This window comes from Euphorbia lathyris, chromosome 9, assembly GCF_963576675.1.
Source record: "Euphorbia lathyris chromosome 9, ddEupLath1.1, whole genome shotgun sequence".
NCBI lineage: Eukaryota > Viridiplantae > Streptophyta > Magnoliopsida > Malpighiales > Euphorbiaceae > Euphorbia > Euphorbia lathyris.
This window is the reverse complement of record NC_088918.1, coordinates 77,355,510-77,427,598: the sequence shown is the minus strand read 5'-3', so window position 1 is coordinate 77,427,598 and position 72,089 is coordinate 77,355,510. Positions and strand designations below refer to the sequence as shown.

The 72,089-nt window shown below is 38.0% G+C and overlaps 1 protein-coding gene and 1 long non-coding RNA gene across 2 annotated transcripts; both read left to right on the top strand.

The window, feature by feature from the left end:
* Positions 1–33,875: 33,875 nt before the first annotated feature.
* On the top strand, positions 33,876–39,555 carry LOC136206826 (large ribosomal subunit protein eL20z). Its single transcript, XM_065998009.1, has 4 exons — positions 33,876–34,178; positions 34,456–34,531; positions 35,963–36,077; positions 39,166–39,555. The coding sequence occupies exons 1-4, from the start codon at positions 33,950–33,952 to the stop codon at positions 39,226–39,228; spliced, it is 483 nt and encodes a 160-aa protein (XP_065854081.1). The 5' UTR covers positions 33,876–33,949; the 3' UTR covers positions 39,229–39,555.
* A 9,793-nt stretch (positions 39,556–49,348) lies between these two features.
* Positions 49,349–50,804, top strand: LOC136207072 (uncharacterized). The gene is made up of 2 exons (XR_010676559.1): positions 49,349–49,491; positions 50,327–50,804. It is a non-coding gene; the product is annotated as an uncharacterized lncRNA (long non-coding RNA).
* Positions 50,805–72,089: the final 21,285 nt, after the last annotated feature.

The window sequence follows — 72,089 nt, the reverse complement described above, 5'->3', positions numbered from 1 at the left end:
CATAATTCAACCTAGGAGTAGATTAATTAAACAAACCAAACTCAAAACCCCCTAAGCCTAGATAACATCCGAGACCGAGTAGCTTGATACTTGCAGAAATAAATCCTGTGGACGATAACCTGGACTTAAACCAGAAATTTATTACTTGATAACGATGGGGTACACTTATCCCTTAGTGAGGTTTCGCAGAAACCGCATCAAGTTTTTGGCGCCGTTGCCGGGGATTTATTTCTTCTGCAATATCGAACCAAAGGTCGATTTGTTAGTTTAGGCATTCCTTGTTATTATCCTTTGTTTATAATCGTTTATACTTTTCTTTTTGTGAATATTTGTTTTTAATTTTTATTGTTATTTCTAATGATTCTTCTTTTTGAGAAAATGGCTAGAAATAATGGAAATAAGGAGTCTATTACGCATTTGCTTAACTTTCTATCTACTCACGAAGATCAAACTGACGATTTGTATGCCTCAATTAAAAATTTATGCATACAAAAAGGGATCCTAGTTGATTCAACCGCGGACGAATCAAATAAAGAACCCAATTTGGTAGGTCGGGTTGATAAGGTAATATCTCCTCCCATTAACAATGAAGAACTGATCCCTAATTATGAGAAACCAAAAGTTTCAATATTAATTGAGGAATCAGCTGAAATTGAGCCTCTAGAGAAGAATCCAAAGATAGAAGAGTTCAGTTTTGCTCCAAGTCCAGAAACTTTCATTCTCTTTGATCTACCTAGAGAATCAAAAAGGGAGCAAACTAAACGTTTTCATAATTTATTTAAATTTGATCATTTGTTTTCAATAAAAATCTTTGAAACTGATAATCCGTTTTGCAGGTACGGATTATTTATTCAGGAATTTGAATTCCTAACCCGAGTAGAAGCATACACCTAGGCGGGAATTCTATGTCGAGCTCACCGACTATAACGTAGCGCTTCTTGGGAGGCAACCCAAGTTTTAATAAAACTTTTCAGGTTTGATTTATTTAGATTATACATTGATCTTTTAGTTTAGTCTTTTTAGTTTTCTTTTACGTTTTTTTTAAAAAATGTTCGTTTAAAAAAAAAAAATAAATAAATATTTTTTTTTAGTTGTTTAGTTTTATTTTATTTTATTTTATTTTATTTTATTTTATTTTTATTTTTTATTTTATTTTTAAGTTTTCAGGTTTAAAAGAAAATTTAAAAAAAAAAAAAATGGCCCCAAGAGGCCCAGTTCGCCGAGCTGGGCACTGCCGCCCAGCTCGGCGAGCAGGCCACTGCTCGCCGCGAGCTGGACGCTGGCGCCCAGCCCGCCGCTGGGCGCTGCCGCCCAGCCCGCTGCTCGGCCGAGATAAGCAACGGTTCGAGATTTTTTTTCCCAAACGAAGCTGAAATAAATAAATAAATAAATAATAATAATAATAAAAAAAAAATTTGCCACCGCAAATCGTCAAGCTTTTGGCGATTGCGATAAAATCCGTAAGTTTTCTTCTCCACCCTAACTTTTTGCACTTGTACTTTATGGTTTGTGATGCAATGTTGGAACTTATTGCATATTTTTAGTGTGAGGAGGAGGGGTAGACAAACTTACAAAAATTGTATAATTTTTAAATTTTTGTTGCGTCGTGTCTAGTTTAGTTTAGCGTTTTCGGTTTTTGTTTATGTTTTTGCATGTTTAGGACCTAAAACCGTGAACCTCCTTCGAATCTAAACTTCGTTATTTGTCTTTGAGGGCTGAGAACCGAATCTAAAATTGCATGACAACTAGTTTGGGCGTAGGACACAACTCTTGTATCTGTAAAAGCATGAGCTACAGTTTGCATTTAGACCCCACTTTTGAAGAAATGCTAAAATCATTACTTAGGTAGATAACTTAAGAATTGAAGGCATGTGATGTTGAACTTGAGTTTGGGGAAAACTAGTAAACACAAAATTGAAACCCAAAGAATTGTGAGCTGAATTTGAGCCTAAGAGCGAACATCAAAAAGCTCTTTTTCTTGACATTTTTGTGTGAATGCTTTGACTTGTGGAAGATTACAGATTTTGCACCTAATACTGTGTTGAACCTACATGCAATGGTTTGAGATGATAAACGATGAATCAGCCTCATTAGAATTAACCCTTTTCTTTACCTTATTTTTTCTTTTTCATCCACTCTAGGAAGCCCCTTTGAGCCTACATTTTTTGTAGTTTATAGATTTTTCTTTCGTTCTAACCTGTTTTTGCAAACCACAACTTGGTTTGCTATTTAACCCAATCTATTTTGCAAAGCTCAATTAGAGCCTTTGTTTTCTAGCGCTTTATCTTTGTTTATGGCATTACAGTAGCAAGCCAAAAGGCTAAGAAGTGAATGAGCATCACTATCCCAAAAATCAAAAACCCAAAAAAAAAAGAGAAAAACAGAAAAAGAAAAAAAAAAGAAAAGAAAAGAGACGAACAAAAGGGAAGAACTTCATTCCCCAGTTCTTAAAAAAAAATAAAAAACGTCTCAAGAAAACATCCCAAAAAGAAAATAATAAGGGATGAATAAAAAGCTCAGTCACTTCATATTTGCTAAAGCCATTTAAACTTAGTTTTTGTAGCACTAGAACTATTAACCCTTGTTGTACCTTTAACCCTCTAACCACATTACAACCCCGATTAGAGGCTGTTTTTGATATCATCGGAATCATATAGCATAGTAGAGGAACGCGGATGAACGTGCAAAATCAACGTAATCCTAAGCAAGAACATAAGCCGAGAGTAAATACTTTAGCCACCAAAATTGTGTGAAATGAGTGAACTACCTATGGTGAGGTGTTTTACTTAGCGATCCCCTCAAGCTCGTTTAATTGAACATGTGTCCTTTTGCTTAAAACTATGACCTATGATAATTGAAATGCGGCTTTTGGATATCGTGTCCCTACTTTGTATTTCCGAATGCATGTAATTACAGATGCTCGAAATTGTGTCAAGCACCTAGTCAAACCGGGAGATTTTCTAGCTTGCTTGTGATTGCGGGTTTAGATTTTTTAGTTTACTTGGGGACAAGTAAAGTTTTAAGTGTGAGGAGGTTTGATAGGGGTAAAAAAACCCCTATCTTTGGGTACGGTTTTAGGACGGGTTTTAGCGTTATTTAGTTAATAAGCGAGCAATTCTCGCATTTAAATGCTTTTGTGTGAGTTAGTTAGAAATTGGAAACGTTTTATTTACTTTTCGTTGTTTAGGATCGTTTTATGATCAATTTAGGAAAATACGGCCAAAATGGCATGCATATTATAATTCCGTTATCTTTTGAAGCTAATTGATCCGTCAAAAGTCGCACCAAACGAAGCGTTTGCTCAAATAAGCGATTGGCGGGTCAATTTAGCCCTTGGACTAATGTTGTTTGGAGTTTATGTGCGTGTGCAGGTTAAAACATGATCAATTTCAGGCAAAAATCGAGTATCGGGGACCCCCGATAGTCGCTCGGCGAATTGAGCATCGGCGCACAGCCCGGGCGCGGCTCGGCGAGCCGCCCAGGCACTGCCCAGGCACCGCCCAGGCACTGCCTAGGCACTTTGCCTGCTCGCCGAGCAGGGCGCTGCTCGTCGCGAGTAGCCCTGCTCGCCGAGCAGCTCGCCCTGCTCGGCGAGCAGACCTGCGGGAATTGATCAAAAAGACCAATTCCGCCCCCACGAAGACACGATGGACCCCACGACTTCCTACATCAATGGGGACACGAAAATAGGTCAAAAAGAGGGCCGAGCCGCGTCTATAAATAGGGTTTTTCCAATGTAAATTAGATATCTTTCGTTTTTGTAAATTATTTTAGCTTTCCCCTTGTAATTCCTCTTCATCTTCTCCATCTTCCTCAACCTCCATTGAAGCTCCTTCAAAGCTTTCTACCGAGGAATTACCAAGGTCCGTCCTTAAGATCAAGTCGCCGGCTGCAGAGTAAACAGGTTCCCTGAAAGGGATTTTTGTATCTCCTTTTATCTTTCCATGTTTGTACTCTTTGATACAGTTGCCGAACTTGACTTATTGTATCTTGTGACAATTATCTTCGCCTTTAATAATAATTTAGCTCTTGTTTTGTTCTATGATTATTTGTCTAATCTCTGTCTCACGCTTTATTCAATTGGTTTAACTCATTCAAAAGCCCTAAAATCTAGTAGGCATATATTGCGAGCTGAATCTGACCTAGTCAGAGCCTAGGAGATTGACAACCTTTTAGTTGATTAAGCGCCAATTTACTGAGCCTTAGACCTAGTTTCGGCCTTAGGGAATCACGCGCTAGGAACCTCAGGAGGGTAAGTGATAGGGGTCAAAAACCCCTATCTTTGGGTACGGTTTTAGGATGGTTTTTAGGTTTATTTGGCTAATAAGCGAGCAATTCTCGCATTTAAATGCTTTTGTGTGAGTTAGTTAGAAATTGGAAGCATTCTATTTACTTTTCGTCGTTTAGGCTCGTTTTGTGATCAATTTAGGCAAATACGGCCGAAATAACACGTATAATAGAATTCCGTTATCTTTTGAAGCTAATTGGTCCGTCAAAAGTCGCACCAAACGAAGCGTTTGCTCAAAATAAGCGATTGACGGATCAATTCGGCTTTTGGACTAATGTTTTCTGTTGTTTTTATGCGTGTGCAGGTGTAAGTTCAGACGAAAAAGGGTTTGGAAGTCATCCGGTACGGATCGAGCATGCTTCGGGCGAAAACGCTCGGCGAGCAGGGCCCCCCGGGCCATTTCTGCTCGCCGAGCAGGCCGCCAGAGGCCTGCTCGGCGAGCAGGAGCCTGCTCGCCGAGCAGGGCGCCAGTCGCCTGCTCGGCGAGCAGAAGCCTGCTCGCCGAGCAGGCCACCAGGCGCCTGCTCGGCGAGCAGGGGCTGCTCGTCGCAATCCTGCTCGGCGAGCAGACCTGCGGGAATTGGTCAAAAAGACCAATTCCGCCCCCACAAAGCCACGTTCGGCCCCACGTCTTCCTACACCAACAAGGACACGAAATTAGGTCAAAACGAGGCCCGAGACGCGGCTATAAATAGGAATTTCCAATTGTAAATTAAATATCTTTTTTTTTTGTAATTCTCCTATCTTCCACCTCGAGAAATCCTCTCCACCTCCTCCAAAAACCTTCAAACCTCCATTGAAGACGCCTCCGAAGCTCCATTCACCGAGGATTGCTCGAGCTCCATCCTTAAGTCCTAGGAAGACGCCTGCATTGGTTGACAGGTTCCCTGAAAGGGATTTTTCTTCTTTTATAACTTGTTTATCCTATGATACATGCTATGAATCTTAGGCTTATTGTAACTTCGTGACAATGTTCTCCATCTTTGATTAATATAATAGTTTTGTTTCTTCAATTGTTTTAATGCTTTGAATCTTTGTCTTACGCTTTGTTTGATTGGTTTAACTCATTCGATAATCCCAAAATCAAGTTGGCACATATTGCGAGCTGAATCTGACCTAGTCAGTGCCTATAGGATTGACGACCCTATAGAAGATTAAGCCCAAATTACTGAGCCTTAGAGCTAGTTTCGGCCTTACAAGGGAATCACGAACTAGGAACTTTAGGAGGATAGGTCGGGTTAATCGCCTCGAACACAAGTGACTTAGATTTTAATTCAATTGTTTAAACAATCTATTTCCATTATCATCGTATCCCTCCATGATCCTTTAGATGATTGCATTGACAAAAGATCACTTAGGAGTAGTTTAACTTAATTAGGGGTAGAGTAATTTAGTTAGGCTTAGAATAACTTAGCTAGAATTAGATAACTTAATTAGAATTAGTGTAATTCAACCTAGGAGTAGAGTAATTAAACAAAACCAAACTCAAAACCCCCTAAGCCTAGATAACATCCGAGACTTAGTAATTCGGTACTTGCAGAAATAAATCCTGTGGACGATAACCTGGACTTAAACCCAGAAATTTATTACTTGATAACGACGGGGTACACTTATCCCTCAGATCGGGTTCTTCACGGAATCCGCATCAAGTTTTTGGCGCCGTTGCCGGGGATTTATTTCTTCTGCAATATCGAACCAAAGGTCAACTTGTTAGTTTAGGCATTCTTTGTGAATACTTTCCTTGTTAATATCATTCATATTTGTATAGATATATATACTTGTTGATATACTATTACTTAAATTGGATCGTTCTTCCAGCAATTATGGACAACAGAGCATCAAACCCGTCCATGAACGATCTCAACACAAAAATGGACTTCCTGGTGGCTTCATACAACCAAAATAACCAACCAAGGATACCATTCTGCGAGAGATGCGGCCAGAATCACCCCGGTAGGGTATGCCACATCAACTATTACGTACCTAGAGGTGAGAATGTAAGTTATTTGGGTAATCATCAAAGGTATAATTCTGAACCCTCAACTTACAACTACTACGATCAGGAGCATACACGATACCCACCGGCGCCCTACGTGGCACCTATGGATACCCTTCCATGTCCTCATTCTAACTCTGATTTTTATGGCAGGCAAACAGGGTACTCAGAAGGAATAATGACTCTCCTAAAGGAGATATCCGTCCGACTGGCAGCCAACGAGGAGGCATGCAGGACCCTGAGTGACCAACTCGCCACAATCAGACAAGAAGAAAAGGAATGCCACGAGGCGTCCCTCTTGCAAGAAGAGGCGGCTCAAACCATCGCCCTAAGGAGCGGCAAGGAAGTGGATACACTCGTGGCATCTCCATCGCAAATACCTCTGTCACCTCAGGTAAGTAGGGAACCGGAAGTGGTAAGCAACCCCGGTCCCGCATCTGAAACTTCAGCCTCTGAAAAAGCTGTAGAAAAAGTGGTTAGGCCTTATACACCAAAACTGCCATTCCCTCAGAAGCAGAAAAAGGCCAACCTAGATAAGAAATTTGCCCGGTTCTCAGAAATCCTTAGTAGATTAGAAATAAACATTCCATTAATGGAAGCACTAGAGGAGATGCCGAACTATGCAAAATTTCTTAAAGACATGTTGTCGAAAAAGAAAAAGTTTGGGGAAAACGAGATAGTGGCTTTAACAGAACAATGCTCGGCCATAATCACCCATAAATTACCCCCCAAGCTTAAAGATCAAGGGAGCTTTACCATCCCGTGTAGGATAGGGAACATGCACATAGATAGGGCATTATGTGATTTAGGAGCAAGTATTAATCTTATGCCTCTATCAATTTTCAGGAAATTGGGGCTCGGAGAACCTAAACCAACAAACATGACACTGCAACTAGCGGATCGGTCAATTGCACGGCCTAGAGGCATAGTTGAAGATGTGCTTGTAAAGGTGGACAAACTGATCTTCCCAGTCGATTTTGTGGTCCTCGACATGGAAGAAGATGACTCCGTCCCCATTCTCCTCGGGAGACCGTTTCTTGCAACCGGTAGGACACTAATAGACGTCCATGGAGGTAAATTGGTCCTAAGGGTGCAGGACGAAGAGGTAACATTTAACGTTTATGAATCTATGAAATTTCCTCAAGAACGCTCCAAAAGTTGTAACTTTATGGATGCACTTATAGATGAATGCGTTGAGGAAGTTGATCTCGATATAAGAAATGCCTCTTTAGAACTCGGTCTAGGTGGTGAGCCATGTGAAAACTCAAGTGAGCCATTTGAAGATCTCCCACCTGAAAAATGTTATTGGGTTAAGGGTAGAAAAGAGGACCTTGATCGTGAGATCAAACCTAAACCTAAGACCTCGTTGGAGGAACCTCCAAAATTAGAGCTTAAACCCTTGCCCAACAACCTGAAATATGTTTTTCTTCAACCTCCCACAGATTTACCCGTTATTATTTCTTCTTTGTTGACAGTTGAACAGGAAGAAAAATTGGTGGAGGTGCTGATGGAACATAAAGGAGCCTTTGGATGGTCAATCCACGACATCAAAGGTATCGACCCCAAAATCTGCACACATAGAATTTTTCTTGAGGAGGAGATCAAGCCATCTGCCCAACCTCAACGACGGCTCAACCCTAACATGAAAGAGGTGGTAAAAGTCGAGGTTATAAAACTCCTCGACGCAGGTATCATCTTTCCAATTTCTGATAGTCAATGGGTAAGCCCGGTTCAATGTGTGCCCAAAAAAGGGGGAACAACAGTAATGGAAAATGAAAAAGGAGAATTAATCCCAACTAGAAAGGTTATGGGTTGGCGTGTATGCATAGATTATAGGAAATTAAATGAGGCCACCCGTAAAGACCACTTTCCCTTACCATTTATTGATCAAATGTTGGAACGATTGGCAGGGCACGAATTTTTCTGCACTTTAGATGGGCTATCTGGCTATATGCAAATCCCTGTGGACCCTTTGGATCAAGAGAAAACAACATTCACTTGCCCCTATGGTACTTTTGCATATAGACGGATGCCTTTCGGATTATGTAATGCCCCTGCCACGTTCCAACGTTGTATGATGGCTATGTTTTCTGACATGGTCGAGGAGTTCCTAGAAATTTTCATGGATGATTTTAATGTTGTAGGACCTACTTTCGACCAATGTCTTGAAAACTTGGACCGAGTCTTAGAACGTTGTGAAGACAAGAACTTGGCACTTAATTGGGAAAAGTGCCAGTTCATGGTCCAAAACTGCATAGTATTAGGACACAAGGTGTCGGGGAAGGGGATCGAGGTCGATCCGGCAAAAATTGAGGTGATTGAAAAACTGCCACCTCCTACTAATGTGAAATTAGTTAGGAGCTTTTTAGGACATGCGGGGTTTTATAGACGATTTATAAAAGACTTTTCAAAAATCACTAAACCCCTCACTCAATTATTGCTAAAAGATGCTGATTTTAATTTCAATGAAGAATGTATGCTTGCATTTAAATTGCTGAAAAAGAAATTAATTGAAGCACCCATTATGGTAAGCCCGGATTGGTCCCTTCCCTTTGAGTTAATGTGCGATGCTAGTGATCTGGCTGTAGGAGCCTGTCTTGGGCAGAGGGTGGATAAACTTTTTCGCCCAATTTTCTATGCTAGCAAAACCTTAAATGATGCACAACAGAATTATTCAATAACTGAAAAGGAATTGCTAGCCGTAGTATTTGCCTTTGACAAATTCAGATCTTATTTGGTGTTATCTAAGGTAATTGTTTTTACTGACCATGCAGCCCTGAGATATCTGATGAGCAAACAGGATGCAAAACCTAGGCTGATCCGTTGGATCTTACTACTCCAAGAATTTGACATCGAGATCAGAGACAAGAATGGGGTAGAAAACGTGATAGCGGACCATCTATCCAGGTTAGAGTCAGATCAGCAATCCTTAGAGCATGGGGCAATAAAGGAAGTATTCCCGGATGAAACACTATATTCGGTAAAAACTCTCCCCTGGTTTGCAGACATCGCGAACTACAAAGTCGGTAACATTCTTCCTCTTGATTTAGATGCAAATAAAAGACGTAAGTTTTTGTTTGAAAGCAAACAATATTTTTGGGAAGAGCCCTATTTATTTCGATTCTGCACTGATGGCATGATTAGGAGATGTATACCTGAGGAAGAGGTAGAGTCAGTGATTAACATGTGCCACTCTAGGGAACCAGGCGGCCACTTCGGGCCAGATAAGACAGTGGCTAAAATTCTCCAAAGTGGACTTTGGTGGCCACAAATGCATAGTGATATCAATAATTATATTAAATATTGTGATGCATGTCAGAGAGTAGGGAATATTTCTAGGAGAAATGAAATGCTTCAACAAGGCATACTCGTCTGTGAGCTATTTGACGTTTGGGGCATAGACTTTATGGGACCTTTCCCTATGTCACACACCAACCAATACATTCTTGTTGCGGTTGATTATGTCTCTAAATGGGTAGAGGCCGAAGCCCTACCCACAAACGATGCTCTAGTAGTGATAAAATTCCTGAAAAAGAATATCTTTACCAGATTTGGTACACCCCGGACTATCATTAGCGATGGGGGATCCCATTTCTGCAATAAGCAGTTTGACACATTGCTCCAAAAGTATGGCGTAGCCCATAGGGTCGCAACACCTTACCACCCTCAGACAAGTGGTCAGGTAGAAGTGTCAAACAGAGAGCTAAAACGCATTCTTGAGAAAACGGTAGGGAATGCTAGAAAAGATTGGAGTCTTAAACTGGACGATGCTCTCTGGGCATACCGGACAGCATTCAAAACTCCCATAGGAATGTCCCCCTACCGTCTGGTTTTTGGGAAATCTTGCCACTTGCCTGTTGAATTAGAGCACAAAGCTTATTGGGCGCTAAAATTTCTAAACTTTGACCCTAAACTTTCAGGTGATCTACGGTTAACACAACTGCACGAACTGGATGAGCTCCGATATAACTCTTACGAGAATGCCAAATTGTACAAAGAACGAACCAAGCGGGTGCACGATAAAAAGGTACAACGGAAAACCTTCCAAAAAGGCGACCAAGTGCTACTCTATAACTCCCGATTGAGATTCTTCCCAGGCAAGCTCAAGAGTAGATGGTATGGACCATTTTCAGTTCTTGACGCACATCCCTCCGGTATGGTTGAGATCATGTTGAAAGATGGAACCACCCAAAAAGTTAATGGACACCGACTTAAACTTTATCTCGGTAAAGACACTTCGGGTGTCCAAATCCTCCGGCTTCAAGATGATCAGTAAGTTGTCTTCTCCACCCTAACTTTTTACACTCGTATTTTATGATCTATAATGCAATGTTGGAACTTATTGCATATTTTAAGTGTGAGGAGGAGGGGTAGACAAACTTACAAAAATTGTATAAATTTTTAAATTTTTGTTGCGTCGTGTCTAGTTTAGGTTTGCGTTTTGGCGTTTTATTATGTTTTTGCATGTTTAGGACCTAAAACCGTGAACCTCCTTCGAATCTAAACTTCGTTATTTGTCTTTGAGGGCTGAGAACCGAATCTAAAATTGCATGACAACTAGTTTAGGTGTGGGACACAACTCTTGTATCTGTAAAAGCATGAGCTACAGTTTGCATTTAGACCCTACTTTTGAAGAAATGCTAAAATCATTACTTAGGTAGATAACTTAAGAATTGAAGGCATGTAATATTAAACTTGAGTTTGGGGAAAACTAGTAAACACAAAATTGAAACCCAAAGAATTGTGAGTTGAATTTGAGCCTAAGAGCGAACATCAAAAAGCTCTTTTTCTTGACATTTTTGTGTGAATGCTTTGACTTGTGGAAGATTACAGATTTTGCACCTAATACTATGTTGAACCTACATGCAATGATTTGAGATGATAAACGATGAATCAGCCTCATTAGAATTAACCTTTTCTTTACCTTGTTTTTCTTTTTCATCCACTCTAGGAAGCCCCTTTGAGCCGACATTTTTGTAGTTTGTAGATTTTTCTTTCGTTCTAACCCGTTTTTGCGAACCACAACTTGGTTCGCTACTTAACCTTTGTTTTTGCAAAGCTCAAGTTGAGCCTTTGTTTTTCTCTAGCACTTTATCGTTGTTTATGGCATTATAGTAGCAAGCCAAAAGGCTAAGAAGTGAATGAGCATCACTATCCCAAAAGAAAAAAAAAAGAGAAGAAGAAAAACAGAAAAAGAAAAAGAAAAGAAAAGAGACGAACAAAAGGGAAGAACTCCATTCCCTAGTTCTTAGAAAAATAAAAAATGTCTCAAAGAAAACATCCCAAAAAGAAAACAATAAGGGACGAATAAAAAGCTCAATCACTTCATATTTGCTAAAGCCATTTAAACTTTGTTGTTGTAGCGCTAGAACACTTAACCTTTGTTGTACCTTTAACCCTCTAACCACATTACAACCCCAATTAGAGGCTGTTTTTTGATATCATCGGAGTCATATAGCATAGTAGAGGAACTCGGATGAACGTTCAAAATCAACGTAATCCTAAGCAAGAATATAAGCCGAGAGTAAACACTTTAGCCACCAAAATTGTGTGAATGAGTGAACTACCTATGGTGAGGTGTTTTACTTAGCGATCCCCTCAAGCTCGTTCAATTGAACATGTGTTCCTTTACTTAAAACTATGACCTATTGTAATTGAAATGCGGCTTTTGGATATCGTGTCTCTACTTTGTATTTCCGAATGCATGTAATTACAGATGCTCGAAATTGTGTCAAGCACCTAGTTAAACTGGGAAGTTTTCTAGCTTGCTTGTGATGGCGGGTTTAGTTTTTTAGTTTACTTGGGGACAAGTAAAGTTTTAAGTGCGAGGAGGTTTGATAGGGGTCAAAAACCCCTATCTTTGGGTACGGTTTTAGGACGGTTTTTAGGTTTATTTGGCTAATAAGCGAGCAATTCTCGCATTTAAATGCTTTTGTGTGAGTTAGTTAGAAATTGGAAGCATTCTATTTACTTTTCGTCGTTTAGGCTCGTTTTGTGATCAATTTAGGCAAATACGGCCGAAATAACACGCATAATAGAATTCCGTTATCTTTTGAAGCTAATTGGTCCATCAAAAGTCGCACCAAACGAAGCGTTTGCTCAAAATAAGCGATTGACGGATCAATTCGGCTTTTGGACTAATGTTTTCTGGAGTTTTTATGTGTGTGCAGGTGTAAGTTCAGACGAAAAAGGGTTTGGAAGTCATCCGGTACGGATCGAGCGCGCTTCGGGCGAAAACGCTCGGCGAGCAGGGCCCCCCGGGCCATTTCTGCTCGCCGAGCAGGGCGCCAGGCGCCTGCTCGGCGAGCAGGGGCTGCTCGTCGCAATCCTGCTCGGCGAGCAGACCTGCGGGAATTGGTCAAAAAGACCAATTCCGCCCCCACAAAGCCACGTTCGGCCCCACGTCTTCCTACACCAACAAGGACACGAAATTAGGTCAAAACGAGGCCCGAGACGCGGCTATAAATAGGAATTTCCAATTGTAAATTAAATATCTTTTTTTTTTGTAATTCTTTTATCTTCCACCTCGAGAAATCCTCTCCACCTCCTCCAAAAACCTTCAAACCTCCATTGAAGACGCCTCCGAAGCTCCATTCACCGAGGATTGCTCGAGCTCCATCCTTAAGTCCTAGGAAGACGCCTGCATTGGTTGATAGGTTCCCTGAAAGGGATTTTTCTTCTTTTATAACTTGTTTATCCTATGATACATGCTATGAATCTTAGGCTTATTGTAACTTCGTGACAATGTTCTCCATCTTTGATTAATATAATAGTTTTGTTTCTTCAATTGTTTTAATGCTTTGAATCTTTGTCTTACGCTTTGTTTGATTGGTTTAACTCATTCGATAATCCCAAAATCAAGTTGGCACATATTGCGAGCTGAATCTGACCTAGTCAGTGCCTATAGGATTGACGACCCTATAGAAGATTAAGCCCAAATTACTGAGCCTTAGAGCTAGTTTCGGCCTTACAAGGGAATCACGAACTAGGAACTTTAGGAGGATAGGTCGGGTTAATCGCCTCGAACACAAGTGACTTAGATTTTAATTCAATTGGTTAAACAATCTATTTCCATTATCATCGTATCCCTCCATGATCCTTTAGATGATTGCATTGACAAAAGATCACTTAGGAGTAGTTTAACTTAATTAGGGGTAGAGTAATTTAGTTAGGCTTAGAATAACTTAGCTAGAATTAGATAACTTAATTAGAATTAGTGTAATTCAACCTAGGAGTAGAGTAATTAAACAAAACCAAACTCAAAACCCCCTAAGCCTAGATAACATCCGAGACTTAGTAATTCGGTACTTGCAGAAATAAATCCTGTGGACGATAACCTGGACTTAAACCCAGAAATTTATTACTTGATAACGACGGGGTACACTTATCCCTCAGATCGGGTTCTTCACGGAATCCGCATCAGTAAGTAGGGTTAATCGCCTTGAATACAAGTGACTCAGATTAGGTTCTTATTCATTAGACTTGATAATCTATCTTTATTATTATCGTTCATACCATGTTCCTTCGAATAGTTTCATTAATGAAAGATCAATTAGGGGTAGAGTAACTCAGTTAGGCTTAGAATAACTTAGCTAGAATTAGATAATTTAGTTAGAATTAGATAACTTAGCTAGGATTAGCATAATTCAACCTAGGAGTAGATTAATTAAACAAACCAAACTCAAAACCCCCTAAGCCTAGATAACATCCGAGACCGAGTAGCTTGATACTTGCAGAAATAAATCCTGTGGACGATAACCTGGACTTAAACCAGAAATTTATTACTTGATAACGACGGGGTACACTTATCCCTTAGTGAGGTTTCGCAGAAACCGCATCAAGTTTTTGGCGCCATTGCCGGGGATTTATTTCTTCTGCAATATCGAACCAAAGGTCGATTTGTTAGTTTAGGCATTCCTTGTTATTATCCTTTGTTTATAATCGTTTATACTTTTCTTTTTGTGAATATTTGTTTTTAATTTTTATTGTTATTTCTAATGATTCTTCTTTTTTGAGAAAATGGCTAGAAACAATGGAAATAAGGAGTCTATTACGCATTTGCTTAACTTTCTATCTACTCACGAATATCAAACTGACGATTTGTATGCCTTAATTAAAAATTTATGAATACAAAAAGGGATCCTAGTTGATTCAACCGCGGACGAATCAAATAAAGAACCCAATTTGGTAGGTCGGGTTGATAAGGTAATATCTCCTCCCATTAACAATGAAGAACTGATCCCTAATTATGAGAAACCAAAAGTTTCAATATTAATTGAGGAATCAGCTGAAATTGAGCCTCTAGAGAAGAATCCAAAGATAGAAGAGTTCAGTTTTGCTCCAAGTCCAGAAACTTTCATTCTCTTTGATCTACCTAGAGAATCAAAAAGGGAGCAAACTAAACGTTTTCATAATTTATTTAAATTTGATCATTTGTTTTCAATAAAAATCTTTGAAACTGATAATCCGTTTTGCAGGTACGGATTATTTATTCAAGAATTTGAATTCCTAACCCGAGTAGAAGCATACACCTAGGCGGGAATTCTATGTCGAGCTCACCGACTATAACGTAGCGCTTCTTGGGAGGCAACCCAAGTTTTAATAAAACTTTTCAGGTTTGTTTTATTTAGATTATACATTGATCTTTTAGTTTAGTCTTTTTAGTTTTCTTTTACGTTTTTTTTAAAAAATGTTCGTTAAAAAAAAAAATAAATAAATATTTTTTTAGTTGTTTAGTTTTATTTTATTTTATTTTATTTTTATTTTTTTATTTTATTTTTAAGTTTTCAGGTTTAAAAGAAAATTTAAAAAAAAAAAAGGCCCCAGGAGGCCCAGCTCGCCGAGCTGGGCACTGCCGTCCAGCTCGGCGAGCAGGCCACTGCTCGCCGCGAGCTCGGCACTGCCGCCCAGCCCGCTGCTCGACCGAGATAAGCAACGGTTCAGGATTTTTTTTTCCGAACGAAGCTGAAATAAATAAATAATAATAATTAAAAAAAAAAAAATTTGCCACCGCAAATCGTCAAGCTTTTGGCGATTGCGATAAAATCCGTAAGTTTTCTTCTCCACCCTAACTTTTTGCACTTGTACTTTATGGTTTGTGATGCAATGTTGGAACTTATTGCATATTTTTAGTGTGAGGAGGAGGGGTAGACAAACTTACAAAAATTGTATAATTTTTAAATTTTTGTTGCGTCGTGTCTAGTTTAGTTTAGCGTTTTCGGTTTTTGTTTATGTTTTTGCATGTTTAGGACCTAAAACCGTGAACCTCCTTCGAATCTAAACTTCGTTATTTGTCTTTGAGGGCTGAGAACCGAATCTAAAATTGCATGACAACTAGTTTGGGCGTAGGACACAACTCTTGTATCTGTAAAAGCATGAGCTACAGTTTGCATTTAGACCCCACTTTTGAAGAAATGCTAAAATCATTACTTAGGTAGATAACTTAAGAATTGAAGGCATGTGATGTTGAACTTGAGTTTGGGGAAAACTAGTAAACACAAAATTGAAACCCAAAGAATTGTGAGCTGAATTTGAGCCTAAGAGCGAACATCAAAAAGCTCTTTTTCTTGACATTTTTGTGTGAATGCTTTGACTTGTGGAAGATTACAGATTTTGCACCTAATACTGTGTTGAACCTACATGCAATGGTTTGAGATGATAAACGATGAATCAGCCTCATTAGAATTAACCCTTTTCTTTACCTTATTTTTTCTTTTTCATCCACTCTAGGAAGCCCCTTTGAGCCTACATTTTTTGTAGTTTATAGATTTTTCTTTCGTTCTAACCTGTTTTTGCAAACCACAGCTTGGTTTGCTATTTAACCCAATCTATTTTGCAAAGCTCAATTAGAGCCTTTGTTTTCTAGCGCTTTATCTTTGTTTATGGCATTACAGTAGCAAGCCAAAAGGCTAAGAAGTGAATGAGCATCACTATCCCAAAAATCAAAAACCCAAAAAAAAAGAGAGAAAAACAGAAAAAGAAAAAAAAAGAAAAGAAAAGAGACGAACAAAAGGGAAGAACTTCATTCCCCAGTTCTTAAAAAAAATCAAAAACGTCTCAAGAAAACATCCCAAAAAGAAAATAATAAGGGATGAATAAAAAGCTCAGTCACTTCATATTTGCTAAAGCCATTTAAACTTAGTTTTTGTAGCACTAGAACTATTAACCCTTGTTGTACCTTTAACCCTCTAACCACATTACAACCCCGATTAGAGGCTGTTTTTGATATCATCGGAATCATATAGCATAGTAGAGGAACGCGGATGAACGTGCAAAATCAACGTAATCCTAAGCAAGAACATAAGCCGAGAGTAAACACTTTAGCCACCAAAATTGTGTGAAATGAGTGAACTACCTATGGTGAGGTGTTTTACTTAGCGATCCCCTCAAGCTCGTTTAATTGAACATGTGTCCTTTTGCTTAAAACTATGACCTATGATAATTGAAATGCGGCTTTTGGATATCGTGTCCCTACTTTGTATTTCCGAATGCATGTAATTACAGATGCTCGAAATTGTGTCAAGCACCTAGTCAAACCGGAAGGTTTTCTAGCTTGCTTGTGATTGCGGGTTTAGATTTTTTAGTTTACTTGGGGACAAGTAAAGTTTTAAGTGTGAGGAGGTTTGATAGGGGTCAAAAAACCCCTATCTTTGGGTACGGTTTTAGGACGGGTTTTAGCGTTATTTAGTTAATAAGCGAGCAATTCTCGCATTTAAATGCTTTTGTGTGAGTTAGTTAGAAATTGGAAACGTTTTATTTACTTTTCGTTGTTTAGGCTCGTTTTATGATCAATTTAGGCAAATACGGCCAAAATGGCATGCATATTATAATTCCGTTATCTTTTGAAGCTAATTGATCCGTCAAAAGTCGCACCAAACGAAGCGTTTGCTCAAATAAGCGATTGGCGGGTCAATTTAGCCCTTGGACTAATGTTGTTTGGAGTTTATGTGCGTGTGCAGGTTAAAACATGATCAATTTCAGGCAAAAATCGAGTATCGGGGACCCCCGGTAGTCGCTCGGCGAATTGAGCATCGACGCGCAGCCCGGGCGCGGCTCGGCGAGCCGCCCAGGCACTGCCCAGGCACTGCCCAGGCACTGCCCAGGCACTGTGCCTGCTCGCCGAGCAGGCCACCAGAGGCCTGCTCGGCGAGCAGGAGCCTGCTCGCCGAGCAGGGCGCTGCTCGTCGCGAGTAGCCCTGCTCGTCGAGCAGCTCGCCCTGCTCGCCGAGCAGACCTGCGGGAATTGGTCAAAAAGACCAATTCCGCCCCCACGAAGCCACGATGGACCCCACGACTTCCTACATCAATGGGGACACGAAAATAGGTCAAAAAGAGGGCCGAGCCGCGTCTATAAATAGGGTTTTTCCAATGTAAATTAGATATCTTTCGTTTTTATAAATTATTTTAGCTTTCCCCTTGTAATTCCTCTTCATCTTCTCCATCTTCCTCAACCTCCATTGAAGCTCCTTCAAAGCTTTCTACCAAGGAATTACCAAGGTCCGTCCTTAAGATCAAGTCGCCGGCTGCAGAGTAAACAGGTTCCCTGAAAGGGATTTTTGTATCTCCTTTTATCTTTCCATGTTTGTACTCTTTGATACAGTTGCCGAACTTGACTTATTGTATCTTGTGACAATTATCTTCGCCTTTAATAATAATTTAGCTCTTGTTTTGTTCTATGATTATTTGTCTAATCTCTGTCTCACGCTTTATTCAATTGGTTTAACTCATTCAAAAGCCCCAAAATCTAGTAGGCACATATTGCGAGCTGAATCTGACCTACTCAGAGCCTAGGAGATTGACAACCTTTTAGTTGATTAAGCGCCAATTTACTGAGCCTTAGACGTAGTTTCGGCCTTAGGGAATCACGCGCTAGGAACCTCAGGAGGGTAAGTAGGGTTAATCGCCTTGAATACAAGTGACTCAGATTAGGTTTTTATTCATTAGACTTGATAATCTATCTTTATTATTATCGTTCATACCATGTTCCTTCGAATAGTTTCATTAATGAAAGATCAATTAGGGGTAGAGTAACTCAGTTAGGCTTAGAATAACTTAGCTAGAATTAGATAACTTAGCTAGGATTAGCATAATTCAAGCTAGGAGTAGATTAATTAAACAAACCAAACTCAAAACCCCCTAAGCCTAGATAACATCCGAGACCGAGTAGCTTGATACTTGCAGAAATAAATCATGTGGACGATAACCTGGACTTAAACCAGAAATTTATTACTTGATAACGACGGGGTACACTTATCCCTTAGTGAGGTTTCGCAGAAACCGCATCATTCATGCAAAAGGAGAGATAGAGAATATCGGAGAGATCCCGTTGAGTTGAAAACCCGAAAAGGGCGGCTCAGGCAAAAATTAGGGAAAAAATGAATACATCAAACTCTGGTTAAAAGCGAGAGCCCCTTTGACACAAGCTCATCAAGACCAAATCCTCATCCTTACAACCCTTAGTTTCAAACTTATCCTCGCCCTCATCCTTGCACACCTAGAGGATGGCCTGAAGCCTCATTTCTTGACCTGAAGCTACCGAACTCCTCCAGCCTATGAAAAAGGGAATCCATTCGACCATCTCATCCACACATACATAGTTTGCATACCCACGTGTCCATATATCCATATAAAAAAACACATAGGTCACCCGTATGCACATTCAAACACACGCACGGTCACCTGCACACGCACATATAAGTGTTTACATGCATCCATAGGTTAGGCTACATCCACCCATCTATATGCATCGCTACATACCTCCCCTTGACACAAGCTCATCGAAACCAAATCTCCATCCTTATAACCCTTGGTTTCAAACTTATCCTCACCCTCATCCTTGCACACCTTGGGGATGGCCCGAAGCATCATTTCTCGATCTAAAGCTACCGAAATCCTCCAGCCTATGAAAAGGGAATCCATTCGACCATCTCATCCACACATACATAGTTTGCATACACACATGTCCATACATCCGCATAAAGCAAAACGGCCACACTTATGCACATTCAAACACACGCACGGTCACCTGCACACACACACATAGTGGCTTACACGCATCCATAGACTAGGCTACATTCACCCATCTATATGCATCACTACACACCTGCGGTCAATTTAGAGACCAGGGTTGCTTTTGAGCCATTTTACCCGCGGTCGTGGACCAGGGTTGCTTTTGAGCCATTTTGCCTACGGTCGATTTAGAGACCAGGGTTGCTTTTGAGCCATTTTACCCGCGATCGTGGACTGGGGTTGCTATTGAGCCATTTTGCCTGCGGTCGATTTAGAGACCATGGTTGCTTTTGAGCCATTTTACCCGCGGTCGTGGACCAGGGTTGCTTTTGAGCCATTTTACCCGCGGTCGTGGACCAGGGTTTCTATTGAGCCTTTTTGCCTGCGGTCGATTAGAGACCAGGGTTGCTTTTGAGCCATTTTACCTGCGGTCGTGGACCAGGGTTGCTATTGAGCCATTTTTCCTGCGGACGATTTAGAGACCAGGGTTGCTTTTGAGCCATTTTACCCGCGGTCGTGGCCAGAGTTGCTTTTGAGCCATTTTGCCTGCAGTCGATTTAGAGACCAGGGTTGCTTTTGAGCCATTTTGCCTGCGGCCGATTTAGAGACCAGGGTTGCTTTTGAGCCATTTTGCCTACAGTCGATTTAGAGACCAGGGTCGCTTTTGAGCCATTTTACCTACGGTCAATTTAGAGACCAGGGTTGCTATTGAGCCATTTTACCAGCAGTCGATTTAGAGATTAGGTTCCCCAGAAAGAGCGTCCGTTCGCGACCGATTTAAAGGCAAAGACGGGACAAACAAGACAAAGATCGAAGACAAGGCCGGAGCATGCGACATGGAGATCATGTATTCTTCCTCCTACTCTTTACGTGTCTTTTACTTCAATATGTTTTACATTGCATGTGTTGCGTTAGCAAAAAAAAATTTCAAAACACACACATCACTGTCAAAATAGGAAAGTAGGGGCAACTGTAGACACCAAGTCGGAGGACCTGTGACAAAAACCTTTAACAAAGCGGTCGAAGCGGTTGGTTTCGGAAAGATTTTGAAAGAAAAGAAAATGTATAATAAGAAAAAGAAGGACAAGAAAGGTCAATGAGAATCGCAGTCATCGAGAAGACGGCTCGTGAGCGCTCATCGACGTGGTGCGAACGCCTAGCGGCAGCCGACGTGTGTCCGACGATAGTCGGACGCATGCCCGGCAGCGCGGGGCGTGCGCTCAGCGTCCGCAGGATGCGCATGTCCGGCGGCGCGCGCTCGGCGATCATTGGGCGCGTGCGCCCGATAGCGCGGACACACGCCCAACACTCGTTGGGTGAACGCCCAAAGTTAGTTGGGCGCGCGTGCCCAACGCTTGTTGGGCGTCCGCCCAACCTCTTTTGGGCGATGCCCAACCTTAGTTGGGCGTCGCCCAAAAGTCTTCGGGATCCGTGCCTATTTAAGGCACAGATCCCAATGCATTTGGAAGAGGATTTTTGGGAGAGAAGCTTCTTACTCTAAACATTTTTAGAGAGAGAAGTGACTTTTTTTTGGGAAAAAACATTTTTTTTCCTAAAAATTCTGAATTCTCTAAAAGTTAAAATTTTACCAAAAACACCGGAAAAGCACGATTTGCGGAATCAACCGACTTCAACCGTCAATACCGAACTTGAGGTATTATCCGAGGAATAGACTCGTTTTATTTATTTCATCTGTTTTATTTCCTTTATTTATTTTTATGTTATAGTTTTATTTATTTATTTAGTTATTTATTTATCACGTTTTATTTAATTTCCCGTATTTATTTATTCTTTTATCTCGTGTTAAATAAAGATTCGATTTTGTTTTGAAATAAAAAACCTCGCTTTGATATCCCAATACGAACCGTGATCCGATTAAAAGGTAGTTCGGGTATTAAAAATGTTGTAATTATAAGTTTTAAAAATATTTCCAAATAACGTCTAAAAATAAAAACGTCGTTTTAGGAATCTCCATTATAGACTATGATCCGTTTTTGGTAGTTTGGAGTTCCAAAATGATAGAGGAGATCTGATTTTAAGCCTTTGAACAAATCTGGAAAGTTGTGGACTGTTTCTGTAATTCTTCTTTTTCTGTCACTGATTGCTGTTTACCTACGGATTTTCCGTCAAATCTGCTGAAATGTAAAAAATACTGTTTTGGTCCCTCCTTCTCAACTTTTAGGCTTCTGGTCCTTTATATATATATGTATATTTATGTAATATATACTTTCAAGTTATTTTTAAATACTTTGTACATATGTTTATCTAATGGTTTATATATCTTTTCTTTCATCAATTTGATTTAATAAAACTATATGTATATATTTTCTTTTTAATTCATTTAAACTATATTGGGTATTATTTTAGAGGGTTATTTACTTGAGCATTTTGGGGTAATTAATTAGTAGATGTTTTGAGGATAATTAGGTGTTATTTTGATGTTTAATGTATATTTGGGAGAGTTATTTCCTATATATGTTTATCATAATGGCTACTTTGGGGTTAAAGGTTATTTTCTTATGCAAAAAACTATTTTGGGTCAAATGCTATTTTCTTATTTATAAATATTATCCATTATTTTTACAAATTTTTAATTAGGATAATAAGTATACTATTCTTAGTATTATTTTCCTTTTTTGTTAGTACATATCCATAACTATAGTATACATTAGGTTTTACCTTATTTTTAATCTATAGGTGTAAATACCATTTTTACCAAAATGTATTTAGTGGGGTGAATTTTGGGCTTAATTTGCTAATTGTTATAAATGTGTTCAAGTAAGGATTAATTGAGTGAAAAGGGGAAAATAAATCACAAAAAAAGAGAGTTTGATTTGTTGGTTTAAATTAAAGCTTTTCTAGATGTTCCTAAAGTGTAAATAACGTTTACTTGTCGTTTTTTAAACCTTTTCCCAAATTATCACGTGTTGAAACCTTAATCCGTTCCAACGACGGATTAGGCAAACCTTGTAATTAAAATCATTTTCATTATAAATAATAGAGTTTTGAATCGTTTTCTTAACGGTTTGTACAAAATAAATTGACTTGTATGCCTAACCACGTTTTTGGGTTAAAATTCTTTATTCCACGTCTTCAAACGCTCGAGTCGTTCCAATGGCGATTCGAGTCGATGCCATGTAAATCAACGGGGTTTTGAAACGTACCTAAATCGTTCCAACGACGATTAAGGTACGAACCATGTAAATAAACTCGTTTTCGGGGAGTGAGTTTAGCGTGGAGTTAACATATGAATCGAAGCACAAGACACAATGTAAAATAAATCAATTCTTCCTTCTCCCCCTCTCTCTTTTATATATTTGGCATCAATGTAAATGGGTGATTCTTTACCAAAATGGCTTTCAATAATGTATGCTCAAAACGGTTTCAAAACGAGAAAGAAAAGGTTTCAAATGAATTTTAAACTTAAAGAAATATGCGATTAGTCCGTTCTCGGCTAACACGCTGAGTAGGAGGTCGGTGGTTCATAACCGGGCGATGTTGGGGTGCCTAGTAGCCTTTCTCCGGAAAGGAGCTAGCCTTCTCGGCTCGTACCTAAGTTTCCCGAACCCTCACGGTCTCCCGCAAGGGATCGGTGTTCATTTTCCCATTCGTGGGTGGCGACTCTTCCATACTCCGAGCTCCGGTCCTGCCGAGCAGCTTGATTCCACGATTGGTTGCTTTCGGTGCCAATCACCGTTTACGTCGCCATGAGGTGTCCACCCCCCGGTCCGCCCGGGAGATTAGGCCGCGACACCTCGTCTAACAATACTCTACTAATAGAAAACGAAAGTTTTATTCTGATCTTAAATATTACATTTGGGAGGAACCTTATCTATTTAAATTATGTGCAGACCAGCTCCTGCGAAGATGTGTGACCAAGGAAGAAGGAATGGAGATCTTGCATAAATGCCACGCTGCAGAATCAGGTGGTCATTTTGGGGCCAATCGAACAGCTGCAAAGGTTTTTCAAGCAGGTTTCTTCTGGCCCACCATATACAAGGATGCTCAACAGTTCGTTCAATGATGCGATGACTGTCAACGAACATGCAACATCTCTGCCCGAAACGCCATGCCTCTAAACAACATTGTTGTTTGCGAAATTTTTGATGTATGGGGCATCGACTTCATAGGACCATTTCCCATCTCCTTTGGGAATCAGTATATCCTGGTCGATGTGGATTATGTGAGTAAATGGGTGGAAGCATGCGTGTATCCCTCGAATGACGCAAAGGTAGTGATTAAATTTTTGAAACAGTTGTTTACCAGATTTGGAGTACAAAGGGCAATTATAAGTGATTAAGGTACTCATTTATGTAACCAATTATTTGAGAAATTACTTCAGAAATACGGTGTCACACATCGTATAGCTACACCATACCACCCCCAAACGAGCAGACATGTGGAATTATCCAACAGGGAGCTGAAGCGAATTTTAGAGAAAACAGTTAATTCTTCACGAAAGGACTGGTCTCTGAAACTCGATAATGCACTGTGGGCTTACCGAACAGCCTATAAAACACCATAGGGATGTCCCCTTTTCGGCTCCTATTCGGCAAAGCATACCACCTCCCTGTTGAGTTAGAACATAGGGCATACTGGGCACTAACATTTCTAAATTTTGATGATCAAGATATTAAGCTAAATAGGTGTGCTCAATTGAATGAGATGGATGAATTCAGATTGTTCGCCTATGAAAACGTGATCAAATACAAGGAACAGACCAAACAGTGGCATGATTAGTGTATTCAAGCCAAGCACCTTAAAAAGGGCGACCGTGTCCTCCTTTACAACTCACGCATGCGCCTGTTCCCTGGTAAACTTCACTCGTGATGGTCTGGCCCATTCACCATCCACCGCATATTCTCTCATGGGGTGATAGAAATTCAGAACACCAATGGTGACACATTCAAAGTTAATAGATAACGCTTGAAGCCTTACTTGGCTCATGAACCCCCCGGGACAGTGGGCGTCACCCATCGTTTGACCAACCCATGACAAATCAAAAGTTGGGGGTAAATAAATTTCGTTTTTAATTTTCTTTTTCGCAACTTAGTCCATTTTCAATTTCTTTTTCTAACCTTTCCTATTTTAGTTCCCTTTTGAATAAACTTGTGTCTAAGTACATAGGGAAGTACGAACAATCATTCCTCTCACCAACCCGCACCATACATGAGACAACCACCACCCAAGTCGTCTTGTCCTTTAATGCAGAATTGTCAAACGGCAGACCCTCAGCCTCAACAGTCACAAGCATTGATGTGGGTACCCCTCTTTCCAAACATGGCAATTTGTTCCCTATTCTCATGGTGGAATAAGAAAAATGATTGGTTCAAACGGTTGCAACGATCCTTGATGGTTCACCTTTCTTTTCCATCTTGTATAAAGGTCTTCCGTTTTTACTAAACCCACACTTTTCCTCACCTCCAACCCCACTAACCGCTATTGAAACTCCGCCATGGCATGAAAGAACACAAGGTCTGCCACTGCCACAAAGCGCAAAGAAAAGAAACCTGATGTGAGCTCTAGTACCCAAACCTCTCTTGTCCTCTCCAAGCAACTCCTTACCTTCTCCGATGAGATTGAGCAAACTAATTACGAAACTTTCCAAAACACGGAGCTGTGCGCCACCAGACAAATCTGCTGGGAAAGTTTGTGAGAGGTAGGTCTTGATGCAGAGGTTAAGCAAATGATTAAAGGCGCAAATCTGGCTAAATTTCTGGCCATCGAAGAGCTCACATACCACGAACTCACAATGGAGTTCATTTCCACCTTCCAACGCGATGCCAAGTACACTGACCCCAATCATCACAAGCGCTACCAATTTCGACTCACAGGGAACCACATGAACTGCTCCATCAACAAAATGAACATTTTTCTTAGCCTGGTCGACCAAACCAAACTTGAAGAAGAACCTTACCTATCGGCGCACCGAGAGATCCCCCAGGAATTTGACGCTAATGCTTTTTGGTATAAAATCACTGGTCACACCGATTATAACCCCAGTTCATCCAAGGCCTCAGGTATCGAGAACTATTCCATGAAATATTTACACCGTATTCTCGTTGGTTCACTTTTTGGCAGGGTCCATCAAGCAACAGTACCATCCGCTGACCTGTTCGCACTAGCATGTTTGCGAGACCAGAAGCCGCTGAATGTTGGGTACTATTTTGCTGAGTACATTGCCTCACTACAACAGAAAAAGAATGTCGCTGGCCTGTTCTGCGGACCATCCATCACCACCATTGCTCAAAATTTGGGGTTTTTCGACCCCAAAATCACTACACTAACCCTTGGTCCAGTTATGGAACCATTGAACTTGCAGGTGATGAAGCGGATTGAAACATTTTACGATATCAAAGGAGTTTGGTACCTATGGCGAGAGGCGGAGCAACTCAAGAAAAAGGACAAAGACGTAGTTGGTCCTTCCAAAAGACGAAGATCCGAAGATTCCATGTCAGAACCTGTTCATGTCACCCCCATACGCTCCATTCCAGAACACCCACCAACCGGTGATGATGACAAAATCTACCGCATTGCCGCTAGAATGAGCATGGAGACCGTCGTTATCAACATGCGTGTAATGGAACAGCGAATCAATTCCTACGAGTAAGAAGTGGAGATCTTACGAGCCAGAATAGCCATTCTAAAAGGGAATAACCATTCTGCACCAAAGCCCCATATTTCTGATGAATCACAGAAGAGCCCCATTAAAAATGAACCAATTGACGAAGGAACCACACCATCTATTCCAAAACCTAATGCTGATGAGGAGGCCGAGTCCTCCCAGTCCCTCACAGTGTAAATGTCTCACTCTCTTTCTCTCTATCCTTTGTTCGGCTGGCTGCTGTTGTTGTTTTCGCGCGATGCTGTTGGCGTCTGTCTCTTACCCAATTGTCTTACATTGAGGATAATGTTTTTGTTAAGTTAGGGGTAGGAGAACAGCGGCTTAGCAACTAATTGGCTGTTTAATTTTGCTATTCTGTTTGTCATGCTCTTTTATTTTATTCCTGCTTCTAAGTTTTGCTTGGTCTTCGTTTCACATCAACACCACCCCATAAAAAGAAAAACAAAGCAAAAACACCATAATCACCTTGTGCGCTTCACCCGCCACTCACCCATTCATAATCACTTTGGGATGATTTTACCAAACTTAGTTTAGTTAAGTTACCATGCAATTTTTGTTTTCTTTGTGATGAGGTGATGATTCGATGATGAGTAGTTTAGGTTGATTAATTAATTTGTGAAGTCCCTGATCAGATCAAGTGTTGACCAAGTACAAACAACCAGTGAGGCTTGTGCCTAATTCTTGCATACTATGCAAATAATTTTTGAAAAGTGGGCTTTGCGTATATTAGGTAAGTTAGATTTTGCCTTGTTTGCCTTTCAGTAGAAAAAAATGAATCTTGGCACATTAGGATGAACATCCAATCATTCAATCGTTCACCATCAAACACCCATAGCTGGGAGCTGGTAATGAAAGAAAGAGGCCCTGTTTCCCTAAATATATCAAAGGGGACACTGTCAAATAAACAGCAGAAAACTTTTCCCCTTAAAGCATTAAAAAAGAAAGATGAAACAGGAAAGCCTAAAAACAGAAAATGGCCAGCTCTCCAAAGCTAAACTTATCCACTAACCACAAAAACACCTGCTCCAATCACAAGTCCCAACCAATCCACCATTCAAACCACCCTTCACCCTTGTAAGGATTCCGAGGTGCCAAGAGAAGTTTCAAGTATCTGTTAGACAAGAAGGCAGATTAAAACTTATTCTTTTTATACATAGCTGTCGAGTGACTTAAACACCCTACAAACAAAGAGCAAACACTGTGAAAGATAAGCGAATTCCCAGAAGTACTAGGAAAATAATTGATTTTTGATCAGGGGATTCACTAACTAGTTGTGTCAGCTCAGTTACTCATAATTTGAATTTCACAATCATCACAGAAACCTTAACTGCATTTACTTAGCTGTTATTTTGTTTGTGAAAATTTCTTCCTATTCTTCCATTTAATATTAATGTGTTGCTTGAGGACAAGCAAAAGCTTAAGTTGGGGGTAATTTGATGCGAGTAAAAAGAGCAAATATTTGAGGATGATCACTTATGGAAAAGAGCTTCAAAGTCTCAGTTTTCAACCAAAAATAGAAGAAACAGGCAGAACTTATAGTTCAAGCAGGAATCCTCATGAATAGCCTCTCAGTAGAATAGAACAGCTTAAACAACGACATTAACGGGTCATTTGGAAGGAAAACGGATAAACGCGCGGGTCGAGCAAGCTACAGGAGAGAGAGAGAGAAAAACATGGAAAGCAAGACAGCTTTCCATCTTGCGCCAAGTGTAGAAGGATTGTTTACTTGTCCTTGTTTTTACCTTTTTGTGACTTTTTACCCTTGTAATTAGGGTTGATGTAAGGGGAGTATAAATAGAAGGAATATTATTGTAATAGGTACCTCGGCATTACCGCCACCACTAGTTTTTATTCTCTGTTTTTATTTTCCGTTTGAAAAATGTTTTTGAGGAGAACAAGTTGTTCACTCATGACAATGAGTGAGTAGTTCTTATGCAGGCCTAGCTAGCCATTTAGACGTCGACTGTAAGTATCTTTTATCAATGAATGAAGTATTTTTATCCATGATTGAGTGTTATTAGCATGCTTAAAGAATAGATTAAGATCGAGTCTATTTTATGGTTACCAAGGATGACACGACAGTGCTCCGACGTAATGGAAACAGCTAATCGGCATATGTTGTAGTGGACGGACACGAAAACTACCACATATTGGGGTTTCTTTATGAATGCTCTCTGTTACTTAATGCTTGTTTGTATGTTAGTACAAGGACACTTGGTTAATGTTACTTACTTAGTATCTTTGGAAATGGGACACCGGACCTTAATGACCGATGAGGGAGAGACCCAACTTAGGAATATAGATCTACTTCACTTAGCGATAAAAGTTAGGCACAGTTGTTCGTTAGGCATATAGCTAGATCTGTGCTTGTTCATCTTGGATTCATTTACCTCACTATTAGCTTGTTTTTGTTTATGTTAAAATCTCACACGTTATTCACCCATTCAAGAATCATATCTAACACTTAAGGTAACTTGTTCTTCTTACTAGAGTCCAATCCCTGTGGGGTACGACACTTGGTCTTACTAAATACTACATCCGACCTAGTACACTTGCTAGCGTCCATATTTAATACACCATGGTTCATCCCACTCCATAATATGAGGTCATCTTACACAGCTCAACATTAGTATAAATAAAGCAAGTTTAGCTCGAGATAAACAAATTCATTCATTTCCATTAAGCTTACATTACAACTTGTTTACTAATTGTGATCATCATCCAGTCCTTTACATAAACTGATCTAGGTATCAGAGCGGGTTCATCGTACAATGATCCCATTTAACCTTGCTTCTATGTAATTGTAGGTAATATCTTATTGACCATAACAAAACTTTGTTTTTTCTTATAAAAAAAACTTTCACGAAAAGTTTTAAAAAATTATTGTTTTGGTGAGAAAAACTAACAATCTTGTTTTATAAATCTAACAAAATATTATATTTTATATTGAATTGAAATAAAAATAGGGTAAATAATATATTAGTCTCCTATTTTTTTTATCTAACATACTGTTTAGTTCCTATATTTTGAAAAACACATTATAATCCTTATCTTTTATCAATATTAACTCTTTGGTTCTTCTATATATTCTTTTTTAGATTTTTAGCCGTTATATTTAGCATAAACAGATATGCAGAAAATAACAGAGTAACATGATCATTTTGTATCTACTATGATTGTCCTCAAAACTAAGATATATTCGGTTAAACATCTAAAAAATCTAGACAAAAGGACTAAATGGTTAAAATTGATAAAAAAATATGTATTTTTCAAAATAAGGGAACTAAACAGTGTGTTATGTAAAAAGATGGTGACTAATAAATTATTTACCCATAAAAATATAAAAATTATTCTAAAAAATGGAAACGAACATTCACTTATCTTTTATTTTTTATGGTTGATAGGTAGCGATTTTTTTTTGTTAAAAAAATTTAGATAAGGATGGATCAACCATTCTCATAATTGCCAAAGCAAACCACAAACTTTAATAAGATTTTATTGTAAAATTACATATTATCTATTAATAAAAACTAAGAGAACTCAATCACAAATTTAACATATAGAGATATTAACTCCTTAGCACGCTAACATTTATTAGCACAAAAAAGTTTAGTTAGTATTACTGATATCACATAATTAATCGCACTACATATGGCCTAGTGAGGTAATCCTTCTCTCAACTGTTAACGCCATGTGGACTAGTTAATGAAGACCCTAGGGTCATGCCTCAGAGCTTGCGCCTTGATTTACAAAACCACAATTACGCTCGGTACAATCGTTTTAGGTTGACAACAAATGTCCATCATTGAGCATCTTCCACGTGGGCTCCAGCTCATTTAGGACACACATTCCAATCCTCCTATAAATAAAAGGTACACAATACTGTAAAAGGTGACATCTTTCTTACTCATTCAGCTACGTACTTTTCAGCATCATTCTCTTTTAGCTTTGTTGACTTAAGCATCCGAGTAGGGTCCTCGGTCTTCGGCCACTCTTTATCATTTTTGTGTCTTATTTCAGGCATAAAAAAGACCCTGAAAAACTCACCTCAGATTAGCATATATTAAATTGATACGGTGAGCATGGAGCGAACACTTGAAGTCATGAATTAGTTAAACAATCTTGTAATCCATACATCATCCGATATCCTTTCATTATTAAACCCATTGCCAAAATCCTTGTAGATGCAAATGATAACCCGCTCAAACCCTTACATATTACCCTATAGTTCGGCCTATGCATGGAAGCCTGTTTGGGTTCTCTAGATCCATATTAGAGGGAAATCATGGATGAAATTACTAAAGAACTCATCTACAATGTGAGCTCTATGCAGGAATCGATGAACATTCTCAAAGTTGAACATGCGACAGAGATGGAAACTGTTAGAGATGAGCTTAAGAAGGCTAAAAATGCCAACAAATGCCCAAAAAGGCATGTGAACCTCAATATCAACTTGTTTAGTAGATACATAAGGAATATGGATATTCTGCTCCATATTAGGAGTTTGGTTAGCAACTGCAAATTTCTTAGCTTTAGTGTTCTCCTTAATAGGGTCAGCTACCTCAAGGGCTCTCAGACGAGCTATCATATTAGCAGGAATAGACATGTTAGCAAAAGTACCTACACCCAAAATCGAAAACAAAAAGGAAGTTAAAAAGAAATTCACCTTCGTAAAGATTTATGTAGCCATTGGTATCTTTATAAAATATATTCCCCTTTGAATTACAAATCAAAAGGGGTACTCTCCCGGATATCTTCAACATTTCATGATAGTTCCATTTGACGGAATACTTAGTCAAAAGCTCACGATCAACTTCTTATTTGTATGTCAACTCATGTTCAGGCTTCCACGTGTCTGAATTGTTAGATCTTTATTCTAAGTGATTGAAAAAGGAAAACCACCAATGTAAATGCCATATGGGATGGTAGGGTTACCCTTCAGCTAAACCCAATTTTTCTTGAAGTCTTTCACACTCTACATTTTACGAATACAAAAAGCCATTCAACATGTGTTCATTTGCCAATATGTCATATCATCCATGACTTTCTTTGGGGCTTTCAACAAAACCGAACCAAAGGTCCAATCAAACTAATACTGAGATATTCATAAATTTTGATGAAGGTAGGGATTTCAAGCCAGACATTCAATGAGATCTGATATGAATAAAGGTTAAATTCCTTTGGGACATTAACTATCCCATTTGAAAGGGGAAACCTCAACCTCCACTGTATCAACAGAGTAAACACCCCTAGATGTTTGTCAAAGTGGGAAAACACCATTTCCTCTTTGGTGGAAGGCTAGCCACCGACTATGGATAAGTAGCCATAAAGCTTATAAGTTCTTGAGTAGTCAAGGCTATTCGCAAACTTGCAGATTTATTTGTTTAGATAAACAACCTTCTCCACGTCCTTTGATTTCCTTGTGTCTTTACCAGATTGTGATTTTTTAGGTGCCATATGGTATTCTGAATGTTTACAAAGGGGTAGAATCTTCAAAGTTTTCAATGGCAAGAGATTTCTTGGAGTTTTTTCGGTACAATCCTTTCATATAACAAAAGAAAATAAAAGGAAAGAGAAAATATAAATAAAACTTATTGGGTTCGGAAGAAAAACTTGTAAGAAGCTTGAAGGTTGCAGAAAAATCCTCACAAGCCCAATCTTCTCCTTTTATAGGCTTTTATAGGCTTTTAAAAGAAGATAACAAGGTGGCACAATTAAAAAATATTGTTATTAATCATTTCCAAATTCAAATTCTACATTATAAATTATTATATATAATGACTAGGTCTGGACACGGATCTCAGATACACTAGATTGGACTTAATGCCCGATGAAAAACATTTCGAATTGGACTCAACTATTGACATTTTTTTTACCAAATTCAATCTAATTTGTGGAAGAAAAAAAAGTCAATAATTCAGACTAATTTTGGAATTTTTTTCTCGAATATCCGATCAAATACAGTTTCTAAAGGATACACACTCAGCCCTAATATTGATGAAACTCCAAATACAGTTTTTTTTCTCTTGCATTTCTCTGATAATGGAAGGCTTTGTTTCAAGTTTCTTCTGTTAAGATTGGTGACCGCGCGAGGTTATTATTAACGAGAAAAAAGTCAAGTCAAATGTTATCCTTGTTTATTTGTTTTTCTCAGTACTTGTTTTGCTAGTCAAAATTGAATTTTAGGTTTTATTTATTTATTTTCTCTCATTTGCATTATGGCTTAGAATTCATGAAATCTTCTTTATTCATCATATGTATAACATTTTATCTCATTGTATTATGGAGCTTTTGTCAGACCCCACCCAAAATAGAATCGGATATGACAGTGAGACATTACCACAGATGTGTACGAGTCAGAAGTAACATCTCACAATTAAATTTAGAATAAATTCTAATTTTGTTTGAAACTTAAGAAACGTTTTAAAACTTACTTTTACATTTAGAATAGATCCAAAAATTACTTACAATTCTAGTTACGAATCTTTTTCTTTTGTTTTTTTTTTACTAAAATGAGTTTAAAACATAGAAAATATGCCCAAACTCATAAATTAATACCATAATTCAACATCTCAATCCAAAATTTTGTATAACACAACTTCAATAACTTTCAAGTTTGGCAACCCAAGTGTCTAATATTTAGTAAGCACAAAAAAATATACATATAAATACATGTACAAAATGGTATGCAATACCCTAAAAGACGACTTGGACAACGGTGGCAGCATTACCAAAAACCCATAATGCCCATATGAACTTACGTAAAATGTAATTAATTAATCAATATGTTGCAAAAGAGTAAACCACATGCAGAATATGTGTTTCACATAATAGATTAAAAAAGAAGTTTTTACTTGCTCAACTATAAAACATGTCTTCTCTAATATTAGAATCACATTACCCTAACCTTAGTCGTTCTTTTAAGACGTGCAATTAGGGTTGTAAATGAGCTGAACCGCTCATGAGAGGCTCGGTGGTCGGCTTGATAAAAGCTCGGTTTGACTCGACTCAATTTGTAAACGAGCCGCTCGTGAGCACGATTTACTTGCTCGGTTCGTAAATGGACCGAGCTTGAGTAGGCCAAAGCTCGTCTAGAAAGCTCATGAGTAGGCTCGATTAGAACATTTATGAATAAATTTTAGTTTTGTAGAAAACTATATAGTTTTGTGTTAGTTCACAAATATCTAAACTTAATATTATTTCGTTTTCTATTAGATGAGTTCGTTCACAAACATAATAAATGAGTAATAGATGAACTATTTGTCTGCATCTTGTTTATTTATTAACAAACGTTGCTTGTGAGCTTGTTTATTACGCAATTAAAGAGTTATTTGCGAGCAAACCTCATAAATGTAATTAATGATTTACTCATAAACAATTCATGGTTAGATAATTTTCTTAATGGAGCAAGTTTAAAGAGGATTTTGGGTTCGAAACAAGCCCGAAGCTCGACTCGATCTTGTTTATTTTCTAATGAGCTGGGCCGAGTTTGAGCAAGCCAAAACTCGGCCCAGGCTAAAACTCGTTAATTTTATAGCGAGTCGAGGTTGAGCAGACCAAAGCTCCTCGACTCAGCTCAATTACAGTTCTACGTGCAATACATTTTCCGCATTTAACTTATTTATTTGTGATCGAGTGATTAATCGATTACATTTTACTTAAGTTTAAGGTGTTAACTTAATATTTTATACAAATTGATGTACTATCAAGACACTTTTTTTTTTTTTTTTTTTTTATTTTTTGAAAAGTCTATCAATACACTTTTAAAGATTAGAAGATCAATCAAAACTTTTTAAACATGTAAAAATTAATGTATTAAGCCCAAAAAAATAATAAAAAAATTAAACTACTTTATATGATAAAAAGTAAAACTAGTTAAAGGAATAATATCTCTAAAAATGTAGTACAATAAGCAGATAAAGGTCACCGTCAAAATAATAAAGAAGTCAATGGCAGACTGTTGTATAAATCCACACAAAACAAACAAAGCCTTTAAATCTCTGAATCTACTTTTCTCCGATCAGCCATAAAAATGAGTGAAGAATCTGAAAAAGGAACAAGCAGATCAGCTGTTGTCGATCACCACCTCCATCATCAACATCCTCAACCTCAATACGGTACTTTTCAAGGCGTTGCCAATTATCCGCCTCCACAGCCGCCGGTTATCGGTTTCCCTCAACCTGTTGCTCCTCCCGGAGCTACTGAACCCTCCGCCCATCAGCAGCATCAGTATTATACTCCCGGCTATCAAACCGTCCAAGGTGACTACTCCTATACCTAGTATGAGTTCTATTTGATCTCTGATTTTGTCACCGTTGTTTTAATCTAGTTTTGTTCCGATCATCTGGCTAAATTATTTGATTAGGATTGTTCAATCTGCTGGAGATAAGCGAGTTTAGAGCTGTTTTCCTGCCTATTTAATTTGTATTTGGTGGCTTAGTCTTTGAAACCGCTACTCTTTGTCATCTTGAGTAGACATTGAGACGAGTAGGTAGCAATTTTTATTCGTTTTACTGAATTAAGATGTTTTTTTCTTAGGTTATGCTGTTGCTGAAGGAAGACCTGTGAGAGAACGCCCCCTTCCTTGCTGTGGTATTGGTTTAGGCTGGTTCTTGTAAGTTACCATCAGTTCAAACTATATGGATGCATCATTTATTTTATAAAGGGAACTAGGGTTAAATTAGCCCTATGGTTATTGGTAAAGATTACTTTTAGCTTAGAAAAAGCAAATGCTGACACAAAATTAACAACGGAATTCTGTGAAAAGAAGATAAAATGGCGCTAGTATTTATACCATGGGAGCGAAATTGAGCTGTTTTCTAGGATGAAAACACAACTGAGCTTCCCTAATAATCTTAGGGGCAAAATTGACCCTTATCCCATTTTAAGAAGCATCATTGTTCGCTCCAAGTTACTATATAAAAAGTTTAAATTATAATGCGAGTGGCAGTGTTTCACATAGTTGCCTAGCAATCTGTTTGAACATTTGAAATGAGAATGTCAGTAGTAATCTTAGGATAATAGTTTCAAGAGGAGGGTTACTTTGTTTTTAGATGGAATGATCACAGCAGTGCTAACCATTGTTGTGTGCATTCTGTTTTGATGTCTCAGAAAATATATTGTTTCCAATTAATGCAGCAAGTATAATGTTTGTGCCTATAGTCTATTTTTGCTGTTGGACTCATAGTTGAGTTTCTTGATACTATTGTATGCTTGAGAGTCTGCCTTTATATACATCATGTGGTAAAGCATAGCCTTGGTGTAACCATTTGGTGGAAAAAACTCAGCTTTGTTCTTCTGATAGAATTATAGAAACCAATAATAAATCTCTGAAGAGATGAGCAGCTTTCTCTCGTCCGTGTCTTTATTTTCATTTGTGCTCTATATTCTGTTCTCTCTCCCTAGATTCAGATATCTAATGACTAAATATCTCAAAATATTAAATTCTTAAACTTGCATTCTGAAATGAAATTCCCTTATATAAATATGTTTTGGAGCTATGTGAGCCAATTAGTTTCATGCTAATGACTTGAACATGGTTTATACTATCTGATAACTTTTCGGCTTTTGCTACACACTACAACATTTGGTACTTCTGATGACTTAGAGTTGCATTTTGCTCTTTTAATGTTCTTTATATGAAGCAAGCTGTTTAAGGAAATCATTTCATAATTATCATTCTTATTTTTTCAGACCTTTCATTATGTTTTTGGTTATTAATTTCTACTACTCCCTTTGTCTCATGAATATTGCAAAAATGTGTCTACGCGCTGAACAAGAAAGCATTAAATATTATTGATATTTTCCTTATATACCCTCAATTAATGAATAAAGCATTTAATAAATTTGTATGTAGTAATCTTAAACCATGATAAACAGGGGTACAATAGGAAAGTGGCGGTTATTTGTAGTTAAAAAAGGAGTTATGCATATTTCATGGCACGTTGGAAAGAAGTTCTTTTTTTTTCATGTATTGGAGGCAGTATTTATTTGCTTATTATTTTTATTTTTATTTTCTAATGAGTTGCATTCTTTCTTTTTGAAGGTTTATAATTGGTTTCTTTCTTGGTGCGATCCCGTGGTATATTGGGCTATTTCTTATGCTTTGTGCGAGGATAGATCCCCGAGAGAAACCGGGACACGTTGCTTGCACAATTGCTGTGAGTTGATATTTCCTTCATTTTCCTGTTGATTTTTCAAAAAATGTTGTGATATACTTTGCTCTTTGGGAGAATTATCTTATTTGTAATTGTATAGAAGAAAAGATTGGTGTTATTTGTTTCCAAGTTTCTTAAATGTTTTGCTGAAAACAGAGTGCGGAGAGTATAACTTGATGTGCATCTTATCAGATCCGAGAAAACTGCAAATCATGCACTATGAGTAGTTTCCACTATATGTGAGGACCTTTTAATTGGTCATTTTGATGAATAAATATTTGTTTCTAAGTCTTGATAGCTTTTACATGGATTTTAAGGTCTAGTATTAGAAACAGTGAAAAAATGTCAGTAAAGAATGGTGATGTGCAAAATTAATAAGTTGGGTTAATATCTTGGTACATCCTCCTTTCCTCTTTGGCGTTCTTCATATGCTACTGAAAATTTGGAAAACTACTTGCCGCTCAAGATGAGGGCTTTCTTTTGGTCTTTAGTACTTCATAAGGTGATTAAAAATGACTTTTGTGTAGAGGCTGACTGGAAGGCCTTACCTATTAACTTTTTCTTTTTGGCATGTTTTGTGAAGTTGTGTAGATTCTCACTTGTTTTTGCATTCTGAACTGCTGGCACTTAATTGAAACACCATATTAGGTTGCTTAAGGAGAGTTAATTAAGATATTTTGGAGACTTGTTGTTTTAAAATGAAAAAAATGTTCATATTAAAGATGCTAAAAGTGTTCCAATTACTTGCTTTTTGAGACATTGTGGAGCATTTGGATGGAAACAAATGCCAGTCTTAAAATCAGGTTTCCCCTTCAGTTTGCTACTTTAATTCATGTTATTCTTAGCTTCTGCTCATAGGGCTCGCTGTTAGTATGTGAGTGGCATGGAACCCAAGAAATTTCAGTTTCTTTGATTTTTCCTTTCAATTGTTAAAGTTCTTGCCTGTATCCGGTGTATTTGTGCCACAACAAGCAATTGCATCTTCCTAATGTGAGTAGTGGTGTACAAACACCTAATGTAGGGTAGAATTTTCCCTTCAGTTGGGTACTGATTAGACTGAGAGGATGCCAATTTTTAGATTGTATGTTCATTTCATTTCACTCCACTTAAATGAAAATAATTTTATTATTGAGGGCAAAATGCTTACTAATATATTAAGATTTCACCAAAAAGTGAAAATATATTGTGAGTTAGCAGATTTTGCTGTATTGTTTTTGCAGTTGATTCCGACTTCACCTTCAAGTTGATAAATTTATATTTCATTTTCCAACATTTGTTTTGTTGTCGTCATTATTTTCTACTAAACCTTTTATTTTTCTATTTCAACTATATAAGGAAAAAGGTTAAGGACAACATTTTATTTTAGCCAAAATTCAATTATGTGACTAGATCTAGAAATCATGTTGCTAAAACATAGTTGGAATAGGTTTTATATAAATAATTGTACTTCAAAGGCTTGCATTTTAGCATGCTTTTTTTTTTATAGGTGAACATGTTATTAAATCTATTCTTTTGTCGTTAGTTCTACTTGCCCAATACAAAAAGATATTCAGCCTTCTACTTTGTTGTAGGGATACCAGATGATAGATTCTATGTTGATTCAAGATAGGCCAAGGTTTGATAGAGCTTAAGAAATTAAGGCAGAAAGCATAAAGCTGATCTGCTAAAAAACACAAATAGCCAAAGAAATTAAGCAAACAAAGGCGAACTTCATCTTTAACTATTAGGTGTTCAATTCGTTCATGTCAAGCAAGCCTGCTTTTACCAATTTGTGGTTCATTGTTATCGTATTCTAGTAGATCAAGAAGTTGTGACTTGTGAGTCAACGAGGTCCGTTCAATGAAGATTGACCATTTTCTGGACTGGAAATCACATTCCGGGAGAAGTATTAGCCTTTGAATATGGAGGCCCATCTTAGTAGTGCCTTGTGCTTAGAATAAGGCACACCTATGCAGTAAGGCTTACTAGATTTAAAAGTTAGAAGGAAAGGGAATATTTTCAAAACGATTATCAAAGCATTTAAAGTTATAGATTAACAACCCATACCAGCTACAGCTTTGAAAAACTAATAATTATCAATTGCAAAAAAATTACGCTAATCTGAAAAACTAAATTAATCAAACAGGGACTCAATTGCGAACAGAAAAAAAAAAATCAGAAACCTGTAAAAGGAGAAATAGGAGAAGAAGCAGATGAAGATTAATGAGAACATACTTTGGTTTTCTCTGAAAAATGATCCAGTGTTGTCGTTTAGTTGAGTAGAATGAGATGGAAAAAATATGGAAAGGGTAGATGTAGAGAGAAAAATAGCGTGGAAGTTATTCGAAAGAGAAGATGCGAAACTGTTTGGTCAGGGCTGCTTTGCTGACTTGAGCTAAGACGGAAATATCCTATCGGGTCACTCCTCCCCGTCCAGGTTATCACTTTTCAACAAAGTGAAATTAGGGGTGAGCACTCTATTCTCCTTACTATGACCTTCTGTTGAAGGTTGTTGCTCTTCTCTTTTTGAGACACAAGAACAAGCACCCTAATCGCCTGTGGCACTTCACTACGTTGCTGAGCATTCTATTCTCCTTTGATCTTATTATTATTATTATTGTTATTATTATTATTATTATTATTTATAAACATGGAATTCAAAAAGTTGGGTGTTGAACCCATGCCCTCCACATTGTGGAGATGTCTTATGATCAGATTCTGTTACACAGCAGTAAGGAGTGTGAAAATTACTTCATGATATCTCCATTCGTATCAAATCGTGCATTTTGTTAATGTGTAAATCAATCTTCCCGATGAATTTTCCATTTCAGTTGCATTAAATTTGGCCTCAGTTTGATTTTGATATTCTTAAGCTAATATAATTCATTGTCAACTTTCTTGCATCGAGATCACTGATCACATCAAAATCTGTTTTGCACAAAAACTCTTCTTCATTAGCATTTTTGCATTTCGTATCCATTTCCGTGTCCGTGCAACATAGATCAAAATTGTAATGTGTTTTTTGTTCAACAGTTTGTATGATTTTATGCCTTCTGGGATACCAGGACGAAGAAATCATCTTAAACATTACTGATAAAAACTGTATGAACAGGCGATTCTTGCGACTATCGCTATTATTCTTGGTGTAACAAAGGGAGCTGATGATTGGTCATAATTTAGCTGGAGAGTTGTACAGATTGCAGAATGGATACAGGAGATGCTAAAACGAAGGCGAACTGGGAGTCTGAGAACTTGGGTATATTTCTTAATTCTTCTTGCTGAATGCTATGAAACTGAAAATTCATTACGATATAATATATGGTTTGATGTTGTATTTAGCTGAAACTGTTCTTATGACTATTTAATCTTGAAAACTAGGCAAGCATATACTATATGTAATTATGTATGTTCTTGTTGTATTATTATTGCTATCGTTATTGTTGTTGTTCTAAAAAAATTGAGAGAAGTTGATGGATTCGGCTGGAGGTGGTAATTCGGGTTATTGTGTTGAAGTCATTATATTACCAATATGTTCCATATGATATACATGAAGAATAGAAAATGATAACCGTGCTAATAAATCGTGTTATCGTGATAGAAATTGTTTTCTTTAGATTCGGCTTTTAGGCCCTTTGGTGTATTTATGTTGGTTGGGAAAGTGAAACTAAGGAGGATTCAATGTGGAAAATGTATTTGGGTATGTACACATAATTTTAATCTGTTGCGTTTTTTAGGGTTAAATTGCGTCGATGAAGGTTAAAACTTACATAACATAGTAGCAGTTGAATGTATCCACTGTTATTCAAGTTTAATACATGTTACATCAAGGTTACTGAAACGGTATCCTTTATTTCGAGACAATAAAATCATTAAATTTTGAGTCTAGTGTCAATAAAGTCGCGCTGGTTGAATTTCATCCAGATTGTCACTGGAAAGCTAATGTGGAATGTTCCATTGACCGCCTTTCACGTGGAAGTGCCACGTGGCAGCCTTTCACGTGGAAGACACGTAGAAGTGCCACGTGGCAAGTGGGGGGGGGGGGGGGGGGGTGTGTGGAAATCAGAATAAACAGGAAGTTTGAAAAGAAAATTGGTTGGGGCTTTGAAAGTTTGGTTGAGATGGAAGACTTTTAGGCAAATGAAGATGGAAAAGTGTCCTTACATTGAAATTAAGGATAAATTATGTCTTGACTATTCATTTTTTCCGGGTTACTCAAATTTAAAATTGGATATAAAAAATCACCCAAAGTTTCCGTTTATTATTGAAACAATGATCACGATCAGATCTGAATGGACCTGGGATAATCAGAGAACAGTCAGGGAGGGGTCGGAATCCGGCGTCTTCTTTATGATGTTTAAGTCATTGATGCACTTGAAGGAAGTAAGTTAATTTGAAAGCGGAATGTGTTTGGAGAATATTGCGTCCGTTATGATGTTTGTTAATGAACTATTTATAGACGTTTCGAAACATACATGAGACTGAATATCTTTCCATGTGTAAGTGGTTGATTGGTTCACATACTTTTTTACTTTTCTGTAAGATTCGGCATGTTATTGGGATTAGGAGTTATGCTTAAAGTTTTTTATTGGTACAAGCTTACTCCTTTTATTCCATGTGATATTAAATTCACTTAGACTTTTTTTGAAAGCTCTTTAGGAGTGGGTTCGATTTTTAAGAAGTTGATCCTTATTGCTTACATTACATTCAGCTCACATGTCTACCGCCGTTTTAGAATTTGTAATTGTTACCCTAGTTTTTTAGAAGACAAAAAAAGAGTAGGTAATAATTACTGACTTTTAGTCTTCTTCGTTTATATCTGTCGAAGAAGTGTGATTGATATCCTTACATTTTGCTTCAACTTCCTATCCACAATCTCCTGTAAGTTTTCTACTTTTTGCTTTTATTTTTCACTCATTCCTTTTATTTAGATTTTGTTCCATGGCTCCAAAATCCCGAAAAAGTTCTTCTAAGAAACCCTCTACTTCTTTCCCTGTAAAAACCCCTAAGAAATCTCCTGCTAAAGTTCTTATGATTTCCCTTGTCTAGAAGGATTGTTTGTTTTGAATGAATCAATTTGAATCCTTGTTAAATTTCCTCCAATGTCTGGCTTAAACTGCTTTCTTTTGGAAAAAAAGAATTGCTCTAACTTAGATGTGGATCTGACTGGCCCTGTTTCGATTCTTCTGGTGTCCAAACAAGAAATCAGACAAAGACGTGATCTACTGGTCTGTCAATTCTATACGTCGTCCTTTCTTCGAAAAGAAAGTTCAAAGTGTTAAGAACTTCAAATTGAAGTGGTTTTAGATAAAACTGAATGCTACAAACTCTTGTCTATATTATTGAGGGTTTCCCTTCGCTACAAAGTGGAACGAAATCCCCTGTGATTCAAAGCTGAATCACAGGGGGTTTCATTCTACTTTATATCGAAGGGAAACCCTCGGGAATATAGATGTTCAGCGTTTGCAGCATTCAAGTTTATCCTAAACCACTTCAATTTAAAGTTCTTAACACTTTGAACTTTCTTTTTTAAGAAAGGATGGCGTAAAGAATTGGCAGACTACTAGATCACGTCTTCGTCTGATTTCTTGTTTGGACGCTAGAAGAACCGAAACAATGGGCAGTCAGATTCACATCTAAGTTAGAGCAATTTTTTTCAAAAGAAAGCAGTTCAAGTCAGGCATTGGGGGAAATTTGACAATGACTCAAATTGAATTCATTCAAAACGGTAACAACTCCTATAGGCAAGGGAAAACATGTTTCCCATTTCAAATATTGGGTAAAAATACCCAGAGTACTCGTGGGTGGATGATTGGCTCTTTCGCTCTCTAAAGGTAAACTACCAATCATTTGTCTCAACCGGGGATATTGATTAACAGTTTCATCTAGAATGGTTTGGGTCAAAGTTGAAGGTTGAGAAGGAACTTTTAAGTTCATTGTATGAACTTTTGAAGCAAAAATGTAAGGATAGAAAACACACTTCTTCGACAGATGCAGACGAAGAAGACTAAAAGTCAGAGGGGCATCTAATATCAAGGATAAAGCATGTGGACTAATAAGTATTCTGGATTCCAAAGATATGCTCTTAATCTCAATAACACATTGGATCTTGCGGAAAGGTAATGACACGTGAACTAATCAATCACTTGCACGTGGAAAGGTATTCAGTCACATGTATGTCTCCAAACGTGTATAAATAGTTTGTTAGCAAACATCACAAGGTATACAATATTCACCCATTCATTCAAAGATTCATCTAGCTCCTAAACAAGATAATTTAAATTCGGCAATCTCTTACTTACGGGAATGGAAGTGATAAAGTGTTCGATGAACTCCTTTGACATCTGCTTGAATGATCTGATAGATCCTGACAATAATTGATCATAGCAATAAGTTGTTCAATCCTTCAAAGTTGTTGAAAACAACTGGCACATGAGAGCATCAGTAGTCGTCATTGTCTGGAGGGCCCTGAGAAATTTTCTAACATGAAAATTAAGATCAATCATACTGTTATAATCCTTAAGGAGTGTGATATTTGAATCCTCGAGGCATAGGTTGATTCATAATTTCAGCACTAAGGGAAGTATCCACATCAGTAGTTTCTGGCAATCTTGACTCTAATCCTTCATCATTCATTGCACGGGGAAGCTCCTTTCTAATGAGATTGTATACATCTTCTTTTAAGGAAGTTACCTCCTCTATCTCCGGTCATTGATTTCTACGCTCTGAAGATTTAGATGTATCTGGCCTTTTGTGGTTTGCTTCATATCGGCAATCAAGGATTTGGTAGAATCATGACGAACGCCTCAATGCCGCTTCGGGGATCTGGAGCCTTCAGGCTTTGGAACTTGTTTGGGAGGTGTAGGTGAACGATAATGTCTTCGGTATGATGGACTAATATTCTTCTTTATCGATCCTCCTCTAATAACTTCTCTAATAACTTCAGGATGAGATTCCTCTGAGGCTCCTCTTTTCCTTGGACAAGTTCAGATGATGTGATGTCCTATAGAACAAACTATTAAAACATGTCTATCCACATACCTATGCACATCTCTTGCTTTTTAAAGCTCCACCCTCGTCACCTCCATATGCATCGTATGCTCTGCTTTTAGAATATTCATAGACTCTCGAAGGGAGCCTATATTATATATCAATTGCTTTGTTCGACCATACATAAACCTACGCTGTTCGTGATCTAAAGATCCCAAACTGGCACTGATTTTTTTATCCAAACCTATCAAGATATGCAGAGGTACATCGCATTATTACTAGGACAGTTATAAATAATATGTCAAAATGTTAATATTTAAGTCTGTCTAATACGAGTTGATCATTAAAAAAATATTATCTAAAATGTTTAGTATGTTATTAAAACAATTATAAATAACATGCCAAAATGACTGATTCAATCAACAAACTTATTTGAAAGACTTGTGATAGTTGAATAACGGTCAAATATATCTGTTAAAAAATTATGTTAGATATGGATAGAATCGATCTACTTTGGTAATTTTAAGGGTAAACTAGTTCTTGGCCCGTGCGATGCACGGATTCATCTTAACATATAAATATTAACAAAAATATAATCTAATAATTATAATTAATGATATAAAGGTGCTATATAAATTAAATATTATTATTTTATTTTCATATTTACTTTAAATAATTTTTTTATAGATAAATATAATAATATAATTAAAATTAATATATTATATATTATATTATATTTTTTATCAGTAAAAAATGAGGAAGTGACACCTCAGCTCCATCGTTACTGTTTTATATTATATATAGATATGCAGAGAATTAGAGAGATTTTAGGGATTAATTTAAATTCGGTAGAACTCTTAGATATAATACGAATAAAATAATCTTTTTATAGATAAATATAATAATAATATAATTAAAATTATTATATTATATATTATATTATATTTTTATCAATAAAAAAGGAAAAAGCGACACCTCAGCTTCATTGTTACTGTTTTATATTATATATAGATAGATATGCAGAGAATTAGAGATATTTTATGGATTAATTTAAATTATGTAGAACTCTTAGATATCGTACGGATAAAATAATTTTTTTATAGATAAATATAATAATATAATTAAAATTAATATATTATATAATATATTTTATTATATTTTTTATCAGTAAAAACGAGGAAATGACACCTCAACTCCATCGTTACTGTTTTATATTATATATAATATATAGATAGATTGAATGATTCCATACGATTGGAAAATTTGAACTTCTAAAAAAATTTATTAAAAAAAAAAAAAAAACTACCTTAACTAATTTCAACCTAACTAACATCATATACATCACCTAAGAAGTTCTATATCAGTAAATTTTGACAGCTAATTTCTTTAGCTCCACGCAAAAGAACTGTTGGCTGGAAAAATAGGAAATTAGCATTAAAATTGAATGATATGCCATTAAAATTGGATGAGATAGTAAGTTTCTCATTATTTTTGTATGCTTTTGGTAAGTTTCCAATTAGATTTTTACAATGATAATTTAATGTGAAAAAAGTCATAATTTAATTGATTGTTCCAATTAAATTGAATAAGATAGAAGTTCAGTTTCATATTGTTGTGGTCAACAAAACCTACTGCGAAAGAAATATGTTGAAACGTAATACAACAATTTAGTTATGAAACTAAGGCACTCTTCTTTATTACTTAATTTCAGTATCAATCAGTTCAGTAATTTATCATTACTTATTAAAATTATAATTATTTTTTTTCATTATTATTATTGTTATCATCATTATTAGAACCATTATTATTTTTATTTTAATTATTACTATTTTTAAAGGATTATATTATTATTGTAGTTTCAGTAGAATTTAGTTCAGTTCAGTTCAATTTTTTTCAGTCATAAAGAACAGAGCCTAACAAGCTTTTTGATGTTGAAATTATTAAACTTGACACAAAGAATAGTTATTTAGTTTGATGCATAATTTCACAAAAGAAACATCACAAACAATGAATGACGAGATCTAGAGGGACTAAAAAAGGACATATTAAAGAGACAAATTGAGAGAGTGAGATGCGTTGCAATAAGTCTTAGAAGAGAGAATGAATTAAAGAAATAAAACTTAGGAAATAGAAAATACGAGATAAAATTAGGGAAAAAGATATTTTGATTAAGGGTATAAAAGTAATTTAATAATAAGTGAGGCCATATTTCATGTTTAAGAAGTGAAAATTGATGAGATGTGACCAAGTTGTTATCAGGGTTGACTGGTCATTTCGGTGAGGAAGATTCTTGAAGAGTTTTTTTTTTTTTTTTTGCCTAAACCATACGCAGCCCCCTGAACTTGTCACTTTTAGTCATTTTTCCCCACTTACAGGACGACCCATTTGCCCTTTCAACTATTTAAAAGTGGTATTAGCAACCCCCTATTTTCATTATAACGGAAACAATTATGACATTTCTCATTGCAAGCACCAAGGTCATAATAAAAAGGGTTGTGCACTACTAAAATAAGCTGCAAATGAGGTTAGTATAGACAATACATTCTCTTGTAAAAATTGCATATATGGTTATGCACTACTAAAACAAGATGCAAATGAGGTTATATATATGCAGGCTAGTTCCAATACTTCCATGAACACTTGTACTAATGTTGGAATTTCATTTTGTTTCCGTTATAATGAAAATAGGGGGTTGCTAATACCACTTTTAAATAGTTGAGGAGGAAAATAGGTTGTCTCGTAAGTTCAGGGGGCAAAATGACTAAAATTGACAAGTTCAGGGGGCTGCATATGGTTTAGGCCTTTTTTTTATAATAAATTCTTGTTTTTATTAAAAAAAAATAATAAATTCTTGAAGAGTTACACTTCAAGCAAAATGGAGCAACTATAATCTATTGTAATAATAGCTAAAGAAATCAACTTTCCAAAAGTTTTGTTCTTCATGGTAGAAGCAAACACATTGATGTAAAGTACCTTTACCTAAAGGAGTGCAGTGTGGAAGGAGATATTGACGTGAGAAATAGTAGCGATGCACTCGAGGTGATCCCTACTACAACTCTACAACTGACGGATAAGTGTACCTCGTCGTTATCAAGTAATAAATTTGGTTAAGTCCAGGTATCGAATCCACGAGATTTGTACCCACAAGTATAAACTACTCGAATCTATACGTTATCTAGGTGGTGAATACTTTAGGTTTGTTGGGTAACAACTATAATCTACTCCTAAACTATAGGTGAGATAGTTTTCATGTGTTTCATGCCCTTATGGGGTGATACGAATGACGTTAAGTTACAATACATGAGAAACAATATTTCAGAGTATATATGAGCAACAATTTACTCTTGCAAAGATGATTATATGCAAATCGACCAACTCCATGAAGTTCTTAGGTCGTGGTTCACTCTTAAGGCGACTCTAATTCTTAGGTTGAGCAAAATAGGGCCCATAAGTTCCGTGGCTTGTCAATTCCTATGATTTTTGGGTTGTCAATTCCGGTAAGGCAACACCTATATGAATCCTAATGGATTTCGGAGTTCGTAATCAACCTACACAATAATCAATTATGAGAATCAAAGCAAGGAATAAACATTAACAAGTATAGTGAAACTGAAATTTGTAAACCATATACTATAATTGTGAAAAGCGTAAATGCGGAATACAACCGAATCTAGACATAGGAAGAGTACAAACTAGTTAACAAGGAAAAAAGAAAGAAGAATCAGCCCTTAGAACTAACTAACCGGACTCAAGGTTGTCGCTTCGGATTTGAAGGTGGAACTCTCGAGTTTGGGGAATGCGGATGGAACGTAGCTTCGTCGGGACAACGAGAAAATTACAACAAGCTCTCAAGGTGTAAGAAACTTTATTACATGAAAAACTGAATACCTAATTGAGTGCTAAGCACTCCTATTTATACACAAATCAAGCTCGGGGTATAATCATAATTTACAAAAGCCTTTTGAACGTTTACACCATAATGCTGAAAATATGGGCCACTCGACGTGTGGAACATGTCACACGCCGAGTGACTTGATTTTCTTCTTTATGGCAACTTTCACACACTTGGAAGAATTGACTGTTTAGACTGACTTCATCCACTCGATGTGAGAAAAGGTTCCACACGCCGTGTGGACCAGCTTCTGCCCCTTTGTGATCGTTGATTATATCACTCACACGCCGAGTGGTGACCTACACGCCGAGTGGTGTGTTTGTTGACTAGGGAGCAAAGACTTGGTTGATTTCGTTGACTACCGTTAATTCAGTTGCTTTGCCCCCTTCTTACTTCCACACGCCGAGTGACAGTAAAAAGGAGCTATTCCATATGGTGCACAACTAGTCTTTGCATGGTTTTCCATTTGTCTCGTATGTTTTGCGTGCATTCTTCAAGTCTGCAAAATACAACCATTAAAACTTGAGATTACTTGATTTATTTATTTATATTTATTTGCAATGAAACGGGGCTTGGAATACTAAATTTAATTAAAAGTACGCATTTTTATTACACCTTGTTGATTTATTGAATTATGCAAAAAACTTAAATATTAAACGTCATTATTAGGTCAAAAATAAACCGTATTCACTCTAAAAGATAGGGATAAAACGTCCTTATTAGATATCAATTCTATGTACTAGAAAAGCAAAGAGAAGATAACATATATATTTACAAAGCCTATCAAAATGACTGTCTTTAAACAGCTAAGGGGGATGCTTGGAGTTCGCTCAATGAATTAGTTCTTAAACTAATGTTTGCAACATAAGTTTAAAGGAGGGATTGTTGAGACATGTACGGAAGTTGAGAAAATGTTATATTATTTATGAAGTAGTGGTAGTTCTCTATTTAGTGGTTTGTTAGTGGTCTGTTAGTAGTGGCTATCTTTTCGATTTTTTCGATAATTTCAGTTGTGCAATAGCTATATATAAAAAGCTCTTGGTTGTACGAAATTGGTATCGTAGAATAACAAAATCCAGTTCATGGTTCACGTCTTCCTCTTCTATCAGGATTTTACCCCTATAGTGACCTCACAAGCTCTATGGATTAGGTTGTCCCTTTGAACCTAAATCTTAGGATCTCCAGTCAACAAAGTTGGATTTTCCTTCATATAGAACCTTAAATCTTAGTTAGCTCCAGTCCCATTCTTTTTTATGCATTTTCAACTTGATATCAGTTTATCCATTTGGTTAGTGGATCTGTGATAGTATCCTTTGATTTTACAAAATCATAACTCCCATTAAAATCAGTTATCTAACAATGTAGAGATAACTGATCTCCATGGAAGTCCATCCTAACCTCCACCATATTTACTCTAGCCACATTTGACCGACCACGTTTGAGACTTTCTTCCCAGTTCATCTGTTATCTTTCTAAATTTGTACGCTAACAATGAGCTCCTCAACAATCATTTTTTTTTCTGTTTATGCTTAGGGTAATTTTTGAAATCTTTCCATCCAGGTGACAATTTTTCTATTATTGTAGACACTTGAAAATATTCACTAATTACCATATGTTCAACATGTATTTCATGGATAATGAGTCGTAATTCTTGCACCTGACCTACAACCTTTTTAGAATCTATCATTATAAAATTCAAGAATTTCCCAATTAAGAATTTCTTAACACTTGCATCCTTTGATTTATACTTATGATCCAAAGATTTTCACAATTCTTTTGCCCTTTTTTGACACTATAAACATTATAAAGTGCATTAGTTAAACCGTTTAAAATATAATTCTGGCTAAGGAATTCAATTTATTTCCATGCCTCGACAACATTGAAGATGGTAACAATATCTACTTCATCCTCTCTAATAATAAAAGGATTGTCCTTCAAATATTTTGCAAGCTTGAGCATTGTTAAGTAAAATAATATTTTCTATTGTCATGTCTTGAAATTCACACTGGTAGATTTCTCTAGCTTTTCGTTATGCCTAAGAGGCGTTGCCACTAGTAAACATCATATAATATGTTTAGAAAAACAGTAATTAAAAAAATTGAATAAAAACCTGAAATTAATGTTTGTTAAAGAAATTAATTAACGTTTGTTCAAACAAATTAATTATTGTTCTTTTATATTTTATCAAAACATTAGGAAGATTGAGGTAAATTAGGAATCTAATTACTTTGACTTATTATTTAGGAAGTTAAGGTAATTTAGAATTCTAATTTCTTTTCCTTTTGCTTACACGCCAATCTTAGAACAGTCAACAACAATAAATTTATTGTACAGTCAATAGTCAACCACAATCAGCCAATTAATCACCATTATTGCTAGTTATTACTTACCTTGTATTGTGTATAGCTTTGTGTATAAATAGGTTCTAATCTTCTTTTTTAATAGGGAATATAGAGTTTATTTCTCTCTTTTTGTTCTAAACATAAACAACCATTTGCTATGTTTTCGCCTCCTCCTTCTCTTTTGACAATGCTGCAACATCCTAGAGAAGACATCGAGGTTTTTCATCGCTTTACTCTTTTACATACTTTTTCCATTCTTATTTCATTAGTTGTTAGCTATATTGTAGGGACAAACAAATGTATATTACAAACAAATGTATATGGACACGTACACAAAAATGAATAAGAGAAATTTTATTTTTAAAACATAACTTTTCCAAAATACCATTAAAACAAAAACACAAATATGGGTAACATTAACATAACATTATAATTATTGAATAAAAGCATATTTAGTTCCTATAATATCCAAAATCTTATCATTCGACCTTATTATATCATTTGGTCTCTAAACTAATCGTATAGGTGGTATTTAACTCATTTTGTGTAAAAATTTAAATTATTTACCAATTTTTGTCACATAACACAAATTTTGACACGTGACAAATATACTATAGACTTAATATGTGTATAAATAATAAAAAAAATAATTCATTATTTATTCACATATTAAATATATATGAAAAAATTAAAACAATTTCTATTTGTACATGTCACTATGTTAAAAATAAAAAAAAATCCTTTAATTTTTCATTCAAATAATACCACACATATGGCCAAATAGAGGTATAATATTATAATTATTATTTGAAACCTATCTATGCCAATTGTATGTTTCGTGTCCATGTGACCCTGACCCTTTGGGGCGCCAGTGAAAAATTGCTCATTTTATTTTCATCTTCTTTTGTGTCTGTGTCCATATAAAAAATTGTCCGTTTAATTTTCATTTTGATTTCTCCATTCCTTAAAAGTTTATGTTTTAAAAATAACATTATGTACCAGTGTTTTAGTGTGCAACATATGTTGAAACTTTCAATCTTCATTTTTAATAGAAAACCATAGCAGAAATGAATGCACGATTGCTGGAGGAAAATGAGAAGTTGAAAGATGAAAATCAAAAGCTTGAAGAATCCATTGCAAAAAGCGAAGAGAAAGCGGCGAATCGGGAGAAGGAATATGAACAGATCTTTGATTTGTATAATGAACTACAACAGACATCAGATCACAGGAGTCTGAAATCACAGAGTTGAAGGAGGCAATTAAGGTTTGGGAGCGGGCAGTAGAAGGTTGGGAAATACAGATGCAAAGACTGGTGGCAATGTTGGAAACCCTATCAAAGGAGGAAGTTGAGATATCGTTTAAACAAGTTGTTATTCTTAGTTGAGTGTAGATGAAAGTAGTGGTGTTAATTATCGAATTATGTCACATTTATGTTTTTTTAATCTCGGATTGGTGTTAAATGAGTCAATTTTAGTTCAACTAAAAAACTTATGTGTTATAATTGTGATAGCTTAGTCGGATTAGTATCGATTTCGTATTGTGTTTTGGGTTATGTCATTTTATTATATTGCTATTTTAAAGGTAAAATTTAAAAATATTAGAGGATATATCAATATTTACAAATATTTCATGCCGTTTTTGGATTAACAGGTTAACCAATCATCTAAAAGTTCTGATAATACCATGTCGAATTCGTTAATGAGTTTACAAATTAAATGCAATTTTATTATCTGAGTTGTCTTTGCAGATAATAAATATATTTTTCTAACATTTATTAATTAAATTCTAATGTACAAATATGGGAGAATGTGATAATAATTTTAATTTTTAATTATTCATATCATTTTAAATTAGATCAATTTTAATCCAATCCAAAAATTTACGTATTGATTTTGTGTCAATTCAAAATTGACTTGTTACCTACTAAGCTATATCCAAATACTATAATTATATATTGATTCTGTGTGGTGTAATCCGGTTATATAAATAAAATTTCCATCCCCACATGAAAATATTTAAATAGTTTTGAATATTGTAAAATGTAGACTTGTTCATAGATTGGGATTAGCCAGTTTCTGGCCGGATCCAATGATATTTTGGTAAAATAAATCCTCAGCCCAAGCCCAGATTAACCTGCTGTTAATTTAGATGGGTTCAGACTTAAAAATCAAATACCAACCTAAAAACTATATATGATTTTTAATAATAAAAAACAAAATTCATACTTAAAAATAAATATTTCATATATAAATGTAATAATTAATAACCGGGTCGGGTCGGGCTAGCCCATATTATTTTTATAAATTTCAAACCCATCAAAAAATGGGTGGGTTCTAGCAGGTCTAGGCTGAACTAAGCCTAAAGTCAATTTTCTTATCCAAACCCGACCCAGGAAAATACCCGAATCCATAAACACATCTAGTAAAATATGATAAATACCATTGGTGGGACAAAAACTTCTTTGCTAAGAATGCTAATATGGTTTACTTGAAAATATAATTTATAAGTTTTTCATGAAATCCTTAGGTACTGTTTGGTATGATGTAATGCAATGTAATGTAATATAATTAAAACTGTAATGATGATTCCATTACAATGTTTGCTTGGCAAATTTCTAAAAAAAAATTAGTGAAATGAAATTATGATACTTATATTTATATTTGTTTCGTCAGATATAGTTAGAAACTTCAATTATTCTCAAATTTTCATATGCGTGGAAATATCATCCATATATGATGGTTAAAAGCTTGTTAAGTTTTGTTCGTTTATTCCGTTTTCGCGTTTTCACGTTTTTTGCATTTTTTGCATTTTTAGTTTTTCACGTCTTTTTCCATTTTCTGTTTCCGCATTTTCACATTTTCCTTATCTGTCGCGTTTTTCTCATTTTTTTGTTTTTCATGTTTTTTCTCGTTTTTCATATTTTTCCATTTTTTTGTGTTTTCCATTTTCACATTTTCCCCGTTCTTCGCATTTTTCATGTTTTTCTGATTTTATGTTTTACAGTTTAATAAAAATTGTGGATAATAAATATAAATAATAAAAATATATATATTTGAACTAGTCGTAATGAGAATTCATGTCTATTATTTATATAATCCCCATTAAAATTTGTGAAGAAAAATTGATTGATGTAATTGTGAGTCCATTACGACAAAACAATAGACTAATCCAAACATAGTAATGAAGATCCATTGTAATGGGCATTCCATTACAACATTCATTACAGCGTACTAAACGACATCTTAGTGTTTGAACGGAGAAAATTTTATTGTATAGATGGTGTAGCACGTCATCTGTATTCAATGTATCAAGTTATAATTTGATATCACATTTTTTTTTTGTTGCATAGTTAGAACAAGAACGAAAATGACAAAGAGAAATGGAATAAGGTGCAAAATATTCATAATGTTTATAGCCAAGAGTAATTTTACTCATAAAGTCTAAAATTGTGCAATTTTACTCCTAATATTGGCAGTCAAGAACAATTTTACCCCTAACGTTATCAAATTGGATCAATTCTGATACGCATGATTTAGAACAGTTCAATAACCACACTTACGAAGATGAAAAGCTCCTAAATAGATTTTCGAATTGAAAGATAAAGGATGTGTTTTCTCTACAAAAATATTTTTCAAATATTGAAAGAGAAGAAAAGAACGTGTAGAGAAGTAATCAACTTTGGCTCCATATCACCGATGTAAGAGGTTATTACACCAGAGGAACAATCTTCATTATTCCACGAACTAAGAGCGCACACCGAGATCAAAGAGGGGGCGACGACTAGGGTGTAGGATGCAGAGTTAATATTTGCCTTTTGCAGTATCTCTGATTATAGTGTTATTTTGTTCTCTTGGGTTTAGCCTCCATTGTTATCTATTTATAGCTAGACTAAATCTAAACCCTAACCCTAACCCTAAACTGATTAGGTTATGGGCGGACCATAAATGGATTAGTAAATGGACCAGAGCCTGTTTACTCCATTTATTCCTACAATTAATTCTTACCACATAACACAAATTTTGACACGTGACATGTATACATGACAATTTTTTTTAATTTTTTTTTATATAAACTTAATATGTTTATAAATAAGAAAAAAATTAATTCATTATTTATCCAATTAAATCTATATAAAAAATTAAAATAGTTTTTACATGTACACGCCACATGTCAAAAATTAACAAATCCTTACTTTTTTTTCATTTAAAATGAGTTAAATGTGACTTATATGAATACTTCGAGTCAAACGATACCATATGAATCAAATGACAAATTTTTAAATACCACATGTGTCAAATAAAGGTTTAATCCAACAATTATCAGTTGTAACCTATCTATGATAATATTTGTGTGTTTCGTTTCCATGTCCTCAAGCCGACCCGGAGCCTTGAATCATTGAGTGTCAGTGGAAAATTATATGTTTCATTTTCATTTTGTGTCTATGTCATTTGTAACAAAAAAAAAAAAAAACTTTGTTTCATTTTTCATTTTGATTTTTACATTCCTTAAAAGTTTATGTTTTAGAATTAACATTTTTCTATATCCGCCTTTAGGTGTGCAACATATGCTGAAACTTTTAATATTCATTATTAATAGGATGCCATAGCCGAAAGAATGCATGGTTGCGGGAGGAAAACCAGAAGTCGAAGAAAAGTAAAGGCTTGAAGAATCTATTGCAAAAAGCAAAGAGAAAGCGGTGAATCGAGAGAAGGAATTTGAACAAATGTTTCATTTATACAATGAACTACATTAGATGTTGAGATCACACTGATACAGGATAGGCTCAGTCAAAGGCAAACAACCTTTTATTGTAAATATTAGCCTATAATTAGTTAGTTAATATCTTATATTTAGTTAGCTATTATCTTGTATTCAGTGGCGGAACCAGGACTCCGAATGACCCGGGGCTCAAACATATCAATAAAAAAATTTCAAAACGTAAAAAAAAAAATCAAAATTTACTGTGCAATTTACCGTAAATTTTCAAAGTCCAACCCGTTAGGGCTCGGCAAAAATTTTTTAGCCTCCAACGCATTAAAACTGTAGAAATGTTATCATTTTTTTTAGAAACTAGCATTGAACTAATAGAAAATTAAACATGTTTACTTTTTTTAATGGTAATGACATAATAAAAATGAATATTAGATATGTTTATTTTTTTTTGTAAAGACATATTAAAAATGAATTCAAAAGTGTTATGAAAATAAAAATAAAAATAAAGAGTTCATTTAAATTAATAATGACAACATGTTTTTATAATTATTGAAAAATAAAATTAACATAAATAAAAATTTTTAAAAAAAAATGAGACTGAAGGGAATTAAACACAAGACCTTTTAGACAAAAACAAACATACTTAACCATCTCATCTATCTTTATATATTGTAATAATAATACATAGAGTCAATATAATTCTCTCCAAAATATTACGAGACACCGTTACTAATTTTTTTTCTCAATTCTCGGGCGGCCAGCCGGGGCTCGAGCCCCGACCAACCCCCCTAGTTCCACCCCTGCTTGTATTTATATTTAGATTAGTTTATCCCATGAAGAAGCTGCCTATTGAAGTTTATCTCATGAATTGGAACATCACGTTAATGCAACCGAAGTTTATCTCATGAAGAAGATGCTTATCGAAGTTGTCAATCCAGTCTATAGGATCTGGAAACAATAGGATCAATATGTTGGATGTGATTAACCAAAAAACAAAACGAACACAGAAAATATGCGAACAATAAAAACAGAAAATTAAAAGGAAAGAGTTAGACAAATATGAGGCCTGTATTAACAATTTTCTTAAGACGATGTCGTCGCTATTAACGATCGTCTCCCAGGATACAACAGATTACGCAAGCAAACTCAAACCGTGTGTAGGCTCGTTATCACTAGAGTAGGAAAACCAGAACAGATAAAGAGTTTTTTCAACCAAACTTCAACAACTCATGAATTTGACAATTGTTGCCGCCCATTTTCATAGTAAAATCGAGTCACAATTTCGTCCATTTTGTTGTCTTTAGTATCACTTTAGTGTTAATTTTGTTAAATTTCATTTTAATTCACAATTTCACACACCGTCATGTAATTTTAATTTAATTCACATAGTTTTTAATTAATTTTTACACTTTCACACACCCTCACGAGATTGAAAATTTACCCAAGTGAGTTACAAGACAAGAACGAGGGAACATTACGTGAAAAGACGACAAAATGGTGGCTTTTGGACAATCAGGTCCTAAAGCAACAGATTCGCACAAATGCATTGCCATAGGCTGAAAGGCATGCTGAAATCTGTCCCAGAGACAGGTCTCGGCGAGACCTATATAGGTCTCGGTGAGACCTGCTGAAATTGGCCAAAATAGCCAATTCCAGGGGCAGGTCTCGGCGAGACCTGTCTTCCTCCGCAACTTGCACCGGGCGGCTCCTCTTCTCTATACAAGCCCATACCCCTCTTCCATTTTATTTCTCAAGGCCATTTAATGCATAATTTCAGTGTTTTGGAAGCTACCAATCATCAAAATCAGAATTCTACCTTGATTGGAGCAAGATTTGGCCTATAAATAGAAAAGATTTGAAGAAGAAAGTTACACTTTTTGCATCCTTATGCATAGAAACTTCATAGTTGTTGTAGCTAAGCTTTGGGCATTTGTCATTACTCTTGTTTTAGTTGATTTTTGTAGTTCTTAAAGTACAATTTCTTGTTTTAAAGTCATTTCCTTCTAGTTTTCTAAGTTAATTTCATATTTAATCAAAAGTTTGTTCATCTTTCATTGCTTTATCTTCTACTTTCAATGAGTTTCACTTCATTTCACTTTATTTCAAGTTTCATTTCCCCAATGACCATGAACTAATTCTTCCCTACTAGGGATGAGGGGAATCTTTCTAATGTTTTGAGTTAAGTTAGAAGTCGATTAGATAAACACCTGGAAGGAATTCGATTTAAAAGAACTAAAAACGTAAGCTTAATCTATATTTCAGTTAATCGCTTTTTATTCACCATAGTAACAAGAGGTTAACGGAAAACTACATTCTTAGACTCGATAGCAAATCGATGTGGTTTCTAGCATTACATTGCTAGGATTTCTCATTGAACTTAACGCTTTCTTATCGTATTTAAGTAACCATTTGCCCGGTTAAGTGAATAGGAGTGAAGACATAGAACGAGGTGGTCTAAGGTCTTAGCACCGAGTTTCCTTTAGAAATCACCATCTTTAGAAACACGAATTTCTCTTCGGTGTCTTATTTCAATCGATTTCATTGATTCAAGCTTAGAAAGTGAACCCGATTCCCTAGCGTTTTACTCCATTGCTTTAATAACAAAAGTTTTTCGTAGATATAAACAACCCAAATCTCTTTTATTCAATCGTTTAGACTTCATAAACCTGTGGATAGTTAATGATTGTGCGGAATCCCTATGGGATCAATCTTTATATGTAAGTATACTGTATTACTTGGTACGATAGAGTGCACTTGCTCTTAAAAGCACGTATACGTTTTATACGCATCAACAATCCATTCTATATAAATAGAACTCGAAATGATATGTCTTTTCACGAACGAATACGACTATACATGGACAGACACGATTATTTATGTACGAACATGATTGTTCATGATGGACACAACTATTCATGAAAGGAGGTGTTTGTTGGTATATAAATTAATGTATAATTTTATTCAAAATTTTCCAACAATCCCCCACATGAATAAAATTAGAAACGAGACGATTAGGACGTGATGATAACTTTCTACAGCTGCATAGGATAGGTAGCTAATGTGCCATTCCCTTGTGAAAGTATATTTACTTTACTGGCTGACTAGTAGACGCGATGTCTTTGAACTATTCTGCCGTTTGTGTAAACGATGATATACCCCACACAGATACCAACATAACACAGTATAAGTTCTTATGGTTATGTTCGTTATGGCCATAAACATCATCTGGTTCTGCGAGAGTTTAAGAGAACTAGGCCCTACTAGTTTCATTTGAAGCGACCCCACTTCACTCTGACATAGGTGATTTATTTGCTGAGAATACTGACGCACAATGTATCATTAAAAGCATATAGCTTAACCTTTTCCCGTTTGTGTCACTGTTTACATCTAGGAATGGACGAGGGTTTAACCCCCACAATGAACGCACAAGGTTTATGCAATTAGGTTGTCCCTTTGAACCTAGATCTTGGGGATCTCCAGTCAACTAAGTAGGGTTTTCCTTCACATAACGCCTCTTCTCTAATGGGCTTTAGTCTCATTCCTTTCGATGATTTTTCAGTTTGGTCTCGGTTTAACCTCTAAGTTAGCGGATTCGTTGTTTTATCCTTTGATTCTATAAAATCAACTAGAATGACACTCGTTGAGATCAATTGACTAATGGTGTTAACACAAGGAAGCTTTTCTACCCGAGTTCATCATTTATAAGCTTTTTATACCGCATGTTTACCAATTGATATGATATATTTCTTCGATTCCATCATTGTGACGTTGACTTTCATAAATTAAATCTAGCTTAAACTAGAAGCTTTTTATACCACATATTTACCAATTCATCTACAAGTGTCGAACTCAGCTAGATAACATCAATGCTCAGATTTGTCAATTTACTTGAAGTTGATTTGTCATTTTTAATTACTAACTTAAACTAGAAAGTGAAGAAGTAATATTTGATTGTCTTATGAATGAGTGGAGAGGCTAAGATGTCGGATCCCCATTGTAGACACCGAGTCGGAGGACCTATGACGAAAACCTGGAAACAAGACGGTTGAAGCGATTGATTCCGGAATTTTGAAAAACAAAAAAATAATAAGTACGTAATAAGGAAGAAAGAGTTACGGCGGGTCGCTGTTGCCGATGGGGTGGCTCGCGAATGCTTAGCGGCAAGGCACGCGCTCGGCGTCCGCACGATGCGCGGGCCCGGGGGCGCGGAGCGCTCTCTCGTTGGCCTCGGGGCGTGCGCGCCCGGCAGCACGGAACGCGCGTTCGACGGCCGCGACGCGTGGGCGCCCGACGGCACGGAACGCGCTCGACGGCCGCGGGGCGTGCGCGCCCGACGGCACGAGACGCGCCCCGGCGGCCGTTGGGCGAGCGCCTACCGACGTCGGGCGAACGCCCAACGGCAGTTGGGCGCGCGCGCCCAACTGTTGTTGGGCGATCGCCCAACAATGTTGGGCGATAGGCCAACGTGAGGTTGGGCGGCCGCCCAACCCCCTTGGGCGACGCCCGATTCTTTTCGGGCGTCGCCCATTCCGCCGGGGATCCGTTTGCCTATAAAAGGCACAGATCCCCATGCAAAGGAGGAAGAGGATTTTTGGAGCCTTTCTCACTCTAGACATTTTTAGAGAGAGAAAGTGATTTTTTTTGAGAAAAATATTTTTTTCCTCAAAAATTCCGAATTTCCCAAAGTTAAATTTTTACTAAAAAAATACAAAAAACGGAAAATCACGACTCGTGGAATCCATCGGCTTCGACTGTCAGATACCGAATTTAAGGTATTATCCGAGGACTAGACTCTTTTATTTTATTTAATTTATTATCTTCTTCTATTCATTTTTATGTTATAGTTTTTATTTATTTAGTTATTCATTGATTTTATCACGTTTTATTTAATTAGCGTATTTATTTAATTTTTGTCTCGTGTTGAACAAAGTTTGGTTTTGTTTTAAAATAAAAAAAAACCTCGTTTTAATATCCCAATACGAACCGTGATCCGATAAAAAGGTAGTTCGGGTATTGAAAACGTTGTAATTATAAGTTTTAATCTAAAGAATTTCCAAATAACGTTTTAAAATAAAAACGTCGTTTTAGGAACTTCCGTTATTGACTATGATCCATCTTTGGTAGTTCGGAAATCCAAAACGATTGAATTAGATTTAATTTAAAGCTTTTGAATAAATCTGGAAATAATTGGAGTGCTGCTGTAATTTACCATTTCTGTCACTAATTGCTGTTTACTGACGGATTTTCCGTCGGTAAATCTGACAGAATGTAAAAAATGCTGTTTTAGTCCATTTTTCTTAACTTTTAAGCTTTTAATCCTTCATATATATATATATGTATAGTTATGTAATATATATTTTCAAATTATTTTAGACATTTAGTATATATAATTATTTAGGATGTTTGTAAATATATATTATTTTTGACATTTAAAATTACATTAGGTATGTATACATATAGTTTTGGGATATTTGGGCTATATTAATCATTATTAAATAAAACTATTTTGGGGATAAATGTTATTTTCTTATTTAGGAGTTTTATTTACTATTTTCAAATGTTTAAAGTATAAATGTATTATGCTTAGTCTTTTCATATATGTATTATATAATCTCTTTCCATTAACTTTTATTTCATATTCCCTTTTTGATTAAAATGTATATATATGTTTATATTATTTCCTTTATTCTTTTGGACCATTTATGGGTCCATATTTCAAATGGGCTTTACTTGGGGAGTGAATTTTGATTTAATGTGTTCATTATTGTAATTATGCTCAAATGAGGATTAAAATGAGTGAAAATGGGAAAAATAAACCACAAAAGAGTTTTCAATTTAATTATTTAAACTAATGAATTTTTAGAGGTTCCTAATGTAAATAAATAGTGTTTTCTTGACATTTAAAATCGTTTCTCAAAACACCGCGTTTTAAAACCTTAGTCCGTTCCAACGACGGATTAACCGAACCTTGTAATTAAAATCGCTTTCATTGTAAATAATGAAGTTTTGAATCGTTTTCTTAAAGGATTTGTACAAAATAAAATTGACTTGTATGTTTAACCACGTTTTCTTATCAAAGGTTTTTTATCTTAACGTTTTCAAACACTCGAGTCGTTCCAACGGCGATTCGGGTGAACTTCGTCAAACGGGGTTTTAAAACGCACCTAAATCGTTCCAACGGCGATTAAGGTGCGAACCATGTAAATGAACTCGTTTTGGAGAAATGAGTTAGTATAGAATTAACACGCAACACGATATGTAAATCACGTTGTAAATAAACCACTTCTTCCTTCCTCCCCCTCTCTTTTATATGTATATTGAACTGATGTAAATGGGTGATTCTTTACTAAAGTGGCTTTTCAATAATATATGCTCAAAACGGTTTCCAAAATGAGAAAGAAAAGGTTTTAAATGAATTTTAAACTTAAAGAAGTATACGATTAGTCCGTTATCGCCTAACATGCTGAGTAGGAGGCCGGTGGTTCATAACCGGGCGATGTCGGGGTGCCTAGTAGCCTTTCTCCAGAAAGGAGCTAGCCTTCTCGGCTCGTACCTAAATTTCCCGAACCCACACCGGTCTCCCGCAAGGGATCGTTGTTCATTTTCCCATTCGTGGGTGGCGACTCTTCCATATCTCCGAGCTCCGGTCCTGCCGAGCAGCTTGATTCCACGATTGGTTGCTTTCGGCGCCAATCACCGCTTACGTCGCCATGAGGTTGTCCACCCCCCGGTCCGCCCGGGAGATTAGGCCGCGGCACCTCGTCTAACAAGTGGTGACTCTACTGGGGAAGCGAGAAATTTGATTCCGGAAGGCGTGTATTAAGCTCTTAACGGGGACGGATCATATTATTTCTTTTCGTATGCATTCATGTGCATTATTGCAAACCTTTTGGGTAATTTCCGCGAAACCTCTAGCGAGAGTCCATTCGTCGCTCGAAAGAGGCTAGTGTAAGTTCCCCCTTACAGTAAGGCGCCAAAGGGTCCCCATCCATTCGTTAGGGGCGAATTTGTGCGGTCCTGTGAGGTCCCGCGCTCAGCCGTGTCAGCATATAGTAGCCTTAGAAGTTTCCGTAGGGTTACCCGTTACTATTTTTGATGTGATAAATGAATCGGTTTGTGTTTTCAAATCGCCATGATACGTGTCTAAATCCTAAAGTATGTAAAGAAAATGAAATAATGCGTTAATATATACTTGTGAATCGACGTACTAATTACCCTAAAACATCGAAACGATTTGAACTAAAGACGACTTAGTCATCTCATATGAATGAACATGTGCGGCCCGCCTTGTCCCTTTCGGTGTCCCAACGAAGGCACATGTTCAGAAAATGCGCTATGACATAAGCACGTATTAGTATAAATTGGTTTGGTGTTAAGGATAGTTATATCTCGATTCAAAAGACTATATTAACAGTAGCCGTTATTCACATTCTTTAAATAGATTAGGATAGAATGAGATCATAACGAAATGAAAACGAAGAACGTTTCTGTTTCGAATGACCCTGGTATAACGTGAAAAGTTTCGCACAAGTAGCCCGTCCCTTCCGAATAAAAGACGAGCTTTTATGTTATGCCTCGTGTCGTTCTTAAGAGAAATGGACGTGTCCGCAGAAGTGACTAAGAAAAGAAAAGCGAAAAATGAACTAAACGACCAAAATCATTCCGAATCTACGATATATATCAATCCCGAGAGTAGTTAAAGAAAATAAACCGACGCCATTGAATACGTGCCTCGAACGAGTGTATACCCCGTTTAAAATCTCGAAGCCGAATTAAGCCAAACCATATAATTGTGCCATATGGACGAGACTGCGGGTTTTGACTAACGACTCGATCATTTCGACCGTTACCAAAACTGCAAGAAATATGGCCCGATATACGCGTTTGCTCAATTCGCGCCTAAAGGAAAGAAAACGGTGATATCCTTGCTTCGAATAAACATGCGATTCAACGAAAGGTTGATTTTCTATAACCACACTAAGATGATATATCCCGTAGGAGTGGGAAAGAGTAAAGAGTTGTAATTAGCCGAAAGATTAACGTGCGCTCAAATAAGACTCGCCGTCTTTTCACGTACCAAAATGAGCAAACGGATCCTCGACGCTAAGAACAAACGCGTTACGCGATGAGTCCGTTCCCTAAAATAAAAGTGATTTCATCACTAAATAAACGCATGGTTACGTCTCTCGATAGATCCAAAAGATCCCGTTGTAATCCAAAAATCGAGACGCGAATCCACGTGATTAAAAGGGAACGAGTCATGGACGATAACGAACAATTGGACTAGAAGAATAACTCGTACCACGTCTAAAAACTGAGATGCGCTCAAAGGGAGTCAAAACCCGAATTAATGCGTCTCGCGAAAGGACAAAAGACGAGTTATTCCGAAAGGACAATCCAACTTGGTCGATTTCTTAGTCACTGAACGTTGATATGTCAAAACGAACCGTATTGTCTGATGGATGATTTACTTTTCCGCAATAATCGACGGCATCATGCGTCCCCTGGACCGCAATGTGAGCCCAAAACCAAAATCCTAGGAAAGAGACCTGGACCAACGAGTGTGTGGAGGAATAAGGGTGGAAGAGAGATGTTGTGATACGTGTAATTAGACTAACGTTTGTTCTTCTTATCTTATATATCCGTAAATAAATAAACGCACACACCACGAATCATGCATATAAAATCATGCATACATACTAATGGATACCGTTCGCGCAGACGTCATCATTAAGCGGTTGTGGTTTCACGAGAGTAACCGGCTTGTCAGACAGTTTGATCAGCTACGAGTAGACAGTTCCGAATCAGTAGTTGTGGCTTCTGAATCATCTTCGTCTGGGTATACTCAGTCCTCCGTCAGTATGTCTACGACCGACGAAAAAGTGGCTGAATTGGAAAACTCTGTGAACAATATCAATGATCAGCTGGCCGCAATCTTGGCCCAGCTGGCTGAGCTAGCGCTGAAAGACAACAAAAGTGGTAGTAAGCGTGCTGAGAATGAGGTGAATGATGGCCCTCGCTTTGGGAATGAGGAGGATTATCAGGATTATATCCGAAAATAGATGGAAAAAGAGAAAGCTAAGGAAGAGGAGTGGAAGCAACACATCACGCAGGAGGTGCAGGACTTGCACGGAGGAAGTTCCGGAAGTCAGGACTTTTATAACTTGAAGAATTGTTTATCGGCAACAGCTTTGCCTTTGAAATTTCGGCTCCCTGACATGAAAAAGTTCGATGGAACTGGGGATCCCACCGCTCATATGAATCAGTATGTTGCTGTAATGAAGCACACGATCCTGACTGAGGATCAAGTCTTAGGGCTGTTTAACACTTATCTAGAGGGGGTTGCCCTCACATGGTTTCATGCATTGCCGATGGTAACAAAGAGGGATTGGAAGGAATTAGCAAAGTCATTCATCACTCAGTATAGCTTTAACACCATGCTTGAGGTCACTTTGAAAGAGTTAGAGAGCACTAAGCAATAGGCTGGGGAATCCTTTTCTGATTTTGTGAAAAGATGGAGGGCTAAGGCCGCAGTTATGAAACAGAAGCCGCTCGAGCAGGATCAGATCCGAATGGTGATTGGCAACACGTTGCCGTATATTAAGAATGAGTTGCGGTATATGCCGCTTACCGATTTCAATCAGATGTATAGTTGTGCCTTGACCGTCGAGGGGGATGGGGAGCCAAAGAAAGCTTATACCAAGTGGACGAAGTCTGGATATAGTGCCGGAGGGCCCAGTGCAAGTACGGAATCCGCAGCAGTGAAAGTGCTTGATCTTAATGCTATTGAAAAGAGGCAGTTCGCCAAGTTCGATAAGACCTACGCAAAAGTTTTTGAGCGTCTGCAGAAAAAGGGATTGTTGAAAGCCCTTACCCCGTATAACAAAGCTCCACCTACTCCGCAGATACAGGCTAGAGGGTATTGTGAGTTCCACAGCAGTTATGGGCATACAATTGAGAATTGCGAGAGGCTGAAACACGAAATCCAAGATTTAATCGAGGAGAAGAAGATAGCTGATCCTTCGTCAGCGAACCCTTCCGTTAGGCGCAATCCATTGCCTAATCATAGGGTGAGAATGATCGGAGTTGGTCTGATAGAAAGTGTAGTGATGGAATCGTTCGAGGAGAATGTAGAGGAGTTGTTGGACTCCGACGAAAAGAACAATGTGGGAAATGGTCTGTATGTGTCCTTCCTTGGTGAAGAACAAGAGGATGAACCAATGGGAGAAGGATCGGATGGCGGAGCACCGTATGATGAGGATAGTGCTGAAGAGACCGGAGAAGGGTCGTCTCGGACTATTGTGCCAGATTTGGGTCTATTTAGTGGAGGAAGAAATCCCGAGGTACACTTGCGTAAATATATTCACGACATGTTTATCGAATCCTTCGGAGTGGATGAGATTGCCCAGTGGTTCCACCATTCGCTGGTAGGCGAGCCTCTGGAATGGTTCCACTCATTACCCGACTCTTGCAAGCATGATTGGGATCGGTTGTCGGATTTGTTTTTAGAAAAGTACCAAAGAGCCGAAGATAGAACTGCGGAGCGCTTTGCGATGCAGATCGGACCCATCGAGCGTCCGTTACCGAGGGTTAGCAAGTATAACGGCAATAAGGACCCTATGGAGCACCTTCACTTCTACTTGTCGGCCATGGCGCCCTTGGGTTTTAAAGAAGAAGAGATCACTAGCTTGTTTTGTAATTCGTTGATGGGTGAACCGCTAATGTGGTACATGTCACTACTGATTTATCAAGGAGTATATAGTATGGATGCTGGCAGAGCAAACCCCGGATTCCCCGTTTTACCAAACACCTGATGCGGTGTTAGCAAGGCCTAGGTATGGTGGATACCAGGATCCTGTTGAGCATGCGAGGTTATTCCGCAATCATATGTATGACGCCGGATTTCCGCAGTGTGAGTTACATGAACACTTTCCGGAAACCTTAATGGGAGAAGCCTTGTTGTGGCATCAAGGCCTATCAGAGGAAGAAATGGGTCATTGGGTACCGCTTAGGAGTGCCTTTGTGGTAAGGTATGAGATGTATATTCCGTGGACGGGATCCCTGGAAGATCTGGATAGGATTAGGCAATTCCCCGAGGAACCGTTTGTGGATTATGCTAGGAGGTGGAGGCACCGTTATGAGCAGTGTCATGAAACAATGAGCGATAAGGTGCAGCTTATGTGCATACAACGAGGTGCTATTCCGTTGGCCGCAAAAAGGATGAGCAGGGTGTCCCTCCGTGATTATGATGAGTTGATAGGTTGGGCTTTGTATGGATCGGCGGATCCCTTTTATTTGAATCCGAATGTTCCTCACGTCATGGATTTAATGGTTGTGGACATTTGGGAGAGTTCTTCGGACGAGGAAGACGCCAATCAGAGGATTCCTATTAACATTTGGGACGAATCGGATGATGAGTCGGAAATTACCGTGATGACAAGATCAGGTCGAGTGGCCGAGGGAAAGGCACCTATGGTAGAGACTGAGATAGGGGAAGGGTCGGCTCCTAAGCCCGATGACCAAGTTCTTGAGCAGTTGAAGAAGACACAAGCTAAGTCCACAGTCTGGGAAGTTTTATGTCATTCTAAGTACCATCGCGAGAACCTGATGAAAGAGTTGCAGAATCTGGTTATTTCCACCGATACTGAGCCGGCAGCGCTAGTAGGGGAAATTATGGCCCGAAAGAAGACTGAAATCACATTTACTGATGAGGATCTCCCGGAAGAGGGGAAGGCTCACAATAAGCCTTTGTATATCCGAGCGGAAATCAACGGAAAGAAGACTAGCTGTGTGATGGTCGATGATGGATCGGCTATTAATGTTTGCCCGTTGAAACTCTTGTCGAAATTGGGTGTTGAGAGAGGAGATTTGACAGCCTCTAAAACTGTGATTAGAGCATATGACGACAGCCGTAGGCACATTGAAGGAGTCTTCAAGGCCAAGTTGAAAGTGGGGCCGCATGAGGAGGAAACTGAGTTCACAGTGCTGGATATCCCGGTAACCTTTGCTGTACTGTTGGGACGCCCTTGGTTCCATAAGTTGGGAGGTGTGCCCTCCACGCTCCATCAAATGATTAAATTCCCCTTCAGGGAGGAGATAGTGACAATCAGAGCTGAGAAATTGAGCTCGGTAGAAGCATTGGGAATTGAGCCTCAACTTTTCTCCGGATTCCAAGTCTCCGGGATTTACGAGTCAAGCATGACCACCGATGTGGTGAAGATGATGAAGGGAGGTTTCATCCCAAGAATGGGCTTAGGAGCACACCATCAGGGGTTGCCAGAATTTCCGAACTTTAAGAGTCAGAAAACCCGGAGGGGTTTGGGATATGAGCAAGGAGGTCCGTCCAATGCGAGTAGTGAAGGAAAAGTGGGCCTGAGGAAGTACTTCGTGAGTGAGGGGCATGGAAAGGTGTATACAGGAACCCCCGAGTCATGGACTAGCACAGAAGGGAAGATTCTGCAGGGGTTCGAAATCTTCAATGACGCTGCCGACTGGGGCAAGGGAAAAGCGAGCTGCTTTATCGAGGAGATTATGATGTTAGACTTGAATGCCGAGGAGCAAGTCATCACCATTGAAGCAACTGCAGGAGCTGTGAATGAACCCAGTACCCCCAAAGCATATGAGGAGCCCGAGAACCTTGATGATGAAAATTGTATTACTGCTTTGTTTGAATCAGACGATGTAATCGCCAATACTATTAATGAAATGAATTCTGATTTTGCTTACTTGCTTGATGTTGATCGTGATCATTCCATGCATTCTCATTCATATAACATGCCTACATTTGAAATCAATGCAATAGAAATGTCAACTTTCAATCTTGGTATGGATGAAAATCCTAAACTTATACAAATTGCTCAAGAATTAACTATTGAAGAGAGAAAAGAATTCGAGAGAATAATTAAAAAATATGAAATAGTGTTCGCATGGACATACGAAGACATGCCTGGAATTGATCAATCAATCGTAACTCACCGCATTCCAACTTACCCCGAGGCGAGGCCCGTAAAGCAGAAGCTCCGACGCATGAGACCGGAATGGGCGGATAAGATCAGAGAGGAAGTGAAGAAGCAGTTAGAAGCAGGGTTCATCGAAGTAATCGACTATCCCCCTTGGGTCGCAAATGTGGTGCCAATCGCAAAGAAGGATGGCAAAGTGAGGATGTGCGTTGATTATAGAGATCTTAACAAGGCATGCCCCAAGGATGAATTCGCACTACCTCATATTGACGTGCTGATCGACAGTGCAGCGTCAAGCGTCTTACACACGAATGTGGACAGTTTCATGGGCTACATGCAAGTTCAGATGGCAGAAAAACACAAAGCAAAAACCTCGTTTACAACTGAGTGGGGGACATACTGTTACAGGGTAATGCCGTTTGGTTTGAAAAATGCCGGGGCAACTTACCAGCGAATGGCCACAGCACTGTTCCATGATATGATACACAAGGAGGTAGAAGTTTACGTGGATGACATGATGGTCAAGTCAGAGACAAGAGAGGGGCATTTTGCCGCGCTCGAGAAGTTTTTGGCCCGAATTGCGGAATTCAAGCTAAGGTTAAATCCGAAGAAGTGCTTTTTCGGTGTTTCGTCAGGGAAAATCTTAGGCTATGTAATCGGAAATAAGGGAATCGAGGTAGATCCCGATAAAGTGAAGGCTATAAAGGAGATGCCGGCGCCGAAGAATGAGAAAGAAGTGAGAGGGTTTCTGGGGCAGGTTCAGTATATCAGTCGGTTCATAGCAAGACTCATCGCAATCTGCGAGCCAATCTTTAAGTTGTTAAGGAAAGACCAACCCACAATCTGGAATGATAAGTGTCAGCAAGCTTTGGAGAGCGTCCAGAACTATTTGTCTAATCCGCCAGTGCTGAGACCACCTAAACTAGGAAAGCCGCTTCTCCTCTACGTGGCGATCGAGGAGCGATCTATTGGGGCAATGTTGGCTCAAGAGGGAGACACCGGTGTGGAGCACGTGGTGTATTATCTGAGTAAGAAATTCATGGAGTACGAGCTCAAGTACAACATGATCGAAAAGACATGTGTGGCAGTAGTATGGCTAACAAAGAAACTACGGCATTATTTTCAATCATATAAAGTGATCATTGTTTCTCGGATGGACCCCGTGAAGTATCTGTACCAAACTCCGTCTCTGACAGGGAAGTTAGCCCGATGGTTACTACTTTTATCCGAGTTTGACATTGAATATGTAACGAAGAAGGTTATCAAAGGGAGGGCCGTGGCAGAGTTTCTGGCCAACCAACCCCTTAATGCGGAAGAGGAAGAGGTAAGCTATGATTTCCCCGATGAACACTTGAACGCAATCGAAATTATACCATGGAAAATGTTCTTCGACGGAGCAGTTAATTCGAATGGAGCCGGAGTGGGAGTACTACTTACCTCACCAGAAGGAGAAAGAATCCCGATGGCGAAGAAGTTATCCTTCCCTCTCACCAATAATATTGCCGAATATGAAGCGTGCATTTATGGTTTAGAGTCCTTAGCAGCACTGGGAGCGTCATACGTCAAAATTTGGGGTGACTCAAAGTTGATCATCGAACAGGCACAAGGAAACTGGGAGGTAAGGGAAGAAAGGCTACGTCCATATCTAGATCAGCTAGAAGGATTGGCTCAAAGATTCAAGGAATGTCGTTTCTATCATATTCCTCGAGCACAGAACCAGGCCGCGGATGCCTTGGCCACTTTGGTATCAGTTTGGGACAATCCCCGGAATCTTGCCTCGAAACCGTTGGTATTGAGGAGATCTCACAAACCATGCTACGAAGACGTAATGCTGTTAGGGGCGGAGGAAAAACCTTGGTATTTCGATATCGTGAACTTCATGAAGAGTGGGACATATCCGGCAGAGTCAGAACCTAGGGATCAAGCTGTGATTAGAAGGCTAGCTCGTCAGTTCGTCATCCATAACGACTTGCTTTACAAAAGGCACATTGATGGGTTACAACTAAGATGCTTGGATGCGGGAGAAGCCCGCGAGGCAATGGAATCAGTACATTCAGGAATTTGTGGAGCCCATATGGGAGGAGCAGTACTAGCCAAGAAAATTATCAGACAAGGCTTCTATTTGCTCACCATGGAAAGAGATTGTAACGAGTATGCAAAGAAATGCCACGATTGTCAAATCCACGGCGATTGCAGTCATCTTCCGGCCATGGAATTACATGTGTTAGCACCTATTTGGCCATTCGCTGCTTGGGGCATTGACATCATTGGTGAAGTAAGGCCTAATGCTTCGAATGGACATAAGTTTATTGCAGTCGCCATCGATTATTTCACCAAGTGGGTAGAGGCAGAGTCATTTAGCAAACTGGGATCCAAGCAGATGAGAAAGTTCATTGAGAAACACTTGATCACCAGGTTCGGAGTGCCTCATCACATGATTACGGATAATGGGGTCCAGTTTCAGGGGGAAGTAAGAAATCTTTTCCGAGAATACGGCATTGAACATCACAGGTCTTCTCCGTACCGTCCACATGCTAATGGAGCAGTAGAAGCAGCTAATAAGAACCTTAAGAGGATTCTCGTAAAAATGGTGGAATCACATCGGAACTGGCACGAGCAGCTCCCACTCGCATTGTGGGCGTACCGCACGACAGTTAGAACCTCAACTGGGGCAACACCATTCTCCTTGGTGTACGGGACGGAAGCGGTCTTGCCAATTGAGATTGAAAAGCGGTCGTTGAGAATCGCAGTGGAAGCAGAAATTCCCGAGACGGAATGGGTGAAGAGGCGATGTGAGCAGTTGGCTCTAGTTGACGAGAAAAGGATGGAAGCCCTTTACCATGTACAGTTATATCAAAGAAGGATGGCTCGGGCTTTCAATAAAAAAGTTAAAACCAGCCCTATCAAAGAAGGAGATTTGGTGCTGAAACAGATCCGTGTGACGCACACTGACCCTAGGGCAAGTTTAGGCCTAACTGGGAAGGGCCATTCATCGTGAAGAAGATACTAAGCAAAGGAGCGGTGAAGTTAACCACAATGGACGGCATCGAATTCTCCGAACCTACCAACCTGGATAGGCTTAAGAAATACTTTTCGTAAAAAAAAAAAAAGAAAAAGAAAGAAAAATTCCCGATAGGTTGAAAACCCGCAAAGGGCGACCTATGCAACAATAAGGGAAATCCCAATGGGTGAAAACCCGAAAGGGCACTCATTTAAAAATTCCGGGATAGTAAAAGGAGAGGAGAAAAATCGCCGGGATCCGAAAACCGAAAGGCGGGTCCTGGTAACAATAGTTATAACTTGAGCAGTTACAAAAACAATGTATAAGAGGCTAAGTATTTCTGTGGTTTGCAAATAAATAAAGGCATGAATATATTTGACGAGAATGATTGGAATCATCATAATCTACTGAATGCGTGGTAATATGAATCATGAGTTATACATTTCCTATCTTACTTTTCACAAAAAAGCCTACCTGCTATCCACCCCACTCCCTATACATCAGCTATACATCGGGGTAACTCTAATAAAAAACTACAAAGCAATACATAATAAGCCTAATACGGAGGGAAGTCCCAATAGGCCTCAAACTCCCTCAAATATGATGCCCGCTCTGCAGATAGTGTCTCCTCGGCAGCTCGCGCTCTCTCATCGGCAACTCGTGCTCTCTCATCGGCAACTCGTGCTCTCTCCTCGGCAGCGAGGCGTCCAATCGACTCATCACGCGCCCTCTCCTCGACGGCAAGGCGACCCTCAGTCTCCCGCCGTATCACCCCCGACCAGTGGTCGTTCCGCTCTTGGTACACCTGACCAACCCGGGCGTCGGCCTCCCGCACCAACTCGCTCTGTCTCCGCTCATGGGCATGCAGATTGCTCTAAAGAAAAAGAAGGGAAAAACAGATAGAAATAAGAAGCAGCATAGGCAAGAACATAAATCATACATACATGCATACATTCCACTACACTAAAGTAAAGTAATGATACATACCAGGTGATCGGCGCAGCGCAAGCTGAGGTGGTCTCGGAGATAACCAGACAGCCCCACATAATCCGTACAGGTCTCCCTCGTAGTCAGAGAAGTGTCTGAAGGATCAAATGGGACCCTCGAGGTGAAGATAGAAGGAGCCGTCTCGAATCCCGCATAAGCTGCCCCAGACTCATCGTAACAAACCGTGGCAAAGTCTCTCCCGTAGTCCGGTACAGGCACACCTAAGGAAGACCTCTCTGGTCGGGCGGCGCTGGAGGACTCGCCGACGTAGTAGGGTGGCTCGCACACGGGTGTCTGAGCTCGAGTGCCGTCAAAGAAATCGGATAGATGGGCACTCCTCCAGGACCCCTCCTGCAAATAAAAACACGATAAATACCTCTAATCATCTCATGAATAAAAGGTAAAAAAGGCGGAATCACTTACCGGGACCTCCTCCTGACCAAAGACTGCCGCGACAGCCTCCCTCGAAAATACATCTGCCACCGGATCCACCTCCATCGCTGCTGCCGGGGCATCCTTCGCGCTCAGCAGAGTAGATAAGTAAAGATCACGGCCCCCGGCGTGAACCCACACCTCTCTACCGATGAACCGACGGGTCAAGTCCTGACGAATGACCGACAGGGGCATGGTCCACACCGCGAACATAGAAACGGGAATCTCGCCCGGTGTCCAGTGTGCGTCACTAACCCCGGTGATGCCTCGGTCTCCCAAATACCATGCCTGCACGCAGGCGCCGGAGAGCACGCACTGCTACTCCTGGATCACAGATACATACATGTAATCAGGACCGAAGTCGAGGTCGTCCCACCTGAACTTAATCTAAAAAAAAATACACAAAGAGAAAGTGAGAACGGCTCAAACAAGAATCTAGCACGACTAGACAACATCTACCTGTCCCAGGGTCCGCGAGTCAATCCAATCTAGGAGTCGCACCACTGTCCGTCTCCTCTTGATGCCTAGGTCAAAATCTCTCCACCGGGTCATGAGAGGCGGCCTCGGTACTCGTGGCCGAGGCCGAGACCGGCTGGGAAGAATCTGCCTCTCATACGCCGAAACCTGCGGTAAAAACAAGGATTATGAGTGTGAAAAGCGCGAAGAAGATAAGATGGGCAAGTCAAGGGGGCGTCACGTACCAGCAGGGCAAAGGTGTAACCA

Coding starts and splice junctions, on each gene's coding strand:
- LOC136206826 (XM_065998009.1), top strand. CDS start 33,950: ATGAGTGAAGAATCTGAAAAAGGAACAAGCAGATCAGCTGTTGTCGAT. Junction 34,179..34,455: donor CGGCTATCAAACCGTCCAAG/GTGACTACTCCT, acceptor TTTTTTTCTTAG/GTTATGCTGTTGCTGAAGGA. Junction 34,532..35,962: donor ATTGGTTTAGGCTGGTTCTT/GTAAGTTACCAT, acceptor TTCTTTTTGAAG/GTTTATAATTGGTTTCTTTC.